Genomic DNA, 72089 nt, shown 5'->3' with positions numbered 1-72089 from the left:
CGAGAACTGGAAGCAGGCTGTGGCACACTGGTGAAGTCACTGCTTAAGATGCCTGCATCCCATCTCAGAGTCCCTGGTTCAAGACCCAATTGCTCTGCTTCCCATCCAGTTCCCTGCTAATGTGCCTGGGACCAAGAGATGATGGCACAAGTACTTACCACCTACGTGGGAGACCCAGATGCAGTTCTGGCTCTTGGCTTCAGCCTGGCCCAGCTCCAGCTGTTCTGGCCACTTGGCGAATAAACCACCAGGTGGAAGATCTGTCTCTGTGTTTCAAATGAATAAATCAATAAAACAATTTTATAATTTTACTTATTTTTGCTTACTTGAAGACAACAAATGAACATTATTGCATATTTATATTGTATATTTAAATTAAAATTTAATATGTAAGTATTCATGACTCTTGAACCTTCCTGTGAATTATAGCATTTGTCCTTAAACAATACTGTGTTAGTTTTTTAAAACACTTTTTGCTGTGAATTCAACCTTGTATGACAGCATAGCCCCTATATAATTGTTTGTGTTTTCCTGTGCATGCAACAATGTGTTTATCATTTTCCTTTCAACCATTCTGAGACTGTTGGCTTTAGAAGCATCTCTTGTGTTTAGCATAATAGTTGAATTTTTATTTGTGATTCAATCAGAAAGTCCTTTTATAAGTCAGTAACATTCACCTTTAGTGCATGTCCAATCCTTCCACCATATTTTTAAAGAGATTTATTTTTACTTATTTGAAAGAATTACAGAGAGAGGTAGAGATAGAGAGAGGTCTTCCATCCGCTGGTTCACTCTCCAAAGGACCACAATGGAGGAGCTGAGCCGATCTGAAGCCGGGATCCAGGAACTTCTTCTAGGTCTCCCACATGGATGCAGGGGCCCAAGGGACTTGGGCCATCTTTTACTGCTTTCCCAGGCCATAGCAGAGAGCTGGATCAGAAGTGGAGCAGCTGGGACTCAAACCGGTGCCACATGGGATGCTGGCACTTCAAGCAGAGGCTTTCACCCGCGGTGCCATGGTGCCGGACCCTCCACCGTATTTTCATTCTGATGTTGAGTTCCCCTTCTGTCTTTTCTATTTTCTATGTGCTCTGGGTTTACTATGCCTTGTTTTTATGCATGCATTTTTAAAAATATTTATTTATTTGAAAGTCAGCGTTACACACAGAGAGAAGGAGAGGCAGAGAAAGAAATCTTCCATCCACTGATTCACTCCCCAATTGGCAACAATGGCTGGAGCTGCACCAATCTGAAGCCAGGAGTCAGGTGCTTCTTCAGGGTCTCCCACATGGGTACAGGGGCCCAAGTACTTGGGCCCTCTTCTGCTGTTTTCCCAGACCATAGCAGGGAGCTGGATCAGAAGTGAAGCAGCTGGGACTTGAACAAGCACCCATATGGGATGATGGCATTGTAGGTGGCGGCTTTACCTGCTACACCACAGCGCTAGCCCCCATAATTTTCTTAATACTATAGCTTGAGCATGAGTTAACCATAGATTTCTTTAAGACTTTAAAACCAATAATCATAAGTTAATGGCACTAAGATGGTGGAAACTTAATGCAATGATGGTGTAAGGGAAATGGGCCTAAGGAGGGGTCCTTAGGTCCCTGAGGCATGCTCTTAGAAGGGAATTCCTCCTAGAATGTTGGTTATAAAGCCAGAGGGGGGCCCAGCCTCTCTGCTTTCAGGCCTGTCATGAAGTGGCTCTGCCACTGCCATCCACCACCCGCATTAAGGATGCACTAATGCAGCTGCTGGTCATGGACTTGAACCTCCAAAAGTGTGAGCTAAATAAGACTTTTCTTACAGTCAGTTCTTTAGGTATTTCATTTTTGCAATGAAAGTCTAATATAATTTATGTCTCCTTTCATCCCTTTTTAAAAAAGATTTATTTATTTGAAAGGCAGATTTATATATATAGAGAGAGACAGACCGACAGAGACAGAGAGAGAGGTCTTCCCATCCACTGGTTCACTTCCCAAATGGTCAAAATGGCCAGAGCTGGGCCAATCCGAAGCCAGGAGCTTCTTCTGGGTTTCCCAGGTGGGTGCAGGGGTCCAAGTACTTAGGCCATCCTCCACTGCTTTCCCAGGCCATCAGCAGAGAGCTGGATCTGAAGTGGAGCAGACAGGACTCGAACTGGCACCCATATAGGATGCTGGTGCTGCAAGCAGAAACTTTACCTCATACGCCACAGTGCCAACCCCTCATCTTTTTTAAATTAATTAATTAATTTTAAAAAATTATTTGACAGGTAGAGTTATAGTCAGTGAGAGAGAGAGAGAGAAAGGTCTTCCTTCCGTTGGTTCACTCCCCAAATGGCCCCTACGGACATAATTAATTAATTTGAAAGCTAGAGTTAGAGAGATAGAAGAGACACAGAGAGGGAGAGAGATCTTCTATCTGCTCATTCTCTCCTCAAATGGCCACAATAGCCAGGGCTCAGTCAACTGAAGCTAGGAGTCAGGAGTTTCTTACAAGTTTCCCAGTTGGGTAGCAGGGGCCCAAACACTTGGTCCATCTTCCACGGCTTTCCCAGGCATCTTAACAGGGAACTGGATCAGAAGTGGAACAGCCAGGATTCAAACTGGTACCCATACAAGATACTGGGGTCACAGGTGGTGGCTTAACCCACTAGACCACAATGCTAGCCCCTCCTTTTGTCTTATATGCTCTACTCAATGGTCTGTGCTTATTTTGACTTTATATATGAATTTTCTGTTTATAAGTTTTCTTTTTATGGTTTCTAGTATTTACCTTTATGATTGTATACCATATTTATTTCTACTTCTAAGACACATTATCTTGATTCCCCACTACAAATGATAAATCAGTTAAATATATTTAACTCCCTTCCATTCCATCATTTAATTTCTTTTTTATTTTAAATGTTGCCTTGGGCTGTGGCTTTTTTCTGTGTCAGAGGCTAAGGTTTTTTACTGATCATTTTTGAGGATTATGGCAAGGACATTCCCTTTAAAAAAAGATTTATTTTTGTCGCTCCCCCTCTTCGTGGAGGAACGACACTAAGCCCTGCCTAGGCTTCATATCCGAGTCACGGCACCATTATGTCGCTCCCCCTCTTCGCGGAGGAACGACACAGGACCCTGCGCTGTTCTTTTGTCTGCTCGGCCCTCCCCGGGTTTGCTGCTGGTTCTTCCCGGGTTGGCTACCGACCCTTCCACCTCCGTGGAAGGGCGGTTCCCCCTGCCACTTTCCCCACTTCTGCGGGGGAGCGGCACACCGCCGGCCGGCTCTCTCAGGGGCTGCACAGGTGTTCCTTCAGGTAGATGTTCCTCTTAGATGTTCCTGGTGCATGTTGTCTCTCTCCTCCTTTATAGTCCTCTTCCGCCAATCCCAACTCGGCTGCCCACACGCCGAGTACGCTGCTCTCCTCCAATCAGGAGCAGGTCCTACAGTTTATTGGTTGAACTGGAGGCAGCTGAGTAGAAGCTGTTTCTCCCTTCTCAGCGCCATATTGTGGGAGAGCAGATGCATAGAATAAGTCTTAATTCCAGTAACTTAGTCTAGTCCGAGTTGCTCCCCACAATTTTATTTATTTGAAAGGGAAAGTTACAAAGAGAGAGAGAGAGAGAGAGGGAGAGACAGAGAGGGAGGCCCTATACCCACTGGTTCACTTCCCAAATGGCGTCAACAGTCGGGCCCAGCCAGGACAAAACCAGGAGCCAGGAGCTTCTTCTGGGGCCTCCCATGTGGATGCAGGTGCCCAAGAACCTGGGCCATCCTGCACTGCTTTTTCTAGGCACATCAGCAAGGAGCTGGATCTGAAGTGGCACATCTGGGACTCAAACCAGCACCCATATGAGATGCTGGTGCTCTGAGATGGCAGCTTAACTCTTACCACAGTGCTGGCCCCCACTTAATTTTCTTTGGCTATGCTATTATCCTTAGTCCTTACTGTACTTCTCTTTCTAGGTAACATAGCAAAAGCTTTGATTAAAAAAAAAAAACAAAACACACAAAAAAACCTTCCTAAACGGGGGCTAGAGTAGTTATGCAGCAGGTTAGGCTGCCTCTCGCATGAACCAGTTCAAGTCCTGGCTATGTCACTTTACTAACCAGCTCCCTGCCGGGGCAAAGGAGTGGATTATGGCCAAGTATTTGGGCAGTTGCCACCAACATGGGAGACCTGGCTGAAGTTCAGGGATCTTGGTGTCAGCCTGGCCAAGCCCTGGTCATGTGGCCATCTGGAGAGTGAACCAGTGGATGAAGATCTCTTTGTCTTTCCCTCAGTCACTCTGCCTTTCAATAAATAAATCTTTTTTAAAAATCCTTCCAATTATGAAACAATTAGAAAAATCTGGGTACAATATTGAACCTTCAGGTGAATATCTGAACTGGCATAAATTGAGCCCAAAATGTGAGAAAGCACAGCCCCAAAACAGACCAAGTACTGTCATTTGACAGCTGCCCTGTGAGCATCTGGCACTTGCCAGTGGCCTTGGGCCCAAGGCTTAATTGTCCGTGTCTCTAGGGAATCTAAGGCTAACCCTGCTCATGGAAGAAGCACTGGGTCAGAGACTTCTGCATAAAGCTAGAACCTCCCAAAGTGACTTTTGTGGTGAAAAGAAAAAGCTTTGATAATTAACTATGTTATGAAATTAATTGTACTTAATTAATGCATTAATTAAATTTTAAGAAGCAGCCAGGAGAGGGAAATAGGAAACAGATGTTAAGCTGTCTGAGACTTCCTTCTCTGTAGAATGGCTTGGGAAAATATTTCCCTGAGAATTCCAAACCACAAGCAAGCCTTTGCATAGGATTTCAAAGAATTCAATAACCTTGAAAAACCCAGAGCTAAGAATTCAATTTCAACTGGTTCTAGCTAGGTAGTGCCCTTAGGTGACTGGTAAAAGCAGAAATAAATCATATTTAAAGGAAAATACTTTAAACTTGAGCTTCAAAACTTCCCACAGCAAAAATTCCAAGGAATGCGAACTCATAATTTAAAAAAAAAGCATATTTAGTGAGGAAATAAATCACCATAGAAGAATCAATATAATAACAACAAAAAAGTATCACCACAATATACCAGTATATTAGGTCCACTAAAACTACAGGACTAGGAATTCATGCAAACAGGGTGCACAATAGGTAAGCTGAATATATATATATATATATATATATATATATATATATATATAAGAAGAGACTCTCATTATTTCTAAGCCACAAAAGAGTATGAAAAAGAATCAGGCAAAATAAAAAATGTACTGAAGAACTTCTAGAAATCAAATTAGATTAGACTAACAGTTTTTGAACAGAGAAAAGCAATCAGTGAACACAGTGGGCTTATGGGTTCTAACAAAAACCTAACCAGAGTTTCTGAGGGAGATAATAGAATCAGGAAAAGCCACTACTCAGAATGATACTGGCTGAGAATTTTGTGAACCATGAAAATGTAAACACTTAAATTAACAACCCAAACAAAACACAAACAAAAAGACTTCTAAATATACAATGAAACTTCTGATTGTCAAAGATAAAGCAAAGTTCTTAAAGGGGGAAAACCAAGAAGAAGGGAAAAGAAAACCACCAGATAACTCACAAGGAATGACAATTTGAGACCCTCAGCGGATGGGGTAGGGTGAGCAGTTGGTGCAGCAGGTGAGGCCGTTCGTTGCCCAAGGCATCTGCAACCCGTATCACGCACTTGGTTTGAGTCCTGACTGCTCCATGCTTCTGATCCAGCTTCCTGCTATTATTGTGCCTGGGAGGCAGTGGATGATGGGCCAAGTACTTGGGCTCCTGGCCCCCATGTGGGAGACCTGGATGGAGTTCTTGGCTCCTGGCTTTGGCCTAGCCCAATCTATACTGTTGTGGGCATTTGTGGAGTGAACCAGCAGATTAAAAACTCTCTCCGTCTCTCTCTGTCATTCTGCCTTTCAAACAAATCTTTTAAAAAGGAAAACAAAAATGAGATCTCTTCAAACACGAAGAGAAAATACTGTGGACCTAGAGTTATGAAACATCTTCCAGTGTGAAATTAGCACATTTCTAATAAATTACAAGATCTGTCTTTTAAAGTCTCTCTTTTAAAGGAGAACTTCAAGATAAGGAAAAAAATGATCCCCAAACACCAAGATGTAAGAGAACGCTAAGAAGGAATATTTGTAAATATATAGATTAACTTGCATTAACAGCAGTAATGTTGGGGCAGTGCTGTGGCACAGCGAGTAAAGCCACCACCTGCATTGCTGGCATCCCATATGGGTGCCAGTTTGAGTCCTGGTTGCTCCACTTCTTATCCAGCTCCGTGCTATGGCCTGGGAAAGCAGTGGAAGATGGCCCAAGTCCTTGGGCCCCTGCATCCACGTGGGAGACCAGGAAGACTCCTGGCTCTTGGCTTCAGATTGATGTACTTCTGGGCATTGCAGCCAACTGGGGAGTGAACCAGCAGATGAAGACACCTCTCTCTCTCTCTCTCTCTCTCTCTCTCTCTCTCTCCTCTATAACTCTATCTTTCAAATAAAATAAATAAATCTTAAAAAACAGTAATAATGTCTTGATTATAGGAATAAAGAATTTTTTTTTTCCTTATAGAAAGCTTCCTGGGGGACTTCCCTATTCTCTTGACGAAACATACCCAGCAAAAGCCATGGTGAAGAATTCAGACTGCTGGCGTAGTGAGTACAGATACCCACCCAGCCTCTCAGCTTCAACAAAACTTTGCTCTCCACTTACTGTAAAGAACTCATCTCACAAATAAAACTGTTGGTTGTAATGGCATTTACTTGTGTAGAAATCTCATAGGTTCAACATTTGAAATGTCATGATTATGCCTTATAACAAACTATGAGCCATGGACATACCAAAACTATGAGAACTGCTCTCTTTAATTCTGACATATTTGTGCTGAAGACCAGAGGGAGACACGGGAGAAAACACAGTTTAAAACCAGTCATATCATCATTGAATTTTTGTTTCCCTAACTACCATGATAAGATTCCAAGTTTCTCTTTCTAAATAAGTCATTATGATGCCATCATGAGATCATTTCTAATCCGGTGGTGCCAGTCATTACTCCCATTTGAAATACGGTTATGCCTTTCAGCTGTGGCTTAGTAATGATATTAAGTCTGAATTTTCCTGCAAAAGCAATTTATTCATGTCACCACTTACTGCTGTGAGCTTGTTTATGGCTTTTTAAATAGGATCTGTTTCACCATTTGATTCTTTCTTCAGCACATTTTCCTTTTGTAAAACACATACATTTCCGCCAATGCAATCATAAATGATGACAGAGAGGGGAGAACTGAATTAGAATGTAAAGTCACTCCCCAAAGTATTTACATATGATGACCAGATTTACAAAGAAGAGAGGGGAAGTACACTGCAATGCAGATGAACTGTCAGAATCCTTAAAAAATTCTGAACTGTGCAAGCAAAACCTTCAAATAATGATTTTTTGCTCCAACTTCCCTCCACTTAGGAAAGTTTAAATAAAATTAATATTCATGCTTATCTGAGTTCTTTGCATGAATTAAAAAAGTCACTTCTTGTAAAGCAAAAGCCAGTAAATGGGTTCATATCTTCATTGTGGTAGTGAAACTATGCATATAGTAAAATAACTAAGAACTATATGCATCCTTTATTCCAATCTTAGCACGCCAGTCTTGATATTGAAACCACAGTTACTGAAGACCATTTATATTGCCTATTAGTAAATCCTTGCCACAATTACACGCCACACCTGCTACTGCTCATGCAGTCGCTAAGCCTTTCACTCATTTAAGGTAACATCCTAGATTTCTCCTAACCCACCATGCCTCTGATTAAAAATAATAATAAAAAGAGGAGATTTATCATGTCAACCTGGGTGTGTTGCCTTAGACATGCCCTTCATGCTGGAGAACTGAACAGAACTCCCTGGCCACATCCACCACACCCCTTGAAGTAGTCACTAAAAGAAGACACTCCACTAATCTATAGAGGCATGTTACAATGATAAAAGCTGTCACAGTGAAAAAAAAAAAACAAAAACAAAAACAAAAAAGAAACCAATGAGTAGATCCACAAAGCTGAATAACAAATGCACCAGTTCAAGAAACAAGAATAAGGAAGATAACATGATGCCCCCAAAGGAGCACAGCACTTCAATACCAGATTGTGAAGATGATGAGATTAAAGAAATGCCAATAATGGAATTCAAAAAATTCATCATAAGATTACACAGAAGCAACTAGAAGCAAATGCATGAAATAATGAAATCCATACATGATATGAAAGAAAATTTTTCTCACAAAATTGAGATCTTAAAGAGAAATCAAAATAAAATTTTGGAAATGAAGAAATCAATAGAACAAATACAAAATGCAGTGGAAAGCTTTAACAACACAAATGGTAAAGCAGAACAAAGAATATCCAACTTAGAAGACAAAGCTCAGGAAATTATACAGTCAGAGCAAAAACAAGAAATTAGAAAGCTAAAAAACACTGTTGGTAACTTCCAGGACACTATCAAAAACCTAGTATATGAATTCTAGGAGTTCCAGAAGGCATGGAAAGAGAGAAAATAATAGGCTTTTTTAGTGAAATAATAACAGAAAATGGGGAAGGGACATCCAAGTACAGGAAACACATAGAACTCCTAATAGACATGACCAGAAAAGATAACCACCACAACACACTGTAATCAAATTCAGCAAAGTAAAATATAATGAACAGATTCTATCAGCACTTAAGTCACTCTGGACCAGCTGATAAGCCCATGAGAGCATTTCAGGCATGGAAAACCAAGACACAATGACAAAAAAAAAAAAAAAAGAGTCCTATATGAAGAATCTCTGAGTGAGACCCCAGTGGAACAAAGGGGCCATCAAAGAAGGATGTACTTTTCTCAGAAGGGAAGACAGAACTTCCACTTTGCTTATAGCCCTGTCTAAATACTGATGGAGTTTGTGGACTCAAAAGGCTTCCATAGCCTTAGCAGCTCGTGGCAAGTGCCTCAGATGGTCACTAACACCAGTGTTAATTTTCAAATTAACAACAGGAGTCACTGTGCACTTACTCCCCATGTAGGACCTGGGTTCTTAAAAAGTTATACTATGAGAATTAATTGAAAAAACTTGTTTTCAAACAGTACTTTATATGTGTGTGTGTGTGTGTGTGTGTAAAAGCTATTGAAATCTTTACTAAGTACAGAGTTGGTCTTCCATATATAAACTTAATTAAAAATGAATCAATAAAGAATGGAATGGGAGAGGGAGTAGGAGGTGGTATGGGAGTTGGGGTGGGAGGGCAAGTATGAGGGGAAGAACCACTATATTCCTAAAGTACCAGTGAAATTTAAATTCATTAAATAAAAGCTTTAAAAAAAAAAAAGAAAAGATTCTAACATGTGTACGAGAGAGAAACTTACAGTGGATCTCCAATTAGACTCACAGCAGACTTCTCATCAGAAACCCTACAAGCTAGGAGAGAATGGTGAGATATATTCTAAGTCTTAAGAGAAAAAAACTGTCCATTTAAAATACTATACCCTGCAATACTTTCATTTATGAATGAAGATGAAATAAATACCTTCCATAACAAACAGAAAGAATTTGTCATCACCCATCCATTCCTGCAAAAGATGCCTAAGGATGTGCCGCACACAGAAATACAGAAACATGGTTATCACTACAAAAGAAGGTAGAAGAAGGAAATCTCCCAGTAAAAGTACAAAGGAAATCCAAAATAAAAAAAATAGGAATATTTATGAAAAAATGGCAAGGCAATGTCATTACTTAACAATAGTCACCTTGAATGTAAACAGTCCCAATTCTCCAGTTAAAAGACACAACTGGCTGAATGGATTCAAAAACAAAACCCATCTATTTTCTAGCTAAAAGAAACACATCTCACCAAAGACGCACACAGACTGAAAGTGAAAGGATAGAAAAAGATATTCCATGTTAACAGAAACCAAAAAAGAGCTGGTGTAGCCATCCTAATAAAAGACAAAACAGACTTTAACACAAAAACTGTTAAGAGACAAAGAAGGGCACTACATAATGATTAAGAGATCAATTTAACAAGAAGATCTAACTGTTATAAACATATATGCACCTAATTACAGGGTATCTGGCTATTTAAAAGAAATATTAAGGGACCTAAAGGGAGACACAGACTCAAATACAATAGTAATAGGGAACTTCAATATCCACTTTCAGCAATGCACAGATCAACCAGAAAATCAGCAAAGAAACAGCAGGGTTAATTGACACTACAGGCCAAATGTACCTAACAGTTATCTACAGAACTTTTTATCTTATGGTTTCAGAAAACACATTCTTCTTTTTTTGAAGGTTTTTATTTAATGAATACAAGTTTTCATATCTACAGCTTTTAGGGATATAATGTTTCTTCCTCCCAATTCCCACCCTCCCCCCCACAACCCTACCCCACCTCCTACTCCCTCTCCCATTCCATTTTCCATTAAGATTTGTTTTTAATTAATTGCTTTTATATACAGAAGACCAACTCTATTCTAAGTAGAGATTTCAACTATTTGTACCCCACACAGACACACAAAGTATAAAGTACAGTTTGAAGACAAATTTTACAGTTAATTCTCATAAAACAACTCATTAAGGACAGAGGTCCAACATGGGAAGCAAGTACACAGTGACTCCTGTTGTTGATTTAACAACTGACATTCTTATTTATGACATTAGTGATCACCCAAGGCTTTTGACATGAGCTGCCAAGGCTATGGAAGCCTTTTGAGTTCACAAACTTTGTCAGTTTCTAGACAGGGCCATATGCAAAGTGGAAGTTCTCTCCTCCCTTCAGAGAACAGTGCATCCTTCTTTAATGGCCCCTTCTTTCCACTGGGGTCTCACAGAGATCCTTAAACCAATGTCTTGGTTTTCCATACCCAAAATGCTCTCATGGCATTTTCAATAGGGCCTTAGGGGATGATTCTGAGATCAGAGAGCTGTTTAGGGTGTTAGTCATTCTATGAGTCTGCTGTGTGTACTGCTTCCCAGACTGGAACTTTCCCTCCTTTGTAATTTTATTTATTGTTATTACCAAGCACTTGCTCTTATTTATAAGAATACACATTCTTCTTACCAGTGCATTGAACTTTCTCTAGGATTGAGCACATGTTAGGCCATAAAGCAAGTCTCAGCAAATTCCAAATACAGAAATCATACCATGCATCTTCTTGGACCACAATGGAATGAACCTCTAAATCACAACTCTGGAATCTCTAGAACATATGCAAACACATGGAGACTGAAGAACATGCTCCTGAAATAACAGTGGGTCATAGAAGAAATCAAAAGAGAAATAAAAAAAAAATCTCTGGAAACAAATGAAGATAACAATACAACATATCAAAACTTATGGGAAACAGCAAAAGCACTGTTAAGAGGAAAGTTTATAGCAATTGGTGCCTACATCAAGAAATTGGAAAGGCACCAAATAAATGAGCTATCAATACATATCAAAGATCTAGAAAAACAACAGCAAACTAAACAAAACTAGTCGGAGAAAAGAAATAATTAAAATTACAGGAGAAATAAGCAAAATAGAAACCAAAAGAAAAAGATCAGCAAAACAAAGAACTGGATTTTTGAAAAAATAAACAAAATTGACACACCATTGGCCCAACTATTCAAAAAACGGAGAGAGAAGATCCAAATCAATAAAATTAGAGATGAATAAGGAAATGTAACAATAGACACCACCGAAATGAAAAAAGTCATAAATTACTACAAAGAGCTGAAGGTCAACAAACTGAGAAACCTAGAATAGATAGATAGATTCCTGGACACACACAACCTACCTAAATTGAGCCATGAAGACATAGAAAAGCTAAATAGATCCATAAACCAGACAGTAATAAAGACCCTCCCAACAAAGAAAAGCCTAGGAATGAATGGCTTCACTGCTGAATTCTACCAGACATTTAAAGAAGAACTAACGCCAACTCTTCTCAAATTATTCAAAACAATTCTATGAAGCAAGTATCACCTTAATTCTTAAACCTGAAAGAGATACAACATAGAAACAGAACTACAGACCAATTTCCCTGATGAACAGACACAAAAATCCAACAAAATTTTAGCCAATCAAATCCAACAACACATCAGAAAGATCATTTACCTGGAATAAGTGTGATTTATCCCTGATATACAGAGATGGTTCAGCATTCAAATCAATCAATGTGATACATCATATTAACAAACTGTAGAACAAAAACTATATAATTATCTCAAGATGAAGAGAAAGCATTTGATAAAATAAAAGATCCTTTCATGATGAAAACTCTGAGGAAACTGGGTATAGAAGGAACATTCCTCAACACAATCAATGCAATTTATAACAAACCCATGGCCAGCATCCTACTGAATGGGGGAAATATTGGAAACATTCCCACTGAAATCTGGAACCAGACAAGGATGCCTACTCTCACTATTGCTATTCAGTGTAGTCCTGGAAGTTTTAGCTAGAGCCATTAGGCAAGAAAAATAAATGAAAGGGATATAAATTGGGGAAGAAGTCAAACTATCCCTATTTGCAGATGACATGATTCTATATATAGGGGATCCAAAAGGCTCTACCAAGAGATTATTGGAACTCACAGAAGAGTTTGGTAAAGTAGCAGGATATAAAATCACACAAAAATCAACAGCCTTTGTATACGCAGCAATGCTAAGGCTGAGAATGAACTCTAAGGTCAATCCCATTAACAATAGCTGCAAAATAATTGAATACCTTGGAACAAATTTAACTAAGGATATCAAATATCTCTGATGAGAATTACAAAACATTAAAGAAATGGAAGACAGGAAAAAAATGAAAAAATTTTCTTTGATCATGCATTGAAAGAATCAATATTATCAAAATATCCATTCTTCTGAAAGCAATTTACAGTTTCAATGAGATACCAATCAAAATACCAAAGATATTCTTCTCATATATAGAAAAAAAATGATGCTGAAATTCATATGGAAACACAGGAGACCTCTAATAGCTAAAGTAATCTTACAGAACAAAAACAAAGATGAGGCATCACAATAGCAGGTTTCAAGATGTACTACAAAGCAGTTATAATCAAATCAGCCTGGTACTGGTACAAAAACATATGGACAGACCAGTGGAACAGAATAGAAATGCCAGAAATCAATCCAAACATCTACAACCAACTTATGTGTGACCAAGGAGCTAAAACCAATTCCTGAGCAAGGACAGTCTTTTTATCAAATGATACTGAGGAAACTGGATTTCTACATGCAGAGCTCTGAAGACCCCTACCTTATACCTTACACAAAAATCCATTCAAAATTAATTAAAGACCTAAATCTATGACCTGATACCATCAAATTACTAGAGAACATTGGGGAAACCCTGCAAGACATTGGCACAGGAAAAGAATTCTTGGAAAAGACCCCAGAGGCACAGGCAGTCAAACCTAAAATAAGCACATGGGATTAAAACAAACTGAGAAGCTTCTATACTGTAAAAGTGAAGAGGCAATCAATGGAATGAGAGAAACTATTTGCAAGCTATGCAACTGATAAAGGATTAATAACCAGAATATATAAAGAGATTTTAAAACTCCACAACAACAAAACAAACATTCTAGTTAAGAAATGGGCAAAGAACTTAAACATATTTTTCAGAAGAGGAAACCAAATGGCCAACAGACACATGAAAAATGCTCAGGATCACTAGCCATCAAGGAAATGCAAATCAAAACCACAATGAGCTTTCACCTCACCCCAGTTAGAATGGCTTTCATACAGAAATCAACAAACAGCAAATGCTAGAGAGGATGTGGGGAAAATGGTACCCTAATCCACTGTTGGTAGGGATGTAAACTGGTAAAACCACTATGGAAGATGGTTTGGAGATATCTCAAAAATCTGAATATAGATCTACCATATGACCCAGCCATCCCACTTGTTGGAATTTACCCAAGGGAAATTAAATCAGTAAATAAAAGTGTTATCTGCACTCCCATGTTTATTGTGATTCAATTCAAATAGCTAAGACATGGAATTAACCTAAATGCTCATCAACCCAAGACTGGATAAAGAAATTATGGGATATATACAGATATTATGGGAATATTACACAGCAGTAAAAACAAATGAAATCCAGTCATTTGCAAAAAAATTGGATGAATCTGGAAAACACCATACTTAGTGAAATAAGCCAGTCCCAAAGGGACAAATACCATTTGTTCTCCCTGATCTATGATAACTAATAGAGCACCTAAAAGGAAACCTGTTGAAGTGAAATTGACACTTTGAGAAGCAATGACTTGATCAGCCCTTGACTTGACTCTCGTGGAACAGATTTTTTTTTTTTCATACTATTTGTTGAACTCTTTACTTAACATAGAGTTAATCATATATGTATAAAATCAATTGAAAATAGATCTCAGTAAAAAATAAGAGTGGGAATAAGAGAGAGAGGAGTAAGTTTGTAACTGTAAAGCTGTATACTTCTGCATACCTTCCTACAGACTTACTTCTAAGGGTACAGTTTAAAAACTTGCCATGGGACCCCAAATCCCATTAAGCTGGGTGGTAAAAATGCTATCTTAAGTGTTAAAGTGATCATATTAAGTGTTAAAATGAACATATAGATAGGATTAAGTGCTAAAGTGACCTATAAATAGGATCAAATATCTGGTAATTGAAATAGAATTAAAAAAGAGAGAATGTTCCAACATGGGGAGCAGTCCACACAGCAGACTCAGAATGATGACTGTCTTAAGTAGCACTATGACCTCAGAATCAGCCCTTAAAGCATCCTGGTCTGGCTGAAAAGCCCACAACAGCATTTCAGGCATGGAAAGCCAAGACACTGTGGCAATAAAATGTTCTACACCAAGGATCTCTGTGACTGAGACTACAGTTGAAAGAAGTGCCATCAAATAAGGATGTACTTTTCTCTGAAGGGAGAAGAGAACTTCCACTTTGCTTATGACCTTGTCTAAATACTGATGTGGCCTGTGGATTCAAAAGGCTCCCACAGCATAGGCAGCTCATGTCAAGAGCCTTGAGTGGTCACTGATATCATATATAAGAGTGTCAAATTAACAGAAGTCACTGTGCACTAACTTCTCATGCAGAACCTCTGTCCTTAATGAATTGTGTTATGAGAGTTAACTGTAAAACTCTGTCCTTAATGAATTGTGTTATGAGAGTTAACTGTAAAACTTGTTCTCAAACACTTGTGTGTGTGTGTGTGTGCATGCATATTGTTGAAATCTTTACTTGGTATAGAGTTGGTCTTCTATGTATAAAGTTAATTGAAAATGAATCTTAATGGAGAATGGGACTGGGAATGGGAGAAGGGGGAGGAAGAGTGGTGGGAGTACGGGTAGTATGGTGGGAAGAATAACTATATTCCTAAAGTTGTACTTATGAAATTTGTATTCATTAAATAAAAGGTTTCTTTGGGGAAAAACATTATGCATGGATTTCAAAATTTTTCTTCACAAAGATAAACTTAATTCATAGATAGGGTTTGGTACTATTTGTAGTTTCAGGCATCCACTTGGGGTCTGAGAATGGATACCTGTATACATACACATTTACCTATGTGTTAGAACCTAGCACAATGAATTTCACATCTCACCCAGACTTTAAACAGATATTTACCACACAATATTAAATACTGTAGACACCTAGATAGAATGATTGAGAAAACATTTACATCAGCAGGTCTAACCTTTATACTGTCATGTTATAAGCCTGTTGTTCACCTGTTAGAGTTGCAACAAACACACACTTGTCATTGTCTTCCTTACATCACGCCAATTAGAAAGAAAAACACTTTATTTTTGGAACTTCAAATTATAACATCAGAGTTCACATGGACAGGTATAGTATTTGATCATAAAATCCTATTCCAATAATAGAAGTAGTAACATTCTCTTTTTGTTTTGAGTTCTACTTATGAGTAAGAAAGAAAATTCTGAGAATCATCAACAGACTCATGCTAAATGTAAAGAAAAAAACTATAAGAAATATTTCAATTATACATAAGATCAACATTAGTACATTTAATTAATTGCTTTTATTTGAAAGGCAGAGAAATGGAGAGACAGAGATCTCCCATGTGCTAGTTCTCTCTCCAAACGCCAGGACTGATCAGGCAAATCCAGGTCTCCAGCATGCATGGCAGGGATCTAATTGCTTGAGTGATCCATCAACTGCTGCCTCGTACAGTACGCATTAGCAGGAAGTGGGGATTGAGAGCAGAACCAGGACTCAGACCTAGGCACTCTGACATGAATGCAGGTGTCTCAAGCTATGCTCTAATCACCATACTACACACCCATCCCAGTACATGTGTTATAAAACTTCAAAGTGCAAAATTCTAGCAGCAATCAAAATGATGTATAATGCTTTAACATTAATACTTAAAAATTGTTTTATATTATGAAATGTGATGAAAGAAATCATAAGGAGAAAGCACATCACATTGTTTGTTTTGCTTGTAATCATGAACTATGAAAGTAGAATTGTGTGATAATGATTATGAAATAAATGATCTTTAGTACACCTTTCATGGACTCTGAAAATTATCTGAGGTACTTGATTCCTAATATTTTGCTTATGACAGTCAAATTTAAAGCAGAGTCCCTTTTTCCTCAAATTGAGCTTATTTTTAAAGACTTATGTATTTCAAAGGCAGAGTGACAGAGTGAGGAAGGGGGGTGGGAGAGAGGGAGAGAGGGAGAGAGGGAGAGAGGGAGAGAGGGAGAGAGGGAGAGAGGGAGAGAGGGAGAGAGGGAGAGAGGGAGAGAGGGAGAGAGAGGGAATGAGTGCTTCTATCCAATGGGTCACTCCCTTAATGGATGCAACACTCACAGTTGGACCAGGCTGAAGCCATGAGTCAGGAACTCCATGTAGGTCTCTCAAGGGTCCCAAGAACTTGGGACATCTCCTAATCCCTCCTAGGTGCGTTAGCAGGGAGCTGAACTGCAAGTGAACACCCAGTGCTCAAATCAGCCCTCCAATATGGGATGCTAGTGTTGGGCAAGTGGCGATGGAGTAACCCACGGCACCACAATGCTGATCCCAAATCAAGCTAATTTTAATCAAACTCCTATTTCTCCATTTGCTATTCTCAGCTCTACCAGTTCTGAGTGACTACAGATGACTTGAGTAATGGCAGTGTTTTAGAGGGTCATGCACAAAAATAACAAGTGCTAATTCAGGCAGAAAACAATGGAGGTTTTATGTTTATACATGCAGAGAAAATTTATATTTTACCAGAATGCAAAAAAGCATGAAACCTCCATTCACATTAATATTTACCAATAATCTTATTTTTACCTATTATTTAAATTAGTCCTTTCAAATTTTTCCAATACCAGAGTTGAAATATAATCCATTTCTTTGTTTCTCCATAAAATGTTACCCATACAAACATACAGATATAAATCTATTTTGGCTTTATTCAACTCCAGGGTTGCCAGATAAAATACAGGGTGCCTAGTTAAATTTGAGTTTCAGATAAACAAGGATTTTTTTTGTATAATTATTTCTCAAATTTTGCAGGGGACATACTTACACTAACAAATAATTCCTTGTTTATCTGAAATTCAGCTAGGCATGTTGTATTTTTACTTAGCAAATCTGGCAATCTTATTTAACTCCTTGGTTACATTTATATCTACCACTCATAGGAAACTCCACAACAAAGCATTCTTTTCATTACATAAAAATCCAGGGATAGAAAAATTAGCATTGTGGACAGACTATGCAGAAGAGAACATAGTAACATATTCGAGGGTCCAAAGTAACAGGATTTATAACCGGGTCATGAAAGAGACAAATTCTGGAGAATAAAGACATTGCTTCCAGCCATCAGGCCGTGGTACGAAGGGATTTATAAAAGTTTAGCGCCTTCACTCCAATTTGAATTAGAGTGTCTGAGAGAGCCAGCACGTAATTTGGCAAGATCTAAAGCAATTACTGGAGAAGAGGAACAGGTGTAATTGAGCACGCAGCCGTGTCATCTTGTCATTCCCAGGGCAGGTAGATCCTGCCTTTGAGGAAGTGTGGCTCTGCCAAAAGCATTTGCTGAAACTATTTTGTGCGTGAGCTTTGGGGAAGGCAGAGATGGTCAGAGGGAAGATCGCAGCGGCAGAGGTAGGTGGCTGCAGCTACCTGGATGAACTTATATCACAAAGTACCCCAGCCGACGCTGAAACCAAACACCTTAGTTGGTGAAATGACCCAAACGAAATAAGCTTAAAAGATAGAAAACACATTGTTTGGAGAAGTGATCCAGATTGTTAGAAACTAAATGTAATGTACTTGGCAATTTAATTATTTGAGTGCTCGTCAGGTGTTCTTGCTAAGTCGACAATTTCTTCCTTTTGTTTTTCGTGACTTCTGATCTAAATTTTCTTTAAAAAAAAAAGTTTCACGAAATTAAGCTGTTTGTAGGACTGAAGCGTTTATTTTGCTTGATTTCCTTTTTGATTATTTCTCAACATAATCTGCAACATACCCTGCAAAGATTTACTTACAGTTCATGATAAAAGACTCTCCGTTAACTTCTGAAATTTTAAAGTAGTGAACTGTCAGCTACCAGAACAGCAAAACTCAGAACCTCAGGAAAACAGAAGAGAAAGTTAGCACCTCTGTCTCACGACATTCTCCTTGAATTAATATAACCATTAGGTATTTCCAAGGAGAATCAAGGGACAGGGTCTACATAGGTTGCCCTAACTGGGGTGTTAAAGCCAGAATGCAGCCCTAAACACTAAACACGTAGAAACCCGCCTGATTTCATTGGATGGGCTGTTCCCAGAAATTCTCACGTTGGGGTCAGTTTGGGTCAATTCTTTACTTACCCCCTAAATATCCTGGGCTTCGCCTGCGCCTACAGGGCTACCCCGTCTGTTCCTGAAAATGTATTCCAGTTCAGATTCTGGCTTCTCTGACATAGCATGAAAGGAACCTCCAGGCGACTGGCGAAGGCTTTTCGCCTTGCAGGATAACAAGCGCTTGCTAAGGGTCAGGGAAACACCTGTATTAATTGTATTTCCTGCTCCTGAGTTGCTTTTGTGTGCAATAAAAGAATTCATCTCAGGTGAGTTAACCTTGCTTTTTACAGAGGGCACCTGCAGTTATCTTGGTGCGTAGTGTAAATCAAAACATGTTGAGCCTTTAAAGAGGGAAATAAAGAGGTGCTGACAAGAGGGGATGCCAGGGGGATTAGGCGACTTTCTCACCAGGACGGAGAACAACTGAGTCACATTAAATTACAGGGGGGCTAACGATTCCCAGAATTCCACAGAGGCGAGGTTGACTGGCGTCCGCATCCCGTAAGCCTGGGAAGAGGAGGGGTCTGCGAGGTGGTATGAAAAGGCAACTCCCTTCTTAGCCTCGGGCTTCTATAATTGACCAAGATTTTTCAGCTTGTGATTTGATCCAGCCAAACCCTGTTAGAGGCACTTGCCCCCAGCTGAGACCAAGGCGGGAGTGAATAAGAATTAGGTGACTCACTGGTATGTACAATACATGCATTCACATCTATTAGGATAAATGACACGTCGCTCACTTTAAGCACAGGCAGCTGGAGATTGTCATATTCTGAAAATGACAACTGTTATTTATTTATTGAGAATATTTATACAGGTTCTTCCTGGGCACGGAGAATGCATTTTGCAGTGGCGCTATGACACGGGGCTGTCACGTGTCCGGGACGGAGCGTAGAAAACCATTAGCACCAGCAGGGACAAAGCACGCGTTCTCGGGGCAGCAATCTGTAGGAGCAGAGATTTCGAAGGTTGAATGTGGCAGGTTTTTAAGTGAGGCCCAAGTCATTATCTTAACAGGGTTTCCAGCTACTCCGAGGACGAAAGGATTGTTTTTTCTACACAGTATGATTTCGTTAACTGCCAGAGGAGGGCCAGTTTTGCAGCACTGATTAATTTAGTCAAAGGGCTCGCATTATGCAACTCAGGGGGCATGGTCGCCAGCTGGTGAGGGGGGCTGGGGAAAGCATTTAGGGCCAGAAGCTCCTCTCCCCGTGTCTTGTCCACACATCCAGGTTCTTGAGTTCTGGCAAATGCTTTCCCCTTGCCCTCTGCTATATTTTCCCTTGTATTAGCAGGCACGACTTTCTTCAGTGTTTCTCCAAGTAAATTGTCCATTCCTGGGTCATATCCCACATTGACGGAATCAAAATGTCTGGGAGGACAGCTCTGGAATGTGCCTTTCACCAAGCTCTCCTTGATGCCGCTTCTGCACACAGGGATTGTGCATGATCTCAGAAGGATGGAGTGAGGTTAGGGCTCCTCAGCTCCGCGGCTCCTAAGTGCTGGCTGACACCGCGTTCACCACAACGCTTGTTATGGATGGCAGCTGAAATTCAGGTAGCGTAGCTGCACATGCCCCACACTTCATAAGGGTACCGTCCTTTCCTGATTCCACATGCAATTGTGAGAGAACACTTACAACCCTTTCCAAGGAACTCTCTCTCTCTCTCTCTTTCTCTCTCTCTCTCTCTATATATATACACACACACATAGACATCCTGGAGAACTTCAATTAAACATAAAATATTTCTCTTACAGCCACCTGGAACTAATTTCTTGGTATGTTGGCCTATTCTCCAATCACAGGGAAGGAATTTACAGATTCCAGTGGCCATATGTGAGGCTGACCCGTCTCCTGTTGCTACAGTAAGTCCTGGAGAATATTCCTTAGAAGCAGATGACTGCCTCTTGGAAGTGGAGTTCTAACACGATGATTGAGCTGCATGTGTAAATCTTACATTGCAAGCCATTATTCTAAATTGTGAAAGAATAAAGAAATCCAGTGTGAGAATGCCGTTTTTTCCCCATTAAAACATTTTATATTACTAAAAACTTATTACTAAAAGATGGTCACTAGGAAAATTTAAATGATACATAGAAGTGTCTTTTTGTTTTCAAGTTTCAAATCTTAAATTCTACCTGTCTAGAAGTAACTACTGCCAACACCTTGGTAGGTGTGTGTCCGTACCTATATATGTGGATACAACAGATACTTCAATATTTCATGTTGTTTTGTATCATGCAAAAATATCCTATGATCAGTTTTCAAATCAGCAAATTTAACGTATTGTAGGCATTTGTTGTATAGCTATGTAATCCATTATCTAACCAACACTTGACTTTTAAATATTTAGGTTATTTCTGATTTTGCTGTTATAATTAGTGGGATAATGTTGTCAACCAAAAAGGATTTGCTGAGTGGTCTATCTCTTGCCTGTGAAACAAATTTGTACAACTGCAACAACTAAAGGCCTGCCATTAGAAGTGGGTCCTGACATGAAGCCAAAAGGGGGACAGTTCCAAGGAACCACTCCTTCTCATTCCCCTTCCTTCTATACCAGGAGTTTCTTGCCCCTCTGTTCATTATCCTCTGAGGGTCTGGGAGTGCTAGAACCATCCCTAATGCATACGTGCACACCCAGTTACCTTGAAGCTCCTAATTCCACATTTCAATGTAATAGCTACAAGTCACAGGTCTTGAACAACACACTGCATGAAGGAGGGATGCGCCGGGAATTGAGCAGCGCTGGGCGTCATCTCAGAGGCCCCAAAACGGATTTTTTTCATGGTTCCAATGGAACCCAAGCTTCATTAGTGTTCTACTTGTATGGGTGCCCTGCAAATAAGAGGGTACTTAAAAAAGTGCATGGGAAAATGGAAATAAGACATATGCTTATTTGGGGGCAAGAAAAAAATGAAATCCATGGATAGCAGTTTTAAAAAATTCATGAGAAATATGTCTTACAAAAAAACTATGCACGGATTTCAAAAATTACACTAAAATAAACTTAATCTTTGAATTCTAATTTTCCATGAAATTCTTGAAGTACGCTCGTATTAGTTTTTTTAACTTAGCAAAATTATTCTGAAATTGAGAAACAAATGGCTCAACAAAACAAGTAAGAATTTTTCTTCAGTGTCCTCTTGATTTGAATGTTTATGAAGGGAATAATTTTTGTCATCTATAATGTATTAAAAAACTAAAAGAGAATTTAGAAAAAAATAATGTAACGAAATAAACAACAAAGGTGAGCGATGAAATCAATAAAAATTACTCTGACACAGAGAAGCAACAAAAAAATTTCAGATGAAAACAAAAGCAGTAATTAAGAGATATAGTTCAATAATGTCATATATGACAAAGTAGTTAATGAGTGTTTCAATGCAACCTATTCTTGACTAGTCACTGCATAACAAAACTTGAAATACTTGAAGATTATAGCTCATGAATCAACATTAATAAACATTTTCCTAAATTTATCAAGAATTCTAAAAATTCACACAAATTGTGAAGCTAAAAGAAACTTTTCTCAAACGAAGTACTTAAAATTTTTTAAATCAAAGCCACTAGAAGACTAAATGATCTTTCTTTTTTCTCTATAAAAATATTATAAAAGCATTGTTGTACTAAAAGGAAATCAAAACTGTAAGAAAACAGTATTACAGGAGAGTTAGGCCGTTAATTTGTAAAACTCATTCTCTCTGAGATTTTGTGATTCTTATAGCTTTGTCAGCTTTATTAATTTCTCACCCCAAATATTCATTTCTGTGCCTAATTTTATATTCATAAGTTTTCTATTCTCTTTGTAAAAGAAAGCCTCCTCCCACATCACCTGAGCTTCAGACCCTGCACAGCCAGGATTCAACCCTTCAGTTGCCCAAAGCCGTAAACTCAGTTGCATCAACACGTGTCTGAGGCCAACAAAGATGTGCACAGCCCAGTGGAAGATCAAAGAGCAGGGAAGGCTTTGGAGCAGTTGGAGGAGTTGGGGGCAGGGAGTGCGAAGGAGTCCAGCAGAAAACACTCGGCGCTCCTCGGACACAGTAGACTTGAGAAACTCTTTGTAAGCAGGTAAAGTAACTTTCCTAAGCAGCATGTTAGCTCCCTAAGTGGTGCTTAAACATATCACAAAGGTAGCAGATGGAGGATCAGATGAAGGACCAGCTTGCTTGTAAAACCTAAAGGGCAGTAGTTGATCTGATAACTGGAGGATTCTTAATAGCTCAACACAAATAAACCAGCTGTAAAGGCTCCTGGGCCGGCCTGCCTGCCGCACAGCCCTTTTCACATGGCTGTAATATATGGCCAGTAATTACCATAATGAGCCACCAGAAGGCATCTATTTGTACGCCCTGGAAGAACTCGCATCTGGCTTTTAGGTGCGAAGCAAGGAGAGGCAAGAACCAGCAGTATCTGACTATCCATTTCCTCCGGGCAGCTACTTATTTGAACAGCTGCTTACGAGGCACACGGCAACACTGAGAGTCAGTCCAGTTCCAATTCGGGGGGCTGTGTGCATTTTGATTTCTATTTTTTTTCTTTGAAGTATGGGACCAGCCTATTTTCTCCCCGGGTAATAATTTCTCCAAATTAAAAGTGGTTACCCGACTTAAGACCTGTGGCAAGTCTATTGTGTTGCCCTCTACAGCTGGGAGAGGGCGGAGGTTCCCAGGGAAATCGGCTCTAGAAATGGAATGGGGAACACACTCAGGAGTCACGTTGTTTGGTTTTAGATTAAGTTGCATAGGAAAAACGATCCAGAGCTGCCTTTCTCTTTCTCTTGTTTGGTCTTTGTCAAAACAAAGACTGCTTAACAAAGGCAACACTTTGAGCCATCTCCTGAAAATACAAAAATATTTTCATCAAAATAACAAATTGGTGGTTTGTTGTGTCAGCTTGTACATTTAATTATTCCAATGATAAGCGTTCTCCAGATATCAGATGGAGGTGTATTTAAAATCTGAAGAAGAGAAAAGAATCCAGGTGCAGAGGAAATGAGCCGGAGTGTCCCTGTGGTGGGCAGGAGTCTTCCTAATTCAACCAAGGGGGTCTCTTCTCTCCCATACTCTGAGCTGATGGTCGTGGTTGGGGCTGGTTCGCTGCACGTCTCCTGCTCTGCTTACAGAGAGTTCCCAGAAATGGTGTCTATTTCTTGAGCCATTAGCAGTCTAGGGGCGATAATACCTCTGAAACACTCGGGAGCGTAAAACAATGGTCGCTGGGATTTCTTATTGACCCAAAGGTTACCTTAGATAAAGAGATTTATCTAGAACTTGGAAAACACATATCAGAGGTTTGCCTTGACATTCATGGATCACTGAGCAGTCCCCAGTGCCTCTAAGAAGATTACCGGGTGGTTGTGTTTTCCGAAGTTCCCTGATCTGCTTTTTCCTAGGGTTCAAACTGTAGGCCTTTGGTAGCTTACCCTTGAGGTACTAGCAAGACACAAAATCACAGGGCCTGCAAATAAAATATGAGTTAGTGTTACAGACTCCCCTATAGATTCCTCAGCTTGTGATGTTTTTGGAGCTACTGCATTTTATGTTTTCTTTTGAACTTCAAAGCTGTGTGTGTGTGTGTGTGTGTGTGTGTGGTTAAAGGACCTAACGGTGTAGGTGTCTTCTCACCCCTGTACCCAACTGGCTTAGTTATCTTCTGCCTACTCTTCCTGTTCTAAATAGCCTGTTAGTTCCTTGTGTGTTCCTCCTGTGTTCTCTTTTGTACTAGTTATACAAGTAACTAGATTCAGACGAGCTGTTCTCCCCTACTTCCACGCCAAAGTCAATACAGCCTGCATCCTGCTCTTTGTCTTACTTTGGACTTACTTTTATCCCACTATCCGGCTTCCCCATTCATTTTTATAGCTGCATATTGTCTCATTGTTTGAATGGGTGGTAATGGCAGCATTAAAAATAAAAGTTCAGATACACCATAAAAAATATGATGTGGCAAACTACAAGTACTTTAATTTGTATTACATTCCAAATCAAATTTTTCTTTTCCTGTAGCCTGAATTTTGAAGATAAGGAAAAATAAAGTGGATGTGCAGAGTCAGGGGTTGTTTGAAAGAATAACTGATTTATGGGTTTGAGCTGGACAAAATGCATGGAATTAGAACACAGTCAACTAAAACCACTTAAGGAGCTGTTCGCTCTCAGTAGGTTTTTGTCCTGGGCAGCCCACATTCTGTGGGACGATTGGCATGGCCACCTTATTTTCTTTAAATATGATCTAAACATTGACTTACTTTGATTTTTTTTTCCAAACACAGCAACAGCTGCCCTACACGGCTTTGTCTCCAGACCACAGAACTGGTGTTTCTGTAAGGCCTCCTTACCTCTCTGATACTACTTTTACATTTAATTAAGGTAATCCTTCAATCTACATCCACTTCCAGACCCCATTCTCCTTTCTTTCTGAGCCGTTATCCAGGTCCCACCTGAAGCAGGAGATCATATTGCAGTTTGGGTCCTAAGCTCATTAAAGAAGAATGCATCTGGCAATTCTCTGGGAGGAAAATGGGCTTTCAAGTTCTAATTGGAAAGATCTGAAGAGGGTAGAACTGCCGTGTCTTTCTGGCCGTGGGCTGCGCGCAGTCGAGTTTACATGCTCACCGTGTGGAAAACATAAGGTCTATGATCTCGCTTGTAGTTACTGTTTGCCTGTTAAGAGAAACTAGATTGGATTTTTTTTTTTTTTTTACTCCGCATCCTCCTGTGGGCAACATTATGTCGGTCTGTGTAGTTTTCCTGAGATGCGTGCGGTTTGCTTCTCTGCAACAGAATCATATGAGGTTTACAGATGACACGCTTGAGTATTAGAAAAGGTGAAAGAGAAATGCAGCCAAGAGTGAAGCTGTGCCTTCCGAGAGGGGGAGAAACGGGAAAGAAATGGGAAAACCAGAGGGAGGGGAGCGGGGAGGGGAGCGTCTCCGATCTGAGCTTGCTGCCGTCTTTTCTGCCTATCAGAGTGGAAGGTCCAGGGCTTTCTCAGAAGAGGAGAGCTACAGCGTGAGCACCTGGTTTTGCCTGAAGGAAAAAACTTAATGAATAATGTTCTCTGTCTCTGTCTTTCTGTCTCTCTGTCTCTGTCTCTGTCTCTCTCTCTCTCTCTCTCTCTCTCACACACACACACACACACACACACACACAAAGGTGTTGGTTACTCCGAGCCTTTCTTATGGCAGAAATCGAAGGAACAAAACAACAAATCAGACAGCAGGGCACACTCATCACCTGCCCCCGTGTCCACGCATCTCTAAATGCGCATGCTCACTCTGTCCCGGTGCCTGTCTGCGGCTGGCCTCGTTCTCAAGAAACCTCGCCGGCATGTGCTGATGGCAGTGATGGCGGGCTGTATTAATCCCCCGCTTGGTCCTGCACATGACGTGGGAGTACGTCTTCACAAACACTGTAAGTATTCTCTGGGTGAAGTTGCCCTGCCAGCAATGCTTCCTTTCTTGAGAACTCTTGCAGAGCGCTGTGTATTGTGCCCTTAGAAGAGCAAGGCGGATTCTCTTCCTGCCCTCCTGACCCACACCCATCCCGGGGTCAGCGCCCTGGCCTGTCTTTATATAGTCACTAGCAAATAGGTGCCAGATCCCCTCTCCTGGCTTAGACACTGGCTCTGCATGTATTTATTTCCACCTGTTGAAAATGCGCTTCCGCGGAAGCAGTGGACCAAATACACAAATCCCTTCTGAAATCGTCATAAAAGGATTTATTTCCCTAAGAACATGTTAGCTTATCTAAACATCTGCTATTCAAAAGTGATTACTTGGGAATGTCACACATGAGTTGGTTGCTACTGAATTCGTTTAGACAAAAACCAGTAAGCAAACATTTTTGAGGTGAGACACGGAGTGTTGTAAAAATTAGTCAGTGTTTAAAGAACTTAAAATATGTGTGTTTACATACTTTTAAATGCCATTCCTGATTTTGTTTTATTTTAATCAATCTTTGTAATCGGACTTTCTGCTGAAGTCTTAAGTAGCAAATAAACAGGAGCCATGAAAGTCTTTGAAAAGGTGAATTCTCATGTAGCAACAGAAACTTTTTTAAGTGAAAGAGAGACACAGAATTGAAAAGAATTTTTTGGAGGAAAGAGTTTGAGATGAGACTCCAAACTCTAGACATTATTTATGGTATGTATGATAGGATGCAAGAACACTGTAACACTTTGAAAATACGAAAAAGTATTTTCATGAGCAAGGTTAAAGGTAAAGGGGATTTAGGAGAAGGGGAAACCCCAATTCTAAAGAATGGTATCAGCCAACATTTAGTTTGGGGGAAGGAAAGGAAGCAATGATTAACGGAGCGCCTGCTGTGTACCAAGCATTTGGCATTTATATCCTGTTTCATCCTCAACTATGATGACTGCCATCTAACAGACAAGCAATATGGAACTCAAGGAGTTGTCCATGACGGGTGGCAGGGCCAGAAGTTCAGCTCGGACATTGCCCTGCCATGTCACCTCTGTTTCCAAAACTGACTGTAAAAGATGAGTTCGAGCCACAGTAGTGTTGTGCTGTCCCGAGTGCTGTGTGACTGAGTGCTCCAGCCTCAGAGAGGAGTAGGTGGGCAAGGGTCACCATGGGCACATCGCAGTCTGCCTGCTTCCTCCTCTGTGCCCAAGTTGGAGTCTGCATGCTGTCCTGCGTGTGGAGCCAACTTGGAGAGCAAGCGCGAGGCCGAGAGGAAGCCTGGTGAGTCTAGAGCCAACACTCCACCCTCCCTGTCTCTGTGTACGATCTGCTTTTGAAATCTGGAACAGTGTTACACAGGTTGCGTAGACCAGAGGCAGTCGAGAGAGAGGGACATTAGGGCTCTATAGCGTCTCCTGCCCAGAGGCCCAATGGGCTGGCCACGCGCTTGGTCCGTGGGTTGTTTTTCTTGGCCCACACAGTGGTTATTTGTTTAAGTAGTGGACGATATTTAAAAACTAATCCAGCAGCTATCTACTGGGCATATGCCAGGCAGTGTTTTAGGAACCTGAGACTCATCAAGGCATCAACTAGATGAAGCTACCCTCACGGAACTCATCTTCCAGCAGGGAGAGACAGACAATAAACAGCAAACATAAAAATATGATCAATGAATAGAATCTCAAGGACTGAGGACACAAGATAAATGGGGGCAATGGGAGCTTAGCAGAGGGGGGAGCCGGTTGTGGGAGGCTTCCTGGAGGAGGTGAAATTTGAAGAAACACTTCCAGGAGGTGAGGGAGTCAGCCTTGTGAACAAGGCAGTGAGGAGTGCTCCGGCTCTGGGAAGACTCCAGTGGCAGCACAGGTGCGTGTTTGAAAAATAAGACCCAGTGGCCTCGAGACATATGAACAAGTGTAAAAGTATTAAGAAGTGAGATGTGAGAATTGATGAGGAATGGGGTGGTCCAGGGCCTCTGACCCTGATGGAAACGGAGAACCAGGTAAGGGTGAGTGGTGCAGTGGCCTGGTGAGACTTACATTTGAAAAGACATACTCTGACTTTTATGTTGAATAGAGATGACTGTACGGAAGGAGGTAAGGATAGCCACCAGAGATCAGGTGGGAGGCTTTGAAGTACTGCAGATGACAAACGAGGCTGGTTTGGCAGGGACCAGTGGAGGTTATGACAGAGAGCAGGAGTGTGAATATGCCCTGAAGGTAAAGCCAGCAGAGTCTGCCAGTCCCATGCACAGGGAGGTGTCTGGCCCGGGAATCGCTTCCCCATCAGTGAGGAAGGGAAAGCTTCGGCAGAACAGGTTTGGCAGGAAAGCCCAGCAGTTTGCTTTTGACGACTTACGTTAGAAATGTCTGTTGGACATCTCAGCGGAGATATCAAAGAGGAAGGTGGATACCCAGGTCGGAATTCAGGAAAGTCTCTTGGCTAAAGAATAAAGTGGCAACATGATGCTGTTGAAAGACATGAGCCTAAATGATGTTTCAAAAGAAGGATGCAGAGAAAAGAGAACCAATGACTCCAATGTTAAAAAATTTGGAAAATAAGAAATGTGCCCACGTGCAGAGTTCTGTCTTCTCTTGGAAATGGGATGATGTGACAACAGGAAGCCACGTTATGGCATCCGTCATCTGGGGTCGAGCAATGGATGTGTATTCTCCTCCTGACCTAGCTCCACCTGTCCCCAGCTGGTCGATGTAGACAGGGTATATGCAATCCTGTTCACCAATTTTTCTCCATTGACTGATTTTATTCACTTATGTCACCTGCTGCACTCCACAGGCACTCAAGCTTGTCCCTGACACAGACCCGTGCATACAGAGGGTACCGATGTTTATACCTTCCACCTAGAGGAGACCTTCCACTGAGCTAGCTGTCCCCCTAATTCTATTTTGGAAGTCAAGCCATCATCTTTATGAGACATCTGGACTATTGCTGACTAGAAATCTGCCATTTTTACTTAGAGAAATAAGGGGAAAGATGGTACTGATAATGACATGAGAGTTCATTTCACAGTAAGAATGAGTTTCTCTTTAACCTTTCCTTCAAGAACCCTGAGTACTGTCTCCATCTTGGCCAGGTTTGAAATAGAAGCAAACATTTTAGAAATGATTAGATGGAGGGTCACGTATACCAAAGGAGAAGGCCAGAGAGCCCAGGGCAAGAAGGATGGACTGAGACATAATCAGGAGAGAGATGTCCGGCTCTATCCGCACGGCTGAGGCCCTAGGCATCACGTGTGATTACCGTGTCTTCATATCGGCATACAAATGTGTAGTAGTTGGAAAATAAAAAATAAGTTTTGTTCAAACCCAATAATTCCTCTGTCAAGTCATAGGAAATTGCATATCAGCTACACCATCAAAGAAATGTGCGGGGCTGTCACGAATTAAGCAAGGAATATTTGTGCTTATTTGAGGATTCAAGTCCCCACCCTTACACTGACAGTCCGTGCTTACTGGCCTTCAAGGCACTATGAAGAAACTTCTAAGTGGGAGAATGGACGGGCGGTCAACAAACATTCCAAATACCTACAATGGGTTCTTTGGCTTAGTGGACAAGGCCGAAGGAAGAGCAGGCGCGATCTGTGGTCGCCCTCAGGAGTGACTGGAGTGGCAGTGGGCTGTGCAGGCTGTGGCCGTCAGTCACGACCCCTCCTGTCTCACAGGCTCCTGCTGCCAGCTGAAAGGAAAACGCTCACCGCAGTCTGGGGCTCTATTCCCCCTCTCCAACCTCTTCCCAGAGAAAATACCATCTTCTCAAATGCGCCTATACAGGTATTTAATTTTTTTTGTTTTATTGGACCCCCTTTTTGTCTCCATTTGTTGTTTTTATTTTGTTTGCTAATCCTGTCTTCCTTGGGAACTGATATCTTGAGCAATTGGTAAATGGTTCCTATAGCAACAGTCACCAAGTGAAGTCTTTCCCAACAGCTCTGCTCCCTCCCTCCAGGCCCATCCAGTATTTTCTTTTTCTGTTGTCTTTCTTTCTTCTTCTTTTTTTAAAAATACTTTTCAGTATTTTATATTAACATGTTCGGGTAAAATCTCCCATGGAGAGACTTTTTTTTTTTTTTTGACAGGCAGAGTGGACAGTGAGAGAGAGAGACAGAGAGAAAGGTCTTCCTTTGCCGTTGGTTCACCCTCCAATGGCCGCCGCGGCCAGCGCGGTGCACCGCGCTGATCCGAAGCCAGGAGCCAGGTGCTTCTCCTGGTCTCCCATGGGGTGCAGGGCCCAAGCACTTGGGCCATCCTCCACTGCACTCTCGGGCCACAGCAGAGAGCTGGACTGGAAGAGGGGCAACCAGGACAGAATCCAGTGCCCAGACCGGGACTAGAACCTGGTGTGCCGGCGCCGCAGGTGGAGGATTAGCCTATTGAGCAGCGGCGCCGACCCCACGGAGAGACTTTAAAACTCATTCACTAAAACACTTCCTCATATTTAATGGACATTAAAAGTCAAAAAGGATAGTATTTTTTTTTTTTAAACTTTTATTTAATGCATATAAATTTCCAAAGTACGACTTATGGATTACAATGGCTTTCCCCCCATACCGTCCCTCCCACCCACAACCCTCCCCTTTCCCACTCCCTCTCCCCTTCCACTCACATCAAGATTCATTTTCGATTATCTTAATATACAGAAGATCAGCTTAGTATACATTAAGTATGGATTTCAACAGTTTGCTCCCACACAGAAACATAAAGTGAAAAATAATAGATGATTTTTTAAAATGATGATGAAATCAGAGCAGACCTATTGTCATGTTTAATCCCAGTGAGAGTCAAGTTGGGAATTGATAATTTCTTTTTTTCTTTTTTTTTTTTTTTCTTTTTTTTTCTTTTTTTTTTTTTTTACAGAGGATCAGTTTAGTATGCATTAAGTAAAGATTTCAACAGTTTGCACCCCCATAGAAACACAAAGTGAAATATATTGTTTGAGTACTCGTTATAGCATTAAATCTCAATGTACAGCACATTAAGGATAGGGATCCTACATGAGGAGTAAGTGCACAGTGACTCCTGTTGTTGACTTTACCAATTGACACTCCTGTCTATGGCATCAGTAATCTCCCTATGCTCCAGTCATGAGTTTCCAAGGCTATGGAAGCCCTCTGAGTTCTCCGATTCTTATCTTGTTTAGACAAGGTCATAGTCAAAGTGGAGGTTCTCTCCTCCCTTCAGAGAAAGGTACCTCCTTCTTTGATGGCCTGTTCTTTCCACTGGGATCTCACTCGCAGAGATCTTTTGCCAGAGTGTCTTGGCTTTCCATGCCTGAAATACTCTCATGAGCTTTTCAGCCAGCTCCGAATGCCTTTAGGGCTGATTCTGAGGCCAGAGTGCTATTTAGGACATCTGCCATTCTATGAGTCTGCTGAGATTCTCACTTCCCATGTTGGATCACTCTCCCCTTTATTTACTCCATCAGTTAGCGTTAGCAGGTACTAGACTTGTCTATGTGCTCCCTTTGACTCCCAGTCCCTTCACCATGACCAACTGTGAACTGAAACTGATCACCTGGAACAGTGAGATGGCATTGGTACATGCCACCTCGATGGGATTGAATTGGAATCCCCTGGTATGCTTCCAACTCCACCACTTGGGGCAAGTCAGCCTGAGCATGTCCCAAATTATACATCTCTTCCCTCTCCCATTCCCACCACCATGTTCAACAGGGATCACATTTCAGTTAATTTTCAACACTTAAGAATAACTGTGCATCAATTTCAGATCTAAACCAGTCATATTAAGTAGAAGAGATAAAAAAAAACTACTAAGAGGGATAATGTATTTAGTTGTTCATTAACAGTCAGGGCTATGCTGATCAAGCCACCATTTCCCATAGTGTCCACCTCACTCCAACAGGTTTCCCTCTTGGTGTTCAGTCAGTCGTCACCGATCAGGGAGAACATATGGTATTTGTCCCTTTGGGACTGGCTTATTTCACTCAGCATGATGTGTTCCAGATTCCTCCATTTTGTTGCAAATGACTGGATTTCGTTGTTTCTTACTGCGGTATAGTATTCTAAAGAGTACATATCCCATAATTTCTTTATCCAGTCTATCGTTGATGGGCATTTAGGTTGGTTCCAGGTCTTAGCTATTGTGAATTGAGCTGCAATAAACATTAGGGTGCAGACCTCTTTTTTGTTTGCCAATTTAAATTCCCTTGGGTAAATTCCAAGGAGTGGGATGGCTGGGTCGAACGGTAGGGTTATCTTCAGGTTTCTGAGGAATCTCCAGACTGACTTCCATAGTGGCTTGACCAGTTTGCATTCCCACCAACAGTGGGTTAGTGTAAAAAGGATAGTATTTTTAATATAGAAAGACTTCAGATTCAATCAAGAACCACAAATTTCGTATTTGTGGCTATCTGTACAATTGTAAGATTGACCCAGTTAATGATAAAAACAAATTATTATTATACTACCTAGAGTCGTGATTAGGAAACTTAATATGTTTCCTATTTTACTCTTAAAAATAACACTAAAAATAGAAATATGTTGATTTGACTGAAATATAGTCTAACTGTCTATGAGATCTAAATGCTAGAGATGATTTGAATGACTTTCTTGATGTTCAGGCACTGATCATTTTCCTCCATTTGAAGATGCAAAGTATTCACAACTTCCACGCTATTCTAGTGAGAGACTCCCTGACTTACATGAAATTTCTAAGCAACATTTTTATTAGTAGATATGTTTTAATTTATTTCTCCTCTGCAAGTGTGATGAGACTCACTTACACTGCAGCTGTGTTGCTCAAAGTGCCAGGGTCTCTGTGATGTTATAACTTTTTGTTGCAGATACACCATATATTCTTTAAGAGAAACTGAAAAGATCGTGTTTATTATATGCCTTTTATGTTCTTCAAATACTACCCGCATAAAAGCCATTTGAGTCTATATCATCTCTTTTCTTAGAGTTGTTTATGGCTGCCCTGAAGGCATCTCACAAACCCATAGACCTATAAGGAATGAGTATTTTTACTATTTGTATTTAATGTCAGAATAATATAAACGTTCACGTTACCAGTATAGATTTTTGGATTTCACTGATTGTTTTCATAGATTATGTTCTTTGGGAGAAAAATAGTATATGATGTAAAAGCTTTGAATTATGATTATTTAAAAACTAACATATTTGCTGTGTCCAAAGTGTTTACAATAAGGAATAAAATTGAAGAACCATTATAGTAAAGGTTATAAAAAAATTATTAAAGAAAGGGTTTTTTAAATAGATTTTATCATTTTAATTTTGGTGATGAGGGCAGGCAACATTTGCAAACCAAGGTTGGGAAAGTACCCATTGTACTTGGTAAATAGGTGCAGCAGAAGGGAGGCTGTGCGGCATGAACACGGGTGTGAGGAGCCCATGAGGACCAGAATCCACTGACTGTTCCTCCCTGTCTACCCCCAGAAGTGGGAGTGCCCAGCTCAGGGAAGGCCCTTTAAAGACCATTAAAATATTCTTTCTGTCTCTGCTATGACTTACAATACGAGCATGAAACTTGGATCATTAGAACTGGATCGGATCTGGCTTCCACATACATGTCTTTGGTTTACCTGAGCCAGGGTCTCTGAAGCAAGGTTCAGGAACATATTATGGTTGTCCCCAGTTCATCAGCATCTATAGGCCGATGCCCCCCATGTCCCCAGTCTCCTTTCATGTTCCATTGTAAACACTGATGAGCTCAGCAGTCCACCTATTTTTATTTGTAGTCATTGCTGATATGTAGAGTTCTGTGCATTTTATAAATGTATACATTTTATAAGCATTCCAGTAGAATTTAATTCAGTATGTGAGGATACTTCAAAAAGTTTGTGAAAAATGTGCATGGTCTTTTAACTTCATTTTCTCACCAACTTTCTCAGGTACCCTTGTCCATCAAAAGCCATCTACTACAGCAGTTAAGATCCCAAACTCTGGAGCCAGGCTCGCTAGAATCAGAGCCCAGCTTTGTCACTGTGTGATCTTGGACAACTTACTTAATGCCCTCTATATGAGAAGCGGGGATACTAATAGAACTTCTCTTATGGGATTATTATGATAATCAAATAACCTAACAAATAAATTATATCATACATGAATTGGTTGGTTTTAATAATGCTCTCAACCTTTGCCTTTGCAGGTTAGTGACCTAATTTAAAATGAGATTAACCTAGTGCAAAGATCATCAGTTCCTCTAGTCATCCTCATTCTGCTTCAATCCTCAGTTCTGTATTGCCATTCGTGAGGTGCAGAGGCCAGAACGAAATTCAAATGAATACAGTGTCTTGCTTTTTTTCCTCCAAAATAAACATTTACTAGGAAAGCCAACAATGAAAACCACAGTGAAATCATATGGAAGCACAGATTTGCAGATCATGTCTGTTTCACAAAAGTAGGTCTGTTTTTCCACTGGGAGGGTTAGATAGCAACATCTGGGGAGCTGGCCAGGAGTTCCCCTCCGACCTCACTACATCTGGGTTGAATGCTACACAAAGGCTCTCCAAGTCCAGGCCAAGGTACATTGGGACTGGGACTGCTTCCAGCTCGGGGAAACTATTCGGTCCTTTCCAGAATCTGCTTCCAAGCCTTCTTACCAGTTGAATTGATTTGCATCGATTTTTATGCAGGATGAGTAGGGGGATTTTTTTTTCTTTTGAAATAGATTTCCTATTGATACCTGGGGATTTTTTTTGATTGCAATAAATAGAAACCTACTCAAACCATGCAAATTAGATTTATATAGGGTATAGGGCAAGAACCTATGGACAGTAAATACTGCTCAGATTTGAGTTAGCTGTAGCCAGAAGGGTACAGGGTCCATGTTATTCAGAGAAGTGTGATCCCACCATAGCCAGAGGTGTGGCAGCTTCTTGTACAGAAAGGGCATACGGCATGGGTCACCTGGACTCAGGCGTGCCTGCCCCTTTGGTGAAGAGAGAGAGGCCCACATCCATCAGCAACAGGCAGAGATGGACAACAGAGGAAGAGAGAGAGAGGAGAAAATTGTGACACAACCATTAGAAACAGATTGATTATTTTTCACAGGTACTTTTTCATCCAGGTTCATAGATGCATAATTAAAATAATGCAGGGCTTATTTCTTTCTCTGCATTGAAGCTGAAGAGCAACCCCTGGGCATGGAGTAGGTTGAATCGAACAACTCCTTTGGAGTCTCTCCTGGTTCAGGCCTGATAGCTAGGAACCATTATCTTATAGGCACATTTGTACCATTTTCCCATAATGTGTTATCATCTTACATCAGTCTGCATGGAGCTTATTTGCCATTTTTCTGCCCACTCATATGGCCAAGTTATTTCTTTTTGTAGTTTATTCTTATTGCCTGGGTATGAGACTCTACAGAAGAGCTCTGTGTCAATTTTATTCGGGCAGGCCTTTTTCCGGATCACTTATACAATGCTAAGTGAGGTTGCTCTAGTGCTAATTTCTGCGCTTTATTCATTTCTATACATAAACGTCTTCTCCCCTCAGTCCCTCCTTTCTTCTTCTCCTGCCTCCCTCTATCAGCAAGTACTTATTCTGTGCCTAGAACAGACCAGAAAACATTACCGATGCTCAGGACACTCGGGGGATCAAACATAACAAAATCTTGGCTCTCGTGGAATTTACATGTTAGTGGGGAAACACAGCCAAAAAGAAACCAACAAGTACATGTTGATATGTTGTGCTGCTAGAATGATAGGCAGTTTTGGCTGTCCCTTGGTTTCATGATCTGAGTTAGCCCCTCAATGACAAAGTATTTTCCCCCACATTCACAATATCTATTACAAATTGGAAGGGAACCACTTTTCCATGTTTTATGTTTCATTTTGATAAAGTCATGAAGCAGCAAGAAGGAAGTAAAATGTTTACTCTTTTTCAAAAGAGAACGTTTAGAGTAAAAATTCATTTAGCAAATGTTTTTCAGAGTAAGAATTCATTTAGCAAATGTTTCTGGGGTATCTATGAAACACATACAGGAAAAAATTATAGCTCTTGCCCTCAAGTACTTTAGAGTGTGCTCGCACATTGTAGACAAACATCCAGGCACTAACAGCAAGCCGGCAGCCCCCATTCCTGTATTTTGCTTGTGCCGTCTCCACACAGTCAGGCTCCCTGGATTGCCAGCAGCTGGTCAAGGGGCTACTCGTGGTTCCTTGAGTCACTATGGCCTGTTCCTGACCTTGTCACTAGGCTTCCCACACAACTTGCTTGCTTTTTAAATATTTTATTTATTTATTTGAGAGGTAGAGTTACAGACAGTGAGAGAGAGGTCTTTCCTCCACTGGTTCACTCCCCAAATAGCTGCAATGGCCAGAGCTGGGCCAATCCAAAGCCAGGAGCCAGGAGCCTCTTCCAGGTCTGCCACCGGGGTGCAGAGGCCCAAGCACTTGGGTCATCCTCCACTGCTTTCCCAGGCCACAGCAGAGACCTGGATTGGAAGAAGAGCAGCTGGGACCAGAACCAGTGCCCACATGGGAGGCCAGTGCTGCAGGCGGAGGATTAACCAGCTGTCCACAGTGCCTGCCCCCACACAGCTTTCGTGGTAAGATGTTGGCCTTGGAGTTCATTTCCGAGCCCTTGATCTTAATATCTTGACATCAGCACTCATCGAGTCGCCACTCACTTTCACACTGGGTAATGAGTGATTCCTCAATCATTTAAACCTCCAGAGCCAGCAGTAAGCTCCACATCATCGACAGGTCCAGCCATTGCTCTCAGCGCAGCAGACTTTCTGCTTTGCTGACGATCACCAGGCTTCCAAGAGGGATGTGTTTGTATTCTTTGTCTTCAGTCCAGGTCATTAGAAGTGACATAAGCACTTCTTGAATTTTCATTCGTCTTGGTGCCTTTGATAAATAACACCTTCTATCACTGTTCTTATTCTGCAAGATCATAGCTTCAGTGGAATGGGCCGTGTCTAACTGGCAAGCAGTAACCATCACTGATTTTCTGCCTTCGTAATCCTTAACAGCTTTTAATTTTGTTTCCAGCTCAATCACTTGACACCGTCTCTTACAAGTGACAGCAGTAGTGGATTTTGTATGTTTAGGAGGCATGCTGAACAAAATTAGAGATTAAGTCAAGCACAAGGGGAAATAATGCAATCAAGAGACATGGTAGGGGCCGGTGCTCTGATGTAGTGGGTGGAGCCGACACCTGCAATGCCAGCATCCCTTATAGGTGCCGGTTCGAGACCCAGCTGCTCCGCTTCCGATCTGGCTCTCTGCTATGGCCTGGGAAAGCAGTGGAGGATGACCCAAGTGCTTGGGCCTCTACACCTGTGTGGGAGACCTGGAAGAAGCTCCTGGCTCCTGGCTTTGGATTGGCCCAGCTCTGGCCATTGCAGCCATTTGGGGAGTGAACCAGCAGACGGAAGACCTCTCTCTGTCTGCCTCTCCTTCTCTCTCTGTGTAACTCTGACTTTCAAATAAGTAAATATTTAAAAGCAAGAGAGAGACATGGTAAACAAAAGATATTTGGAGTTGCTGCTGGTATAACATAGCATTCTGTACTACAATCAACTTCTTATGTGTTAAGTAGAAGGTGTTCACTGTAAAATAATGACGAACAATAATATAGTCAATACATAAATCAGTCACATAGTTGCTTGTTTTCACTACCAGATATTAAATGCTGTACATAATTGTATATGCTATTGTGCTTTTATGACTGGCAATGCAGCATGTTTGTCTCTACCGGCATCGTCGCTCGGCAAGCACGTAACATGTCTTGCTATGATGTTACAATGGCAGCTACAGCACGAGGTGACAGGAATTTTCAGCTCTGTTATAATCTTATAAGACCACCATCTGATAAGTGGTCTGTTTTGGCTGAAAAGGCATTATGTAGCACATGCTTGTATTTTGAGATGTCTTCCCTGATTATGAGGTTACTTCAAAAAATCTGTGGGAAACTGAAATTAAAAGATATTTAGATATTTATTTTAGTGTAAAAATTTTTTAAATGCATGCATAATTTTTTCACAACATTAATTTTCCATGAACTTTTTGAAAACCCCTTGTATACAGTCAGTGATTACTTGGTATCTGTTTCTTTTTTAGACTAATTTTATAATTTATTTTTCTAGACAAATATCCATTCCATTTGCTGCCCAATTTTTTGGACTCAAGCTTTTTAGTTTTCTGTACTGTTTTCTTTGATGTTTATTAATTATATCCACATTTTTCATTCCTTAAATTATTAATTTTTGTCTGCTCTGTATTCTTCAATTATCTTTTTTCTTTGTCAGCAAATGCTTAGTTATGCTAATTAATTCTATTATTTTTGTAGTTGACTTAATATCCATCTTAACTTCTGTTGTTACCTTGATTGTTTCCTTCTTTCTACTCTGTCTCCTTGTTTAACGTATTTTTTAAAAATGTATTTATCTGCAAGGAAGAGCAACAGAAAGGCAGAGACAGAGACACGTGTCCCACCTGCTGGATCATTCCCCAAATGCTCACAACAGCTAGAGCTGGGCCAGGCTGAAGCCTAGAACTGGAAACTCAATCCAGGTCTCACCTGAGGGTGGCAGGGACCCAGATACTTGAGCCCCACTGCTGCCTTCCAGGGTGCACATTAGCAGGGAGCTGGATCAGAAGCACAGAGGGGACGCAAACCCAGGCACTGCAACATGGGCTGTGGGCGATCCAAACAGCATCGCAACTGCTCTGCCAAATGCCCATCTCTGGCTGCGTTTTTTTTTTTTTTTAAAGATTCATTTATTTTTTTGAAAGCCAGCATTACAAAGAGTGAGTGGGAGTGAGAACAAGAGAGAGAGGGAGAGAGAGAGGGAGAGAGAAAGTGAAATCCTCCACTGGTTCACTCCCCAAATGGCCAGATTGGCCAAAACCAGGCCAGCTGAAGCCAAGAGCCCAGAACTCCAACCAGGACTCTGTGTAAGTGGTAAGAGTCCCAGCACTCAGCCATCTTCCAATACTTTCCCAGAGACATTATCAGGGAGCTGGATCGGAAGTGGATCAGCCAGAATTCAAAGTGGCACACATCTAGGAAGCCAGCGTTGGAGGTGGCAGCTTAACCTACTGTGCCACAGCACTAGCACTCCTGGTTTTATTCTTTTTTTAAAAAAAGATTTAAAGATTTATTTATTTATCTCAAAGTTAGAGTTACAGAAAGAGAGGGAGAGACAGAGAGAGAAAGAGAGAGAGAGAAAATCTTATAGCCACTGGATCACTCCCCATTGGCAACAGCCAGTACTGGGCCAGGCCAAAGCCAGGAGCCAAGAGCTTCATGTAGGTCTCCTTCATGGGTGGCAGGGGCCCAACCATTTGGGTCACCTTCCACTGCTTTCACAGGCCATTAGCAGGGAGCGGGATGGGAAGTGGAACAGCTAGGACACGAACTGGTGCCCCTATGTATACCTGCATGGTAGGCGGTGGCTGTACCTGCTGCACCCCCTGGTTTCTTAATGTCCAACTTCATAATGTGCTCTGAAGTTCTGGTTTGTCATGCACCTTGGGTAGAGAGTGTTTTCTCTGATTCATGTTCTTGGCCTTTGTTTCACTCTGCTCTAAGCAGCTTGCTGATAAAGTGCTTCAGTCCAGCAGCAGAACCAGTCTTAAAGGAATGGTAAAAGCTCCCATTTAAGAACGAGCTGTGTCTCTGAAGATCCATTCACTCAGCCCACAGAAAGGCCTGTCTAGACCCCATTGTACTGAATGACTTTTCTGCTGCTTCTCGCCATAGCTCATCCTTTATGTAAGCCACAGCCACAGACAGTCTAGCAGCTTTCTATCTGGAGCAGAGGAGTCCTCCCGGCCCTGTTTCAGCCAGTGAGTTCAGTTCAGGTCTTGCACTGTGGTGTGGAGCTGAGTTTTTACAATCTCATACATACAGTTTTCTGCGTCTGTCTCCCTCTGCATCTTTCAGCCCAACGTCCAGCTGGAGGTTTCTGTTCCATTTCTTGTCCACAGAAGTATCATCTTGCCTTTTATGCAAATATATGTCACACACACACACACACACACACACACACACGATTGGAGAGGAAGAGAATTTAAAGTATATGCTTAGCATTTTGGTGGGAGCCGGCGCTGTGGCGCAGTAGGTTAATCCTCCGCCTGCGGCGCCGGCATCCCATATGGGCTCTGGTTCTAGTCCTGGCTGCTCCTCTTCCAATCCAGCTCTCTGCTGTGGCCTGGGAAAGCAGTAAAAGATGGCCCAAGTGCTTGGGCCCCTGTACCGCATAGCAGACCAGGAAGAAGCACCTGGCTCCTGGCTTTGGATTGGCACAGCTCCAGCACAGCTCCTACCGTTGCGGCCATTTGGGGAGTGAAGTAACGGAAGGAAGACCTTTCTCTCTGTCTTTCCTTCTCACTGTCTGTAACTTTAACTCTCAAGTAAATGAATAAAAATTTTTAAAAAAACGGGGGCCAGTGCCATGGCTCATTTAGTTAATCCTCCGCCTGTGGCATCCCATATGCTTGCCGGATTCTATCCTAGTTACTCCTCTTCCAGTCCAGCTCTCTGCTGTAGCCCGAGAAGGCAGTGGAGGATGGCCAAGTACTTGGGCCCCTGCACCTGCATGGGAGACCAGGAAGAGGCACCTGGCTCCTGGCTTCGGATCGGCACAGTGCTGGCCGTAGTGGCCATTGGGAGTGAACCAAAGGAAGGAAGAGCTTTCTCTCTGTCTCTCTCTCTCACTGTCTGTAACTCTACCTGTCAAATAAAAAAAAAAAGAAAAAGAAAAAAATAGAATTTTGATGGCTCCTTCTCATGAGCCTGACCTCTACCAATGGTTAGCAAACTACAGCCTGTGGACCAAACTGTAGCCTGCTGGCTGTTTTTGTAAATAAAACTTTATTGAAATACAGCCATATCCATCCCTTTAATTATTACACATGGCTACAAAGACAGAATTGAGTAGCTACTAATAGCCTTTAAGTCTTTGAGCAAATCCTTTAAGCTCTCTGAACCTCGTAACATGGACATATTTGTACAGATGTTTTGTAAGGTGCCCTTGGTTGCATGCCCCAGTACCAATGTGTTTTCACCATCATCTCCTGGTTTTTTTGGTTTTTTTTTTTTTTTTTGGGCTTTTTTATTTGAGTCCTAGTTTTTGAGAATTCATTATCTACTAGGGTCACTCTGCCATATTTCTTTTTTTTTAATTTTTATTTAATGAATATAAATTTCCAAAGTACAGCTTATGGATTACAGTGGTCTTTTATTTATGTTTGTATTTACTTGTTTAAAGATTTACTTGCCTGCTTATAGTTCCATTTTATGCATCTATTTTCCAATTTTGCAATGATGACAGCTTGGGGGTTTTCCATCCTTGAGGAGAGGAATTTGGAATCATTCCCTGCATCATCACCTTTCAGGAACGCCCTCTGAGTCTGCTCCAAATCTGACTCACCTTGCAGGAACACACTGGGAATGACTGGTATGAAATGTGCATTCAGTTATGTTCCCATCAGTTTTAGTGAGAATCTATGTCATCATGCCTTGATATACTTAAGAAAATCTGGGGTAGAAGATGGAGTTCGATAGCTTGTGCTTGGTTTGGAAGTGTCTTCAGTGTTCTTGTGTTAGAAACTTCATCTGCAACACATTTGTGTTGAGAGGTGGGACATGTAAGAGGTAATTAGGTCATAAGAAGTTCTGCCCTTATGAAAGGGCTCATGCCACTATCACAGGAGCCAGGTGAGTGACCACGGGAATGGATTCCTACAAAAGGATGAGTTTGGTCCCCTTCTTTCTCTCACCTATGCCCTTTTGTCTTTCTGCCTTAGAACTTGGACTTCCCAGCCCCCAGAGCTGTAAGCCAATAAATCCTGCTCAATACTCCTCAAATACCACTCTCAGGTGCTTTCTTACAACAACACAAAACAGACTGATAATTGTGTGTCTAGAAAAAAGCTATGTGGGCAAGTTGGAGATGTTGCTTTTTTTAAAAAAAAATCAATGATAATGAGTACAAGCAACAAATAATAATAGGTAAATAAAGTAATATCAAATATTCTTGAAAATAATTAGTCTTTGCATCATCTAACTAACTGATGAGCATTGAACCATCAGGTTTTGGTAGGCTGGCAGCCAATGTTCTTTTTGGTTCTATTACCTTTGTTCAATCCTTTCTCAAAGTAAAAGGTGATTTGAAAAAAAAGTCATGTAGGGTGGCCTAAGTGGAGGTGGCTGTAGGAGCAAACATAAGAACAGCTGAGCATTCTCCACTGGTGAGGACACAGTGTTCACAGGCCGTGTGAGCTTGTGTTTCCAGCATCAGGGGTTTTGTCATATTACCCTTTCCTTCTCTCTCAGTGCTTCCCCAGGCAGAAAGTGATGAGCGGACAAAAGCAAATGGAAGTAAAGTAATGCATGTGATTGAAATGAAAAGCGCTGGAAGCTATGCTAGCACATTCATTTGGAGTTTAAGGACCTCTAATTAGGATGATAATAAATTCACATTTTTTTCTCTTTTAAAACAAATTGCCCATGCATTCCTAAATATGGCCTGCCTTCCCTGGCAGCAAAACCTAGTGCTGTGTATCAACAGACAGAACTCAGTAGCTTCCTCTTCCCTTAGCATGGGTAGAGAGATCCTCAACTGAAATACTGCATGGGGCCAGTCTGGCAAAATGATCCCCAGGGTAAGTAAGGGAACACGAGCAGGTTCCTTGTCCCAGTTGCCAGCCAGGTATCTGGAGAAGCAAGCCCGACAGGGTTGAAGTTGACCTCACAGGCTGTTGGACATGGAGTCTTCCATAACCCGAGCTCAGACAGTCTGCTATCTTTGTTGCGTCTACTGATGTTTTCTTATCTTTATGAGAAAAGGAAATATGCCAGCCTTCTAGGGAAGGCCTTTGGATTCAACTCTCAGAAGGAAACTGGCGTCACCTAATAAACTGACCAGAACATAAAAGCACATGGAAGAAAATAATAAAACTAATGTGCTAATCAGTTCAACAAATGCCCGAAGCAGACCTTAAATCAAATAAAAGTCAGGAAAGGATGCCTTGTTTCAGAGCCTTGAAATACACAGTGATGAGAAACCATTTCATTGGCTTTGAATCACTGGAAGGAAAATATTAGTGGATTCAGGAGAAGTAGCCTGAATGGTTAAAAGACTCCAGTGGAGGCTGGCGCCGCGGCTCACTAGGCTAATCCTCCACCTTGTGGCGCCGGCACACTGGGTTCTAGTCCCGGTCAGGGCGCCGGATTCTTTCCCGGTTGCCCCTCTTCCAGGCCAGCTCTCTGCTGTGGCCCAGGAAGGCAGTGGAGGATGGCCCAAGTCCTTGGGCCCTGCACCCCATGGGAGACCAGGAGAAGCACCTGGCTCCTGCCTTTGGATCAGCGCAGTGCGCTGGCCGCCGCGCGCCAGCCGCGGCAGCCACTGCAGGGTGAACCAGCGGCAAAAGGAAGACCTTTCTCTCTGTCTCTCTCTCTCTCACTATCCACTCTGCCTGTCAAAAAAAAAAAAAAAAAAAAAAGACTCCAGTGGAGTTTCTAAATGGGGGCATCATTTTCCTTTCTGTCTTTTTCCAAAGTTGATGGAAACTTTCCTGTGTTAGGTGCTGGGTACCTTTGCCTTTCTTCCCCCAAGTTCCATGATCAGCACAAAGCCTGACTCCTGGATACTGACAATTTTCCCTTTCTGGTCCTCTTGTTCCGGGTATCCAGTACTGGCAAAATTAGAAAGTAAGTGAAGGCTGTCTTTGTTGAAGACCTATCAATCTCAAATCTCCCTGGATCATCTAATCAGTAGGAAAGCCATGCATATTTGAAAAAAGTCAAGTCACAGGGCCTGGCGCTGTGGCATAGCTGGTAAAGCCATCACCTGCAGTGCCAGCATCCTATATGGGTGCCAGTTTGAGTCCCAGCTGCTCCACTTCCAGTGCAGCTCCCTGCTAATGTGCCTGGAAAAGCAGCAGAGGATGGCCCAAGTCATTGCACCCCTGTACCCACATTGGAGACCTGGAAGAAGCTTGTGGCTCCTGGCTTCAGATTGGTCTAGCTCCAGCCATTGCTGCCATTTGGGGGCTGAACCAGCAAATGGAAGACCTCTCTTTCTCTTTCTTTCTGTAACTCTGCCTTTCAAATAAATAAACACATCATTTAAAAAAAAAATCAAGTCATTCCATTGTGTTAACTACATAATATATTTCCTAGCCATACACTCAGAGATGTGATATTTTCAGAGGAAGCAGACAATTTTTACATAAATGGTGGGATTTCAAAAGGTGGACTTCTATCCTTGAGGAACCCTGCATACAGTACAACATTCCTCTTGAGGTCAGTGCCACAGCTGACATTTAGATGATTAATGTTATGTGTCAACTTGACTGGATCACAGGGTGGCCAGATGTTTAGTGGAACATTATTTCCGGGTATGTCTGTGGGGGTACTTCTGGATGGGACACTGCTACCACTTGGGGTGCCTGCATCCCACTCTGCAGTGCTGGTTTGAAGCCTGGCTCTTCTGCTTCTGCTCAGGCTTCCTGCCAATGTGCCTGGGAGGCAGCAGGTGATGACCCAAGTACTTGGGTCCCTGGCACCCATGTGGGAGACCTGGATGAAGTCCCTGGATCTTGGCCTGGCCTAGTCCTGGCTCTTGTGGACATTTGGGGAGTGAACCAGTAGATGGAAAATCTCTCTTCCCTCTCTCTTTTCTCTCATTCTGTCACTCTGTACTTCAAACAAATAAATAAGTCTCTTTTTAAAAAGAGAAACTAGCATATGAATTGATGGGTTCAGTAAAGCAGGCTGCCCTCCCCACTGTGGGTAGGCATCATCCACTGCACTCCACTGAGGGTTTGAATAGAACAAAAGGCAAAGAGAGGAACTTCATCCCTCCCTCCTCTGCTGTGTGGGTTGTCATTGGTCTTTTCCTGCCCTTGGCCTGAGATGGTCACCTCCGGTTTTCCTGGTTCTCAGGCCTTCCCATCCAGATAGAATTTCTCCACCAGCATCCTGGATCTCCAACATGCACACAGCCCAACTGTGGCATCTCGGCTGCCACTGTGTGTGAGCCAACTCCTGGTAACAGTGAAATGTGCTTTCTCTCTCTTCCTCTATCTATCTGCATTCTATCATCTCTCTCTCTCTTCCTCCTCTTCTTCCTCTTCCTCTTCCTCTTCTTCTCTCCCCCACTTTCCCTCCCTCCCTCCATCTTTCCTGTTGGTTCTGTTTCCCTTGACTAACACAACATCGCTGGAAATGAAATCGCCCTAGGGCTGCGGAAAATCAATTCTAGTTTAGTGAGAAAGGGTGGCTCTAGTTTTACCTTTTCTCTAGCAGGCGCAGAACATTAACATCTTTCTGAGTAAGGAGAGAGGGGTGGGAGCCCACGGAAGAAGCCCCATGAAGACGGCAGCCGAGGTCTTGCTGTGGTGTCAGCTTTACCCTCAGGCCGGCTGTGACAGGCAATGTGGGATCCGAAGGGGCTTTGAGAAAACCTCTGACCAGGAGAACAGCTACCCTGCAGAAGCCACTGGTTCTGGCAATCAGACAGATGCAGAGTGTGAGTCATTCTCCAGGCGCTTCAATAAGTCAGTGCCATGGAAACATGGGGAAAGTAAGGAGAACATTTTTCTTAAGTAAAAATAGACTTACAAAGAGCAGTCATGAAATCCTACATGTGCTCCTTTATTGGACCTATTTGAATAAATCGGCCCTAAAAGATCTCAGGAAAACAATCAGAAAAACTTGAATGTAAATTTTATGTTAGATGATATCGGGGAATGAGTGGTAATTTGGCTAGGAGTGATCATTTTATTATCTGTGTAGAATACCTTCCTTATTTTTGTTGGTGATGCACACGAAATTATTAAAAGGTGGACCAATTCCCAGGGCTAACCTAACAAACCCTGCACAAAGGTAGTGACTTAAAACAATCAAAATTCATTCTTTCTCAGCTCTAGAAATCAGACAGCTTCAGTGAAGGTTTCCGCAGGGGTGTGCTCCCTCTGAGGGCTCCAGGGGAGATTTCTTGCTTCTTCCAGCTTCCATTAGCTCTCTGCCTTCCTTGGCTTGTGGCCTCTAACACCGCTCTGTGCCTCCCATTTCACATGGCCTTCTCTCCCAAGTGTCAAAATTTCTCCTGCCTTTCCCCTACAAGGAAGACTTGTCACTGGGCAAGGGCCCACTGGGATAATCCAGGGTGGTCTCCAAGCTTAAGATCTTTATGTTAATTCTAATTGCAAGATCCCTTTTAGGGGCATGTGTTGTAGCTGCTACCTGCAATGCTGGCATCCCATGTGAGGCTCCCGTTTTGAGTCCCAGCTGCTCCACTTCTGATCCAGCTTCCTGCTGACATGCCTGGGAAAGCAGCAGAGGATGGCCCAAGTCCTTGGACCCCTAACTGGATGAAGTTCCTGGCTTAGTCCCAACTATTGTGGCTATCTGGGGATTGAACCAGCAGATGGAAGATTTCTCTCGCTCCCACCCCCCATAACTCTGCCTTTCAAATAAATAAAATAAATCTTTTTTTAAAAAAAGATCCTTTTTATAAATAAGGTGATATTGCATTGTTAAAGATATGGGGTAATATTCACAGAATCTGGGTATCAGGACATGGGGTGTACTTTTTTGGGATCACCATACCAGCCACTATATTGGTGAAGTATGATTCTGAAATTTACTTTAAAGTGATTCAATAAAAATAAATGTGTAAGAAGTAAGATAAAAGGCTAAGGACTGAAGAATCTAGGTGGTAGGTATAGCACATGAGAATTGATCACACTACTCCAAAATGCTCTCCTGCTTGAAACTTTCATAGTAAAATGTAAGTCTCTTGTTCTGTCCAGACGGCTTCATTTTGGGAGCTATTTCAGAGAAGAGGGTAGCAGCATGGTCTCTGAGGAGAGAATGCCTGGGTTTGCAACCTGTCTGGCTTGACATTGACCAGTGTATGTCAGTTACTTAGTTTTTTCACCTATAAAATTGGAATAAGAGTAATAACAATAACTTTAGATAGTTGTAATGAGAATTAAATGGAATAGTGCTCATTAAGTGCTTAACACATTGAAAGGCTCTGACAATATTAGCTATATTCATTATTATGTGGGGTTTTATAAGACTTGAATTTATTATGCAATTTTAAAGCAATATTTAAAAAGACTTATTTATTTATTTGAAAGAGAGAGAGAGAAAGAGAGAGAGAGATCATTCATTCATCTGCTGGTTCACTCCCTAAATGGCAGTAATGGCCAGAGCTAGGCCAGTCTGAAGCCAGGAACCAAGAGCCTTTTCTGGGTCTCCCGTGTGGGTGCAGGAGCCCAAAGAGTTGGGTCATCTTCAACTGCTTTCCCTGGCACATTAGCAGGGAGCTGGAAGTGGAGCAGCAGGGACTCGAACCAGTGCCCATGTGGGATGCCAGTGTTGCAGGTGATGGCTTCACCAGCTATGCCATAATGCCGGCCCCAAAGCTATATTGTTTAAATAGCAAAGCTTGCCTGAATAAAGAAAATAATACAGTAGATTAAATGTAAAGCAAGTATCCTCAGTGTTTCCCCAACAGTATGAGGTTCTTTTGTGTCCATGTGAGAATGACAGCAAAGGAACTGCTCAAGGCATGAAGGTCAGTGCCAGTTAAATGCAGAATTCTTTTTTTTTTTTTTTTTTTTTGACAGGCAGAGTGGACAGTGAGAGAGAGAGACAGAGAGAAAGGTCTTCCTTTGCCGTTGGTTCAACCTCCAATGGCCGCCGCGGCCGGCACGCTGTGGCCGGTGCACCGCGCTGATCAGATGGCAGGAGCCAGGTACTTCTCCTGGTCTCCCATGGGATGCAGGGCCCAATGACCTGGGCCATCCTCCACTGCCTTCCCAGGCCACAGCAGAGAGCTGGCCTGGAAGAGGGGCAACCAGGACAGAATCCAGCGCCCCGACAGGGACTAGAACCCAGTGTGCCAGCGCCACAAGGAGGAGGATTAGCCTAGTGAGCCACGGTGCCGGCCAATGCAGAATTCTTGACTTTGGTCTTCTCTGGCAGGTACTAAGGAAAGTCTTGCTCACAAATCACCTTGAAACTGGTAGTCTGCAGGAATGTGGCTAGGTAGGGCTCCTTAGAAACTGAATATGGAAACAATGCCACGTGAAGCTATTTAAAATTAGCAAGTTATGAGGCAGCCGAACCCAGTCCTCAAGAGCAGGCAGTCTGACTTGCTCTTCACAGGGAGCTGCTCTCTGTGGTCCCTGTGATGGGCACATCCCTGAGCTTGCCATCATCCTTGGAAGCTGAGGCTGGTGAGGGTGCATAGAGAAGGGAAAGGAAAGCCTGAATTAAGTCCAGCAAATAGAGATGCCCCGAGTGCCTATTAGAAACCAGAGTAAGAATTAGCTACAGGACAAAAGGGGAGATGACAGCCGGGGAAAGAAATGGAGTGCTTGGTTCCAACAGAGCCGCTTGGTCTGGGCCTACCTGGTTCACTACAGCAGCAGAGCAACCAGGCCGAGGGCAGCCGTAGGACAGCATGTCTTTCGTCTCCAGCAGGAGCCCATCGCCGAGCCCTGGAACTCGGAGTGAACTGGGTGCTGCATTATGCTTTTCCAAGAGCCCAGCATCCTAAAATTAAACAGAAAACAGACTGAATAAAGGGAGAAACCAAAAGAGAAACAGGACTAAATAAAGGGAGATACCAAAAGAGAAACAGGCTTTCTAACAATGGGAAGAACCCAAAACAAGACAATTTTTTTAATTTTGAAAATTTTTAATGCACAAAAAGAACACCCCAGAAACAGAACAGGTGCTGACTTAACAACGAAGCACTCTATAAAGCAGACCCCTCCCCACTTAGCCAACAGGAATATACTGTTAATAGACATGAAAGAGGTGAACACTCAGGACTAAATGCCAACCCTAAAGTTGTATACAACATTCATATATGGCTTATTATCTCCTAGGGACAGTATTTCCATAGTGATGTATATGACAGTTATATTTATTGGAAAGATGCTTTTGACTCAAACGTCTAACAAAAATGCTAAAGAGGTAGTTTTGCCAATGCAAGGTGAGAGAAAGGCTTTACCTTGCTTTGGTTATTTCCTCAAAAATCTGCAAACATTTCTTTTTTCTAACTTTTCTCTTGAGCAGTCAGGAAGATAAAGATATCTTTGAAGAAGCCAATCCTTGACCTTCTAAGAACCAGTCACCCCAAGCAGCTGTTTTTGAAACTGTTATTCTGAAAGTCACCTGGGAAGGTTCCATCCTCTTTCTCCCATTTGGGATAGGAAGGACACTCTGACTCGATGCAGATCTGCTAAGAACTGGCCAGCAGTTTTAGGAATTCATCCTGGTTTGTGGCCAAATTCCATGCATAGTTTAAAGAAGCTAACTTCAGGGACTCAAGAGTACTGGTAGATGTCCTATCGTTGAAACTTGGGGAATGTTATACATTTTCTAAAGTCAAATAAAAATTTGAACAATTCTCTAGCTGGGCCATGAAAGGGCATCGTGAGTGCCTTCAAGTAACTGTACTCAGTTCCTCCAGTTTCAGTCGTGTTCGTAGATTCATCACATCTTCAACTCAAAGGGAACTGTAGCTTCTGAGGGCCACTTGCCACTTGCTACTTTATTTGTGTGGGTGGCACATGGAGTGGGGAAGGTCTGTCCATAAGCTTTGACACTGGGCACTGACTATGTACAAACTAGCTTATCCTAGTCTTAGAAATAAGCCCACCTCTCCCCCTCCCCCCCAAAAAAGTTTCAAGAGGCAACAAAACACTTCTCCATGTGCATACCTAGAACAGTTATTTACCAGGCAATGGTTAGGAACCACTAGAAACAAAGTGACATCATATTAATCAGTCTGACTTGTTACCTAGGCACCTCGCTTGTATTGACTTCAGGATGCGAGTGAAGAAAATGGCAAAAGCTTGGGCCACCCCACTCAATAGCCTGCGGAGTGAATGGAGAAGTGCCTTCTATTTTTGACCACGGCCATGGGAAACGTGCCAGTCTGTGTGTGAGGGTGAGGAACACCCTGAGCCAGCTAGAAAAGACGTGTGAGTAATGCCACTGACATTTAACAGTCTTCTGTGTCTAAGGACACCCTAGCGGCTTCTCATAGAAGCAAGGTCGTCATACCATCTCCATGCCTGCAGAGAGAGCTTGGGACCGCAGTGAACAACTGCTCGTCATCGTCCCTGAGTCAGACACGAGTGGAACTCTGAATCCCCTCGTTTGCACGCTCTCTCCCCTTTTTATTCCTCCTTTGCACCCGGAGGACGCTGGCCTCAGTTGTTAAGGAAGCAGTTCCCTGACCGGCTGAGGCAGAACCCCATGTCCTCCTCATCTTTGCAACAGATGGGACCACGTGGACTTGAACATGAGCAATAAACCAGTGCTGGAAATCACTAAAACCCACAGGCACCACGGACAACAGAGAGGTGTGGTGTTTCCACCCAACCCCAGTTCTGAAGCCTCCTGTTGTGGCCTCTTTCACTAACCACGTTTGTTTAAGCTAAACGTTCCCTAATTAGACTCAGACAAGAACACTGGACCTGGGACCCAGAAGCATCCAAAGCTGTTGGTGACCGAAGACCTATATCCACTATTCCCCCCTTCCCCACTCCTCTCCCCCATCCCACCACCACTGCAGAGATCCTGCCTAGTCTCCATTTAACTGATGAGCAGGCATTCCTGAGGGAAAAGGAAGGGAGACCTGTTGGATTTTTCCCCATTTCCAGCTGCACTGAAGAGATTCCGGTGGTAATTCATGGGTTGGTCACCGTGCCCTGTGGACTTCTCCCACAGAGTTTCTCAAAAGCTACACGTCCTGCTGTACCGATGGCATTGCTCACAACCACCCAGTCACCACAGCTGGCCCTTGGGCCAGCCCTTTCACTTGCAGAGTTTCGTCAGTAGCCAGAAGTCGCAAGCCCTTCTTTTGACTTCCCTCATGTGCCTTGTGCTTCCCTAGCGATGCTCATCTTGTCTCACCTTGTGTCATAACTCCCGACAGCCTTACATTTCATACCTTTCTGGACAGGTGGCTCCTGATGCAATCCCAATAGTCCTGCAATAAGTTGGTCTAATTTGGTATTGAACCTAGCAGCCTGCTTTAAAAAATAAATGGCTGTTTTTTTTAAAAGGACACTAATTCTTTGTACTAAAAAAAAAAGAGTATATTGTGGAAAAAATAGAAAAAAAATATAACTACAAGAGAAAAACATCCAGTGTACACCACTTAGGTTTATAATCCTTTTCTTGTTTATCTATTTAAAAGGCAGAGTGACATAGAGATGGGAGGGAGGAAGAGAGAGAAAATTTCCATCCACTGGTTCACTCCCCAAATGGCCAAATGGAATGGCCAGTTCTGGGACAGACTGCAGCCCAGAGCCTAGGACTCCATCTGGCTCTCCTACATGGGTGGCAGGGACAAGCACCTAGGCCATTTTCTGGTGCCTTCCCAGGGGAGTTGGCAATGAGCTGGTTCAGAAGCAGAGCAACCAGGACTCCAGTATGGAACGCCAGCATCCCAAGCAGTGGCTTAGTTCCCTGTGCCACGACACCAGCCCCTATAATCCTTTTGAAGTGTTGGTTTTCTTTCTTTATTTTTTTTCTAAAAATTCAATTAAAATGTTTATGTTCTCTCCAAGTAAGTAATATATCATAGCAACATCATTTTTGAAATAGTTTTTCTTTTCCTGATTGATTTGAACTGTCACTTTCAGCAAAATCAATTTTTAAAATTTTAAAGCTGTTGAAATATCATTTTAATTAAATGGAAAAGGTGGCCAAACATTGCCGTCTCCACTTCCTCTGTCAGTCTAATGGGTCCAGTGCTCATGAACTTCACCGACACTGCTCTGATTAAGTTGGGCAATGAGCTCCTGGCAGGTGCAGCGGGTGACTACCCCTCCCTGAACCTCACTGCCTCACTGACTTTGCGCCAGCTCCCCAGCTGCTTCTCCCCTGTTCCCATTGCTGCCTTTGTGCCTCTTCTGCACAAAGTCCCCCCTGCTCCTTTCTGGGTACACATTGCTTCCTTAACACTCTCATCTGAGCCCTTGCTTTAAAGACCAAGAGTGTGCTGATGGTTGCCCAAAATGGCTGTCTTGAGCCCAGATTCTCCTCACAACACCAGATCTGTATGGTCCACTGTCTACTTGTTTTTTCCTCAAAATATGTGACAGACATGGAGGGGTTCCTATGTTTGAAGCTCTTCACTTCCCATATCAACCCAATCCTGGTCTTCTACCAGTCTTCCTGGTCTCATTTACCCACTTCCTTCAGCCCATAACTAGGAATCACCCTTAATTCCTTTGTTTTGTTCAGCACCCCAGTTCAATCCTTTGACCCTAGTCTAAACCATTTCTTAAATCTATCTGCGTCAACTCCGCTGCTGCCACCTCCATCCAGCCACCTTCACATAGCCTCAGACTACTCCAGTAGGTTCCCAGCTGTGTTGGCTGCCTCCATGCTGGCCTCCTTGCAATCCATTCTACAAATAGAAACCAAAGTGATCTGTATAAATTGCAAACTAGACAATGTTACACCTTGGACTAAATGCTTTCTTGGTATGTTCCAAGCTTCCCACCCTGGGTGCAAAATCCTACAAGATCTAAATCTGGTCAACCTCACATTGTACTACTGCCTTCTCACCCATTCTATCCTATCCACACTGGCCTTTCTATTTCTTGCCCTTGGCCTTGGACGTAGCTTTCTTGGAACAGGATGTGGTACACCACTTTAGTCCAGTGATGCCTGTTTTTCCCAGAGTATAGAATCCAGGGTGACATACTTTCAGGGCCCCTAAGCTACAATGCAACAAGGAATACATAAAGATGAAACTCTATCCACCCAGTGCAACTTTCCTGAAGATTAGGCAATGGCTTGCCATGAATCCTAGGTATTGTCCCTGGCTTCCTATCTGTGAGTAATAAAGTTACTTGATGAACTTGTTGTGTGGGTGTTCTGGTTCACTGAACTTATGCAAGTAATAAAGTAACTGGAACGTGGTGAACCGGCTTTACACTAGTCAGATTCCATTTTTCTGTCAGACGTCAACAGGTGTAATATATATATATCAACATTTTATTGCTTTTTTATTATAAAATAAGTAAATTTTTAACATGGAAATATAGTTAAACTAAAAGAAAAAAATGTGATCATCCATAATTCCACCATCCAAAGGTAACTACTTTTAAATCTTCTTGGTACACAATCTTTCTGTTTTTCTTAATTTTTAAAAAAGATTTATTTATTTATTTAAAAGGCAGAGTTAGGGACAGAGAGAAAGAGATGTTCCTTCTTCTGCTTTACTCCCCAAATGGCTGTGACAGCCTGGACAGGGCCAAGTTAAAGCCAGGAGCCTGGAACTCCCTCCAGGTCTCCCATGTGAATGGCAGGGGTCCAAGGACTTGGGCCATCTTCCACAGCCTTCTCATGCACGTTGGCAGGGAGCTGAATCAGAAGTGGTACAGCCAGGACTCGAACCAGTGCCTTTGTGGGATGTCAGCATTGTAGGTGGCAGTCTCACCTGCTGTGCCACAAAGCCAGCCCCTGTTTTTCTTCATTAATTTAAACTTTTATCATATAAACATTAGACCATCAGAGAATTGAATGTCTGTTAAAGAGTAGGCAGCAGGATCTAGACTTCCATTCCATGATCCGTAAATTAATCTGTGAGTACTTATTAGTCCTTAAATTATCAGACCACGTTAGTTGTAGAGGAAGTAGAGATGGAAAATGTGAGAGATCTTGCCCTTGGGGTAGTAGAGGTCTGGGAGGGAAGTGGGAGAGGTCAATGAGAAAATACTTTGCCATGGAATGTGTATAGAGGCAAGCACAGAGGATGCCAGGAATAGGACTGACAGTACAACCCCCAGCATAAGAACCTCGGAGAAGTAGCCCTAAGGAGGGCAAATGTGGATTGTATCTCTAACATGATTAAGCACTTCTTAGGCAGACAAGTTAGGTGTTGGGAGTAGCATGAGAAGGAACTACATTCCAAATAAAGAGGGCAGTCTGTACTAAGCATGAAAGAGAGACCAGAGCATACTTAAGGAACTGCAAATACTTTGACGTGCCTGGAGCACAGGGTCTGGACACAAGGCTGAGAGGTTAAGTTATACGCCATGCATGGAAGCTTGGTTGTCAATTGTTTCACCATGTGGAGCCACTAAATGAGTCTAGGAGAGGGTACAGACGTGCTCTTTATCTGGCCCTCTCCAAATGAATGGATTGAAGGCAGGAATGAGACACTAACTGGGGAACTTCTCTATGCCTCACTAGTTCAGGTGTAAGCTGATCAAGGTCAGAACTAAGGCAATGGAGGTGGGTATCTGTCTTCCCCATCTTGTAGAATGCTACAGGTAGAGATGATGCTAGACCTTCCGCAAAAAGAAAGCCTCCTTTGTGAATGTTTTGTCATGTATGGTTTCTTGCATGCATTATAAAAGTTCACTGATTCATCCTCTCTTGCCTGTAGCATTCTTCCCTGCCCCAGAGATATTTCCCTATATTTGAGAATGCCCACCCCTTCAACATCCTTCTCCATGGTCTACACCATGGCTCCCAACAGCCTGTGTGCCAAATCCAGGCTGAGCCTCTTTCTGTAAATACAGTTTTATTAGAACACAGCCCACTCATTTACCTGTGTGTCTGTAGCTGATTTTCATTACAGTGCAGGGTTGAGCATTTGCAACAGAGATCACAGCAAAGTCTAAAATATTTACTCTCTGGTTGTTTACATAAAAAGTTTGCTGATCCCTCATCTATTCTAGACCTATCCAAATCCTACTCATCCTTGACATCCAACTCAAGGTTTTTCTTGAGTGCCCAAACCCATGACCTCTCTCTTTTCCTCTGCATTGGTAGTTGTTGCTGTCTGGGACACTTGTTATTTTAGTTTTCTTATTATATAATGCCTTGAGTTTTTATCTCCATATAAGCACAGACTTTTATTTATATGCCAGTTACAAACATAAGCATTTTTGCAAACAGGGACCAGATTTGGAGCAAACACCTGCCAGCTGTATACTATGCAAGACATAGCTCCAGATGTTATGGGGATGCCTCTGGCTGACCATGCCAGACCCATCTTCCCCCCAGGTGGTAGGCAACACTACTTTGAGATACTTACGCACAGTGGGGCAACACACTCAGAAGATAGCTGTGTGAGATTTAAGATGCAATTGGAGCCCCATCTAAGGATCTCAAGGACTGTCTCTTCTCTTTACAGCTTCAGAGAAGCTAATGTCTATGAAGGAGGCTAGAGCTCACTAGCATCATTTCCCTTCAAAAATTAATTGCCGAGCTCAATTCTCCAAATTCCATTATCATGGAAAGAACTTTTCGCTCCTTTCAAACTATAAGTAAGGATTAAGAGAAGCCATTTAAGCATTGAGGGAAGCCAGAAAAGTGTGCAATACTCTAAGCATGTGTCTTTGATGGTGTAAATATTAAGAAGCTTACAGGGGCCAGCGCTGTGGCATAGCAGGTAAAGCTGCCACCTGCAGTGGTGGCATCCCATATGGGCACTAGTTTGAGTCCCGGCTGCTCCACTTCTGATCCAGCTCTCTGCTATGGCCTGGAAAAGCAGCAGAAGGTGGCCCAAGTCCTCTGAAGCCAGGAGCCAGGAATTTCTTCTGGGTCTCCCACGTGGGTGCAGGGGCCCAAGGACTTGAGCCACCTTCTGCTGCTTTCCCAGGCCATAGCAGAGAGCTGCATCAGAAGTACACCCACGTGGGAGACCCAGAAGAAGCTCCTGGCTCCTGGCTTCAGATCAGCGCAGCTCTGGCAGTTGTGGCCAATTGGGGAGTGAACCAGTAGATGGAAGACCTCTCTCTCTCTCTCTCTCTCTCTCTCTCTCTCTCTTTCTCCCCCTCTCCTTCTCTCTCTGTGTAACTCTTTCAAATAAATAAATAAATCTTTTTTTTTAAAAAAAGAAGTTTACAAAGAATAATATGTTTTGATCTCTTCTGTGCTTTCTAGCTCCCTTACCTAGCTGTTGGTCTCCACTTTCTCTCAATCAAGTTTGCTTATGGGCTGAGTGGTAAAGTCCACTGTGGAAAGCAGTGGTGTACCAATACTGGACACTCTATTTGTAAGACAGCGTTGCATGGTGCAAAGAATCCAGGCTCCAGAGTCAAACTGAACACTAGTATCTCAGAGGGTAGTTATGACGATCCCGTGAGATAACACACATCAAGTTCTTAGACTAGATCCTGGAACACTATAAGCAATTCCTAGATATTATTTATGAATATCGCTACCTTATGTTATGAGACAAGTCCTTGTTTTTTTTTTCCTTGAAAATACGACCAGTGAATATTTAATCACATATGGGTTCTTTCAGAGCTAGATTTGATGTCTTGCCTAAAATGATGCTAGTGATCTAGTGCCCTAAATTCTTATCATCAAGACCAGGACACTTTACCTTTGGATGGTGCACTAGAAAATAAGAAATATGCAAGCTCTTACTTTGAAACCAGTTGACTACAAAGGCCTCTCATAGGGACTCTAATCCCCATTCTATTTTAAATAATGAAAAAATTAAAGACAAGGAAAAGTAACCTTCAGTACTGACATTACATCCCATGAACACATTGTAATTGGGTTTCTTTTCTTTTGAATAAAATAACAAGTCTCATGTTAATACAGTCAAAGACAACCCTGGAATGTGCAATCCGTGCAGGAACAGAATTGCAAATGTTTGATCAGGAGAGCAGGAAGCACACGTTCTGCCTCTCCACTCCCAAAATAGAAAACCTATTTAGCACTTTGTAAAACACGCTAAATGAAGTTTGCTCTCTCCTGCAGATAGAGATTTTACTTCATTTTGTGCCAGTGAAATTTTTGAAAATTGCATGAAGAGAGAGCAATTTTTGGCACTTTGGCGAGGAGTACAAAATGTTAGCAAATGGTGCTGAAAGGATCTTAAGTGTGATGTTGGAATAATATTCACACAACACTGGCTGCATCTTCATTTTTAACCTATTTACATATTCACAGGGAAAAATGCTTAGCGGTTATTTGTCTAAAGGGGCCTATTTAAGGGGAAAATGGCATTCACAGTTTTTGAATGCATTAGTCAAGAGGGTTGCTGTGAATAACAATTCATAAAGAAAAATATCATTTCAACTATCATAGAAGAAGTAGAAGGATACAGGCGGGGGAATTATGGACATCACTGTTAGCTCTGGACACAGAGAAGAAAGGAGGGGAGTGAGATGCATATACTGGAAATTTCCACAGTGACAGAAGCCACTAGACAAAGCGGAGCCAGCCTGAGCTGGGCTCGCCAGCGTTCTGAGATGGTTCTCTTAATTTGTGACCACGTGCCACGATGTATTCACAGAAGTCTCCACAACGGAAGTCTCCGCTTGCATAAAAGCAGTGCTTTTCATTCATAATATCTGTAGCAGCTCTCTTCTGCATCTGTGGCACAGCGATAAAAACCGGGGCACTGAGAAGTCTCTACACATCTCTTGCCCACAAAGAACTTACAGTCAAGCTAGAGAGAGGACACTGACTTCCCAACGCGCTGAACCTCTGCCTACAGGTTGGCCTCTCCAGAGGGCTATGCTCAGGTGAAGTTTGAGCCTACATTTGTGAAAAGAGGCCAGAGAAACAATGCTGAGCAGAGATCCAGTGGCGTTTTTCGCAAGTTCGTTTTGCAGACCATGTTAGGTCAAACTTCATTGCAGGCCTGACCAGGACAGCCCCCCACGCCAGCTGGGAGGGAGGAAGGGTGCTGAGGCGTATATGGACATCTAGAACTCTTTCCTATTGGGCCAGAGTGGCTGAGAGTTTTCTCCCTGTCTGGATCCGTCGCTGGGATGTGGGCCAGGCCAGGAATGTTGAGACCTCTAGCAGGACGACTCCCTACAGCTGAGGTGGGCCCTCCAGCCCGGAGAACTGGAGTGTCTGCTGGTGGTCCACTGCCTGTTAGGCAATCACACATCCTTGAAGGGTTCTCAGGGCAGTGCAGCTGTGTGCCCACCATCATTCATTTGTAAAGCTTGTGGAGGAACTGAAATCAAAGGATACATTAATGAAGACAAGTGGAAAGTCAGCAGAGTGATCTAGCAATGGATTCCTGGGGCATTAACCATATGCAACCATGTATATACAGACGGTTTCATATAGAGATTGATGATAAACCAACTTTTTAACACTGTGAGTGTTCTCTCTAGCCCACTAATATTAATCACATTTCTCCAATAAAGATTCTGTGGTCAAATTTGGAAAGGTTAGAAAATTAAGATAATATTTTAAAGACATACTTATGTATTTGAAAGGCAGAGTTACAGAGAGAGAGAGAGAGAGAGAGATGGAGGGAGAGAGAGAGAGAGAAAGTCAGAGAGATTGTCCATCTGTTAGTTCACTTCCCGAATGCTTGCAACAATCAGGGCCAGGCCAGGCCTAAACTAGGAGACCAGAACTCAATCTGGGTCTCCCACAAAGGTGGCAGGGGTACCAAGTGCTTGAGCCATCACTTGCTTTCTTCCAGGGTGCATATTAGCAGGACGCTGGAATCAGGGCTTGAACCCAGGCACTCCAATATAGGATACAGGCATCCCAAGTGTTATCTTAACTACAGCCACCCCAGGATGGTCAGCTTCTACTTATTCTGAAGACAGACAACTTGGAGGCATACAAATGCCCCTATCCTTTTCAAGTACACTCAGTCATCAATAAGCTGGTTTTCTCAATAATGTATGAAGCCATGAGCACACATGTGCACATAGGATAGCAAAGGGACCTCACTTCTATGCCAATAATAGTCATTCAGCTCCAGTATTCACTTATGAAGTATAATATAATTCCACCAAAGATGCACAAAACTCTCAACCCATGCTCTCTCCCACATTGCCTCCATTCATCCCTTCAGTCACTCGTATTTCCCATTTGCAGATGAGGTAAATGAGAATAAGAGATGCTTAGAGATCTAAATAAAAACTTACTATATTTTTTAAAATCATAAATTAGATTTGAACCTAGGTCTGTGACTTCAAATCCATTGTTCTTCCCACTCTACATTGGATCCATCATCCTAACACCATTGGCATAACCCGTGTGTTTTCTGTAGCCCACTAGTTCCATGAAATATTAATAATGTTTCTCAAAAAAGATTCTGTGGTCAAGTAAATTTGGAAATCACTAAGCTAAACAAAGTTAAACAGAGTTTTTTTTTTTTTTTTAAACACAGGAAGTCTCAGAACATGTTCATGCTAATATGCCTCATGAATTTATAAATAGCTCAAGGCAGAGGTTTCCATGGCTGACTTGACCACAAAAATCTTTTTTCCTATGGGCATCTTGCAGAACCAAGGATGCATGGAACAAACGGTGGGAAATTCTGTTGCACTGGACGGGAAGCAACCCTCTTTCAGTAAGATGTCACAAAAGGCCTCTCCGGTGGTCGAGGTGGTGAGAAGACAAACTTTCTCCACTGAGGGCACAGGTCCTGGCCTCCCAGGTGCAGAGGGGTGCCCTGCCCAGTAGGTCCTGTCCTTCTCTGACCTGCTGTACCCAGTCAGTGTCAGGAGACACAGCCACTTGTATGAACTGAGATTAGTGTGTTTACTTTTCATTATTTTTTTTTCTGGTAGCTTAACCATGAAAGGATAAAAAGATAAGAAATTCCAAAGAAAAACGGATTTATGAATAACAGTAACAACACTGCATGACTGGTCCGTGTCCCTGAACGGCACTACTTAGGATTCCAACCAGAACCACCAACTTCTAAATGAAAAGAGCAAATGGAAGAATTTACACACAGGCACACACTCACAGAACTACAGATAAAATCCAAAATACTACAGAAAAAAATAAAGTGGCCTGACAGCGATAACCATTTACAAAACGCATAGACGTCTTCCCCCCACCACCATTCACACAGGGACTGCTTTCTCCTTTGTATGAGGCTAACCTGCACAGGCCATCTGATAGCACTTGCTTCCCAGAATGTGCCTGGCCGGGGCTTGCTGATGGCTTCTCAGGTGTGGAGACCATGAAATATGTCTCCTCTGACTGTTGTCTTTGGACTTCTGTGCCTCTGGGTTACAGGAGCTGGGAGGAAAGCAGTTACTCATGGAGAGAAAAGAAGGTTGGGTGGGATGAATGGCAACAGAGTCAGTAATCTAAGACAACACAGTCCCAGGTCCTCCAGAACAACTTGAAACTGCACGTGGGTGGCGCGCCGAGGATTGGTTTTTATTAGCATCACCATAAATTTCCTTAACCTCGGAGGAAATGTCACCTCTTGTGGTCGGAGGGGCAATAAATTAGGAGTCAAGAGAACTTAAAATTTCTTGCAGGAAAGGGTGTTGGGCTCTTCCTTTAAGATTCCTACTGAAAACACTCTAAGTACAATTTCCACATCTGATTAAAATGGCAGACGTTTCTCAGAGATGAACTGTCATTGTTGAAAATAAACGAGGCAACGAGTGAGGAGGTGTTGCTGGAATCTGCACATCGGTGGTGTACACACTGAGTGCACTCGAGAGTCAAGGCCCAAGTCAGAGTCCCAGTCAGCGACTCTGCCTGCGGCGTCTGGGATTTTCAGAACCGAAAAAGGAGCTTCCGGTACAGCAAGATGACAAAACGGTTGTCAGATTCAAAAAGATGGTCAAACTTGTACCAGATTCAAGTCTGGAAATCACTTTATCCAGGGACTCCAGAGGAGAGCAGAGGGCCCCCATGCTCGAATCTTTAATGTGCTGTCACTCATCATTTATTTTATACCTCTCGCTGTCTCTTTTTACTTCATTTTTGGTCCACTGGTTTTGGATGGCAAGTTTAAATTGAGATAATGAAGTTGTCTAAAAAGGTCTCTTAATTAGTAGGTTCAATTTAAATGCAAATAAATCATGAAAAACTTTGTGATAAAATGTTCACTCAACTCAACTTTTAATTTCAAATTGTGTTTATTGCCTTGTTTGTTATCTTACTATATTAATTATGTTTACTGGCTATTTACGTTTCTTAGGCTGTGACTTGCCTGTTCATGACTGTTGCCATTTGTTATAAGAAAGTGTTTGTATTTTTCTTATTGAGTTGAATGAGCTAATTCTACATTAAGGATTAAAAAAAAAAACCTTTGTATTTTGTATACGTTGCATATACTTTGGTAAACTAGTTTGGACATGTTCAGGACTTGATTGAAATATCTTCTCTTTTGCTAAAAAAGATGGTGGGGAAATCATAGAAAAATAATCATCAACACAAAAAGAATAGGGAAACATTTTTTTATTTCACTAATATCAAAGTATATGATACATGACTAACACAATCCACTAATTGGGTTACTTTAATTCTCATAGTAATCAAGTAATTAATTTTTAAAACTTCAGAAGCATAACGTATTTTGTGTGTAATACTATATAAATTCCAAGCTACCTTAGAGAGACTTTCTTTTTCATCTTCAGTAGTGCTTCCTACAGAACAAAGTTTAGTTTTCCTTTCTTTGTACTCAAATTGTTTGAGATGTGAAATGAAAAGCTAATTGTGTGAATTAAACTTAAAACACACATACTCACACAGATAATCACTCAAGCATGCATTGAAGAGAGTCTGTGAACAGAATAAAAATGTTTCTCCTTTTCTCTTTCTGTTTCCACTCTCTCTTCAGTTTTGACAGCGCCATTAGTGTTGACATACGAGCACAGGCTGGTTGGATTTTCCAGCAGCCCTACAGCACCATGGTTGGGGAGATTTCTCGATCCTAATAACAGTAATGACATAAATGGCTACTGTGCCAACCACTGAGTTACACGCTTTTCAGCGATGTATGACTTAATACAACTCGATGGCGGCAGGTTCTGTGGACAGATGTAGGCACCACAGGCTTACACAGCCATTCCCCAAGTTACACAGTAGCATGTGGCAGGGACTTGATTCCCCCCAGGCCTCGCTGGCTCCAGATCCCACGCACTGACCCACCATAGCGCACTGTCTCTCAAAATACGGTACAAAGTGAAGGAAGGGAGAACTATCACATTCAGCTATTAAACACAGGAAGTAGACTCCTAATAGAAAAAAAGGGAGAAAATCTGACTTTTACAAACCTGGTTTATTTAACAACTTTCACACCTGACTGCCAGCATCCACAGAGATGATTTAGCTGGCTCTTGAGTTCAGATTCCCATGGGGAAACAGACACGTAAACAAATAAATACAATTTATTTTGCCAGGCAGGAGGTGACATTTCAGCTAGGGATAGGAGGAGTGGTGGGAGAGAAGTGACTGTTGGTACTCAGCAGTGGGAGCAGGAAGAGCATCAAGGGGGTGTGAGGAGGGAGCTTCAGAAAGGAGTTGTCAGGGTGGACATTCGGCGTGGGGTTAAAGATGCCCCCGTCCTATACGGGAGGGCCTGGTTCAAGTCCCGCCTCCACACTCAGCCCAGCTTCCGGCTCATGTGCACCCTGGGAGGCAGCAGTGATGGCTGGAGTGGTGGATTCCTGCCATCTACATGAGCCTCTCCGGTGCAGCTCCAGGCTCTCACTTCAGCCTGGCCCAGCTCTTGCTGCTGTGGGCATGTGAGGAGCAAACCAGCAGGTGGGAGGTCTCTCCTGTGCATCTCTCTCTTCCTCTCTCTCTCTCTCTCTCTCTCTCTCTGGTTTTCAACTGAATAAAATAAAATAAAAACGTTCAAATAAAGGGGAGAAAAAGGCAGAAGTTGTAGCATCAACACCAACCCGTACAAATGAAATACATGTCATGGGTCAGGTACCTGTTAGTCATTCACTTTCTCTTTCATTTGTTCCAATAACGTATGTAACTAATACTACTATTACCTTTGCATTGCAGCCGAGGGGACGGGGCAGGTTAGGTAATCTTCTGTGTCACTACACAAATAAGACAGGACCCAGGCCATCCTGCTGTAACCATTACACAGCACAGTCTCCTCTTTTCCTTCTGAATCAAGAAAGAATGAAGGAAAAGTAGGAAAAGACAGAGATAAGTTTATCTGTGGGAGAGAAATTACACTTCAGGGCATGTGTTTCTCTCTACATTTGGGAGCTAGGCTATCTGCCCAAAATGAGGAAATTTGGTTGGGTGGTTGACTGGTGGAGACGTGTGCACTTGGCATCCAGCTAGAAACGTGCCAGAGAAGAGTCGAATATGCGGTTTGCAGAGCAGTTGTGGGTGGCGTGGAGGAAAGGAGCTCAGAGCCCACGGGCACACACAGGGCTGTGAAGACAATGGCAGCTGGCGAGAAGCACTCACAGCAGAGTTCACTGGAGAGCATTCGCGGAGACAGGAGACACGGTCCCACCCCTCGCTTATGCCGATGGCGTAACAGAGAGCTGCGGCTAGGCTAGGTTTAGATTCAAGGTCTTTCTCTCACGTGAGGTCCACCAGCTTCTCCCCTGGTGTGATCGGTGGAGGAGGCCCCCACGTCGCAGTCACCGCTGTCTGATGTGGCGAGCTAGCCACAATGCTTACCACATCAGTGTTCCCAGCCGAGAAGCACCATCCACCCCCTGATCAAGACAGGGAGAGGCAAGGCTGCAGGCCTGCTAGTTGGCCAGGAATGATTGATTGCTCTAAGCACTGGAGCCTTGTCTGTTTCCATAGAGCTTTGTAGAAAGCCAAGTCCTTTTCCGGGAGCTTAGACAGCAGGGGGCTGACCCTGTACAAGTTAACCCTTACCCCAGAGATGAGTGTATTGAAAACGTTTCATCTCAGAGTCTGTCTTGTTGACAGTAAGGGTAGAGAAGAATCTGGTACTTAGAGACTCCTATTTTCCTTATTTTGTGTTTGTGCAAAAATTGTACCTTATTTCCACATACCATTCATCAACTGATGATAGTATCAGTTGTTTTTGTCTTTGGAACAACTTTATTCAAGTGTATTTAAATACCAACTGCAAATATTTAAAATGTACAATTTGAAAAGTTTTGATGTATGTCTACTCCTGTGAAACTGACACCACTGTCAAGACATAGAAACAGGGGCCGGCGCTGTGGCTCACTTGGTTAATCCTCTGCCTGCGGTGCCGGCATCCCATATGGTCGCTGGGTTCTAGTCCCGGTTGCTCCTCTTCCAGTCCAGCTCTCTGCTGTGGCCCGGGAGTGCAGTGGAGGATGGCTCAAGTGTTTGGGCCTTGTACCCGCATGGGAGATCAAGAGGAAGCACCTGGCTCCTGGCTTCAGATTGGCGGAGTTCTGGCTGTAGTGGCCATTTGGGGAGTGAACCAGTGGAAGGAAGACCTTTCTCTCTGTCTCTCTCTCACTGTCTATAACTCTAGCTGTCAAATAAAAAAAAATAAGACATTGAAACAAATCCATCACCCTCGCAGGTGTCCTCACGGCATTTTGCAATCCAGCTGCTGTTCACCACGGCAAGTATCGGGTAATGGATTTGGTCTTCACCTTTGTACTTTATGAGGAGTTGCTGTGGCTTTGACCAAGTTATGCAGCTTCCATTTCGTCATCTCCATAACAGGTATAAAACTAACTTTTTAAGCCATAATATTTGAATATTAGGGACTGTAAAACAAGGACTAAAGGTACAAGTGCTAGTATATTAGTGGATAGTTCACTCTGAATAGGTGACACATGAAAAAACCATTCATCTCAGTGAGTGACCATGGGGGCCAGACTCCTGCAGGGGTTTCACTGTATCTCTAATAGCATCAGGCTGGAAGAAAACATCCAGCCTGCTGTCCGCCTCCCTGTTGCTGGCTTCCAGGTTTCCACAGGCTCAGACCAGTCTATCCTCGGAGGGAGACTCTGCCCTGGGCAGGGGAAACTAAAGACTTCTTCCACCCAAATTATGAACTCAAAACATCAAATTGCATTCTTGTCATTGCTGTTAGCATCTACCATGCACATAGGAGGGTGCCTGATCTCTCCGAGCGCAGTCCTTGGGCTTTGGTGGCTTGAACTCACAAGTTCCCAGTCTCATAGCAAGAGTCCTTTTCCCTTCTGCCCGAGTGTTCTGCCTTCACTGCACACACACGAGCCGTGAGCAGCCACTGTTTCCTCCTGCAGCTCTGACTTGTCGGCCGCATCAACCTCTGCCCAACCTCGCCTCTGCCACCTGCCACCAGCCATCCACACCAAGCCTGACTGTGTAACTCCCACGTCCGTCTTCTCTGGCCCTAATTATTTTACACTGAAGCAGCTTCCATGATAAATTATACTTTGGTTCCTCAATCCCCGGAGTCAGCTTAGGTCCTAGTAAAATAGAAGCAAGATTTTCCCATCTGAATTCAGGATCGGTGGTTGGAAAATTGTCTTTGTACGATAATTCACCTGTGACTCCCAGAACGTGTGTGAGTGAGAATGGGTGGACAAGAACCCCATGCTCCAGAATTTTCAGTGCACACTCCCCAACTACTGGGCCTCATTGAAGAGCACACATGTTGAAAATATACAAAACATTAAAATATATTAAAATATATAAATGTAAGTTGAGCTTATTTATAAGTTGGGTCAATTTATAAGTCAGGCTGTAGCTGTGACTATAAAAATATGCAGTCTATAGTATAAAATTATGATTATATATGCTAAAGAAATATTGTCTTTAAGCCCTTTAAGCCTTTTAAAATATGAAACATCTGTTAGTCATCACTACAGAGACAAGAAATTTAAATGGCAGCAAGGAAACCTAAGTTGGACACAGGGGAGAACTCTGAAACACTGAGAATGGTTAAGCCAAGAACAGGCTGGGATGATCTTTCTATCTCACCAGTGAGATGCCTTTTGTAGACTTGAACTATTGAAGGTTTTAGAGATGATTCTAAATTGGGAGTAGTTTACACTTGCAGGGGGTAAGGGTATATATCAAATGGTAATTTCAACTATAGACAGAGATGCATGGTTAAGAGGAAGATAGTTACAGAGATGGACAGATATCACAAAACTCAATCTCAGACAGCTTTCAACTTGTGACCCTAAACTTGGATATCTTTACTGGGACTTGATATCACTATTTCAGTTTCTGGCTCAGGCAATTTCCAGCCTGAGTAGAGGAGGGATTAAAGTCCAGGGCTAGAGGCACCACCTCCTGTGACTCTGAAGTTATTTGGGGCAGAGTGGCTGCTCTGGGTTTCACCTCTCACTGGTGAAATGCAACAGAGGCACCGCGAATTCTTTAGGGCCACCTCTAGTGGGTTTTCTCAGTTGGTTGGAAGGCCTCAAAGGTAAGGATTTAATTAAGAATTTAACATTGGCTCCGAAAAAGAAGCCACAACTTCTAGGTATCTCACAGAGGGGACGAGTTGAGCCACTCACAAAAGAGTTTCCTGCTAAAAATTCTTCAGTGGCATGGAGTGTGTCTCACTAATTGGGGTGATGACCAAGACGACGCCAATGGCCAGCCCTTTGCCCAGGGTGGCTGCCTCCATTAGCAATGGCAATATGGCCTTTTTGTGCACTCTGAAAGGTGCCCGGTGGGGAGGCCCGCGGAGCTCCTGGCCGCCTTTGTGAGGGGGCAGGGCTGGGCAGGCTGTGGGCCAGCAGGGCTGAGCAGCCCCCTGCTGACCGGGCCTTTCTTCCTCTTGAACAAATCCAGGGGATTCCATTAGAGAAAGTGCTGCTTTAAGCTCACCACGGCCACCTTTAATGATTTCCAGGGAAGGAAATGAGTCTCCCAAATCAATTATGACACTCAATTAGGTTATTTAGGCTGATGAATCCCCAGTGAAATCAGAGGCTGGATGTGTGAGGGAATGGCACGCAGCTCCCCCAGCTTTGGTGTCTGAGGACTGCAACCCTAGTATTTTGCTCATATTCCTATGTGCCTCTGAAGTGCAGTGCTTGGGGTCAGCCCAGTTCCGGGCACAGAGTGAGAGCCCAGTTGACACTGGCAGGGTAGAATCTGCAATGCCTCTGTTTTCTCTGAATGGGGCTGCTATCGAAGCTCTCACTTGAGAGAGAAGAGATACTTGGTGTATGCATTCGTGAAATGAAAAACATGTTGAACCTTCACAGCAAACAACTTTTCATTTCCTTACTGACTCAGCTTTTAAACAGTAAATCATACATGTAGTTTTGAATAGTACAAATGACCAATTAATTTGTTTTTCTATGAGCTCCTCTGAGCAAAGAGAAAGAGATGAGAAACAAATATTAAATCCACGCATAAGAGCCATGCAACTCTAGGGGAGCGTATCCGTTCCTCATGTCAGTATTAGAAGGTGACCTGCTACCAGGGACAGAGTGTGTGTACAAGTGTCATTGGAGACCGACCTGAGCCCCAGAGAGCTTTCCCTGATGCACAGCATGGCGAGTTCATTGGTCCTGAGGCTTCTAACCCTAACGCAGTGTCCAGTGTCCTGCAGCCACCGCTAATCTCATCATTTCAGGGTGCTTCCAGTGGCTGTGGCAGCGTGCCTAGACAAAACAATGTAAGGGCACAGCGGGGGACTAAGAACCAACCCTGAGCCCCCTTCCCCAAGCCATGCTCTGCTCACTCCATCAAATGCCCCTGTCCACCTAGTGGAGGTGACGCCTCTGACCTTGTATAAAAATGCGATTCGAGCCAGCAGGGGCCCTGCAGTTGGGTCTGGCTGCCATGTCTCTGGGTCACTTGGAGCTACCTCACTGAAAATGCGTGGTAGATGTCCATCCCTTCTGACTTACACTGCAGCAAATCCCACAGAGAGACAAAAGCGAATGTGGAAAAAGCTGACATCTCCAATAAAGACTCAGAATTTTCCAGAACTGAGGAAACATGAACCCACAGGCTCAGGAAACACAAATATTCCAAGCAGAATAAAAAGGAAATCTATACCTAGATGCATTTGGTGAAACTGTAGAACACCAAAGTCAAAGGGAAAATTTTAAAAGCATCAGGGAAGAAACTGACCTACAAATTATAGGTGGACTCTCCACAGCAGTAAAGGGAGCCAGGAAACAGGGAAATAAGAGTTTATTATATGTGCGGACGGAAAACAACCGCCAACCTATCGTCTCAGCGCAACTGTCTCTCAAACAAAGGCAACACCAAAGCTAAGATCATCACCACAAGATCTTCCCTGAAGAAACTGATAATTGAGGAGACAAAAAATTATTCCAGAAGGAAAATCCGAGAGGTACAAGAAGAAAAGTAAGCAAAGAACTGTTAAAACACAGACGTAAACCTAAACATCATTATTGGTATAAAACACAATAATTCTGAATTTAATGGCTTAGAAAGAAACACTGAAGATGGGAGAGAAAGCACTGACAGAGTAGTAAGAGTGATAAAGTACTTATTACTGCTTTTCTTATATTATCTGCAAGATTTCATGATGAGCACAAAACCAGAAGCAAAATCAATAATTATGGGGGAAAATGGAATTAAAAACAAACAAATAAAAGATTCCACAATGTCCCAAAAGGCAAAAAGATGAATAGAGGACGCCTGAAAAATGCAAATCAAAGGAAAGAGACCAAGCAGGACGGTAAACAATGAGCCCAGACATATCAGGAGTCACAGCGAGTGTAATTACATGGATTGAACTTGCCAGGTAAATGTAAGACTACGAGGATGGGGGCCGGTACTGTGGCGCAGTGGGTTAAGCTGCCACCCACAGTGCCGGCATCCCACACGGGTGCTGATTCAAGTCCCGGCTGCTCCACTTCTGATACAGCTCCCTGCTAATGCATCTAGGAAAGCAACAGAAATTGGCCCAAATTCTTGGGTCTCTGCACCCATTTGGGAGACCAGGACGAAGCTCTTGGCTCCTGGATTTGGCCTGGCCCAGCTCCGGCTGCTGCGGCCATTGGGGTAGTAAACCAGTAGATGGAAGATCTCTCTCTCTCTCTCTCTCTCTCTAACTTTGCCTTTCAAATAAATAAATAAACCTTAAAAAAAAGAATATCAGCCTAATGAAAAATAAAACCCACTATATGTTATCTATAAACAGTACACCAAAAACATGTCTAAGGACATGCGCTAGCTGAAAATCAAAGGACTGAAAAAACTAACCGTGCAAATACTAATCAGACAGAGCTGTGACAACGACAATAACAGCAGATGACATGGACTTCGAGATAAAAGCCATTTTTATGGCTACAGTATGTCTCAACATAAAGAAAAAAGCTTCAACTCCCCAGGAAGATCTAACAATTCTAAAATTGTATATAACTAATAAAATAAGCTTCGAATAATATAAATCAAAAGTTGATAGAACCATATATAGAAATCCTTTCTTGGCCGGCGCCACGGCTCACTAGGCTAATCCTCCACCTTGCATTGCTGGCACACCAGGTTCTAGTCCCGGTCGGGGCACCGGATTCTGTCCCGGTTGCCCCTCTTCCAGGCCAGCTCTCTGCTGTGGCCAGGGAGTGCAGTGGAGGATGGCCCAAGTGCTTGGGCCCTGAACCCCATGGGAGACCAGGAGAAGCACCTGGCTCCTGCCATCGGATCAGCACAGTGCACCGGCCGCGGCGGCCATTGGAGGGTGAACCAACGGCAATAGGAAGACCTTTCTCTCTGTCTCTCTCTCTCACTGTCCACTCTACCTGTCACACACACACAAAAAAAGAAATAAATAAATAAAAAAAAGAAATCCTTTCTCATAGTAGGAGACTTGAACATATCTCTTTCAATTCTTAAAGGTCAGGGATTTGAAAATCAGAAGTACAGCAGTATTTTTATTTTCCAATAGTTTCACTTAAAATACACACACACACACACACACCCCTCACCCCTAACATCAAGAATTCATCTGAACCCATGAGAAAGCAAAGAAACCTATGCCTTACCACGAGAAGCTGCACTGTTGTTGTACACATCATTTCCTGCCTGCATGTAGAAACTGTCTTGCTTCAGGGTTTTTTACATTGTTCTTTCATGTTCATCCACTGATCTTGTGGAAACCACACATTTTAAATATAGCAATGTGGAAGACTGGAGCAATACAACTCATAAATTCGATTAAAGAACATATAGAGAAATCTCTACCCAGTTATGTTTTAAGAGTTCATGGCACAATTATGACAATTGATCAAATAGAGCAATTCTCAAAACATTTCAAACAAATGACATTGGATCACAACAGAACTAAGTCTAAAATCAATATATAAAACAACTACATACATACAGAAATAGAAGCATATAATTGATTTTGGATTTTATGAAAATAAAATTGATCAATAAAGCTAAGACATTACTGGAAAGGAAGAAAAAAAGTGAGGAGGTTTGCCTCACTAGATGTAAAGACTTGGCATATACTACATTAATTTGGGCAAAGTGATAATGATATAGAAATAAATTTGGCCCAAGAAGTCAGAAAGAGACAGAGACAGAGAGAAGACAGTTGACTTTTATATGATAAAAGTGACACTGTGTATCTTTAGGTGCAGAACAGACTATTCAATAAATGATGTTTGGACAACTAGATATTCATACGGAAAACGGAACTCCTTCTTCATTTCACACATACAAATAAAGTTCATATGATTCAAGGCTTAACTGCAAAAGAGTTGAAAAAATTAGAAGGCAATATAAGAGAAGATTTTGTTGACCTTATGGTTTGAGAGAATTTCCTGAGCCAGACTTAGAAAGCTTAAGCCATAAAAGGAAGAACTGATTACCCAACTACATTAAGATAAAACATCCTGTTCAACCCGAAAAAAAAAAAAAAACCCTGAAAACAGATTATTATATGATATTAAGAAACAATCCATTTTATTAGAAATAATGGTATCATTTGGCTTTTGTTTTTCTAAGAATTATTTAATGTTAGATGCGCATAGTGAAATACGCCTGAGTAAAATAATATGATACAGTAGGCCGGCGCCGCGGCTCACTAGGCTAATCCTCCGCCTAGCGGCGCCAGCACACCGGGTTCTAGTCCCGGTCGGGGCGCCGGATTCTGTCCCGGTTGCCCCTCTTCCAGGCCAGCCCTCTGCTGTGGCCAGGGAGTGCAGTGGAGGATGGCCCAGGTGCTTGGGCCCTGCACCCCATGGGAGACCAAGAAAAGCACCTGGCTCCTGGCTCCTGCCATCGGATCAGCGCGGTGCGCCGGCCGCAGTGCGCCGGCCGCGGCGGCCATTGGAGGGTGAACCAATGGCAAAAGGAAGACCTTTCTCTCTGTCTCTCTCTCTCACTGTCCACTCTGCCTGTCAAAATAATAATAATAATAATAATATGATACAGTAGTAATTACTTTAAAATTAAAATTTCAAAGTTGATTGCATAGAAACAGGCTATGAAAGGAAGAAGGAAAGAGGGAGGTTGGATAATGGAATGGGTACCAAAATACATTCAGATCAGAGGACTAAGTTCCAATGTTCTACAGCCTGGGAGGCTGACTATAGTGTACAATTTATTACACATTTTACTAGGAACCAGAAGATTTAATCGTTATACATTGTATACTTGAATCAAATTAGCACACCATACCCCACAAGTGTGTACAATTATTTTGTGTCAATTATAATTTTTTTTAAAAAATTCATTTTATAGACTAGAAGTGGAGGGAACAAAATGTGGTGAGGACAGGGAATTTATTTTATAATTCATTTTTCTTTTTGGCAAATTCTTTAATTTCTTCAGTAAAGCAAACAGCAATAAAAGAAGACAAAGAAAAATTCCATTCATCCAAAACCACTGAGTTTCAGCCGTGCAGAAGGAGGGAGCCGAGGTGGAATCAGAAGTGAAGAGATCCGTGGGGGGGCCCAGTGAAGGACAGAGGAGAGAGGACGTGGGAAGGACTTGGGAAGGGAGGGGAGAGGAGGGATGGCCCGGGAAGTGCTCAGGCTGCGGGCCACATTGAGCAAGACTTGGCTGGCAGCAGGTTATCCCAAAGGTGTGGCAGATGAAAACTGTCAACTCATTCCGTGTCCCTCAGCAGGTTCTCCCTGAACAGTGCACTCCCCAGGTTGCCACAAACATTAGCAAGGGAGTGAAAAGATAGCCGCATTCATGAGAGAGATATTCTCAGCACTACCAAGTATTCCTGCAAAACCAACAGAAGTGAAACAAGTATCAAATCGAA

General features: G+C 42.5%; 1 long non-coding RNA gene across 1 annotated transcript; it reads right to left on the bottom strand.

Moving 5' to 3' along the window:
- Positions 1-19579: 19579 nt before the first annotated feature.
- On the bottom strand, positions 19580-48758 carry LOC127492625 (uncharacterized). The gene is made up of 2 exons (XR_007922242.2): positions 48620-48758; positions 19580-19756 (listed from the first exon to the last, which is right to left on the bottom strand). It is a non-coding gene; the product is annotated as an uncharacterized lncRNA (long non-coding RNA).
- Between the last annotated feature and the right edge of the window lie 23331 nt (positions 48759-72089).

The sequence above is a fragment of the Oryctolagus cuniculus genome, chromosome 16 (genome assembly GCF_964237555.1).
Source record: "Oryctolagus cuniculus chromosome 16, mOryCun1.1, whole genome shotgun sequence".
Lineage (NCBI taxonomy): Eukaryota > Metazoa > Chordata > Mammalia > Lagomorpha > Leporidae > Oryctolagus > Oryctolagus cuniculus.
The sequence above is the reverse complement of the archived record's forward strand: the minus strand, read 5'-3'. Positions and strand labels throughout refer to the sequence as shown.